General features: G+C 38.5%; 1 protein-coding gene across 1 annotated transcript; it reads right to left on the bottom strand.

The window, feature by feature from the left end:
* Positions 1-44,335: 44,335 nt before the first annotated feature.
* On the bottom strand, positions 44,336-71,831 carry LOC137388864 (non-structural maintenance of chromosomes element 3 homolog). The gene is made up of 9 exons (XM_068075334.1): positions 71,709-71,831; positions 64,291-64,360; positions 62,672-62,735; positions 62,335-62,414; positions 60,408-60,505; positions 50,706-50,788; positions 48,846-48,888; positions 47,487-47,667; positions 44,336-44,809 (listed from the first exon to the last, which is right to left on the bottom strand). Exons 2-9 carry the CDS (start codon positions 64,348-64,350, stop codon positions 44,675-44,677), a joined length of 744 nt encoding a protein of 247 aa, XP_067931435.1. The 5' UTR covers positions 64,351-64,360; positions 71,709-71,831; the 3' UTR covers positions 44,336-44,674.
* Positions 71,832-72,089: the final 258 nt, after the last annotated feature.

Genomic DNA, 72,089 nt, shown 5'->3' with positions numbered 1-72,089 from the left:
GTGCAGAATTATGTGAATTAAAAGTACCGTGCGTAGACCGAAAGTTTGCCAGTAAAAGGATAGATAATGCAAAGAAAAAGCGAATGATAACAATTGATATTAAATGGAAAATTATTGAAAAATATGCAAAAGATGTATGCGTGATTGAGCTTGCTCAACAATATGACAGAAATACATCCACAATTATCAAACACAAGGATTATATTCAAGGCATTTAGTCTGCAAAAGGACTAACCATAGTTTCTAAACGATGCAGCGATCTTCACGACCACTGATGGAGAGACTGCTCAGGTTTTGGATAAAAGACAAACAATTGGCCGGTGACTGCGTAACTGAAACGATGCTACGTAAAATGGCCGGTGCTATCTATCAAGACTATAAAAAATAGACATTCGGACAAGTTGGCTAGTGGTCGTGCATTAACCCTTGGTGACAACAACTGTGTTCGTCCTGACCGCAACACGTTGAAAGGGCGACAAAGGCAAACGTCCTTAGATAGGTTTCTCTTAAAACGGTCGGCTGGTCGTGAGAACGAAACAAAAAAAATTAGCTAACCAGCGAGAAACTTAAAACTATGAACGCCGAAGAAACTTTAATTACGTTAAGTTAAAGATTAAAGTTTGCTTTTAGGTTTGCTTTTAATTTTGTCTTTTAAGACTTGGATAAAATCTAAATTTATCAAAGTCAACTGTTGTAATGGAGGATAACTTATCTCTCCCTCTCTGGCAAATGCTAGCGTTAGCGGCTATTGTATGTATTTAATTTTACATTTTAATTAATCACATTTCCTTGCATTATTTTTATTTGTTGCTTTTTGAAAGCATGTGGTAAGTTAGGACAATAACCAACATGTTCTTTCTGTTACAATATATTGTTTTGAGTGTTTTATTTGCATTTTCAGAGTATGAAAACCTATCAATATACATTTAATTGTTCTATATATAAATAAATTGCACCAACATGTGAGTAAATTGACCTACGAGCTCAGTCTCTGAACGCATTAAGCTCGTAAGTCGAAGTATGACTGTAATGACTTTGGATGAGAAAGGCAAGAATCTTACACACATGGTAATGAATAATACCAATGATTTAGAAGCTTCTATATTATTGGTAATACAAAGAGTGACCAAATAGAAATTAAACTAATAACAAACTAATGAATCAAATGAGGTTTAGAAGCAGTTACGCTGGACTACTGTATTAAACACCCATTAGACATGACTGAAAATAACTAGACGAGATAGTTTTTGTCTAAGGTTGGTTGAACTAGATTCCTGCTTTGAAGTGGCATAGTGTTTTCTGATTTTAGTATAGCGATTTACTATGGTTTTGAGTAGACTGTTGGCATGCACTGTACATGTAAAACCTTGATGGAGGTTATGTAATAAGACATATATGTTACTGTCTGTGATGTTATTTGTTTAAAAGCTTTCTGTGTGATACCACAGCTCTCCATGTGTGAACGTAGGCACTTTTCTGCAGCAATTCATATTCGGCCTATCAATCTGGTCACCAATCCTCCTCTGTTTTTAACTGAGATTAGGGTTATGTCATCACTATTTCTACTTCCCACTACTTCGACATCGGTCAAGAACTTGATACGCTCATCACATTTGAGTTAGAAAAAAATCCTCATCACCGAATTCCTCATCTTCACCTTCCTCAGCTTTTGTCTCTTCTTTCTTTTTCTTTCTAGCCAGAGAATGTAGCAGGAGTTGGCCAGTTTTTTCAGCCCTGCTCACATCCAGATCAATACAGTTAACATTGGAACTTGGTGTGATATCTGCTTTTATGAACGGTGCTCGAAGTGCAGATCTAAAGCACTGCACATCCGGGTTATTGTTATAGCCACCCTTAGATCGTATTGTGGAAAACAGAATCTCAATGTGATCCTGGTTGATCTTAAAGGTTAGGAAGTAGTTGATGTAAGGGTAGTTGCTGAAAAGATATTGAGTAATGTCATGTACAGATTTGGCTGCTGACTCAAAACCAATGACAAAATAATGATGATTTTCCTATTATTTTCCACTAGCAGCTTTCAGCTTGGTGTCCTTAATCGGCATAGATAGCTTATGATATTGTTGAGAACTTCTTGTTTTGAGTTGAAGTTCTGTTATGTTATGGGCAATTCAGGATATACCTGGGGTGTTGTGGTCTCTTCTGATGACATTTCACTAAGAATTTGGTCTTATTGTTATGTTTATGACTTAAAAACTAGCATACCAAGCATGCTTCCACTACTAAGCTTATTGCTCAATTGAAGGCTTTGATGCTGTGATGCACATCACTACGACGTAACGTAGTGAAAACAACAGCCAATTATAGGCCTCACTTTTGCTCCATTGTATTGATAGCTATTCGCCAATCTAGGGTTTACTATATCTATGGATAAACATGTTGGCTCAGAAAACTCTCAAACAGCGCAGAAAGTTTATCAATGCTGTGAGACTTTTTCAAAGCAAGTATTTATAAAAAGGGGTGGCTATATACATGTATGAGCTACGCAAAGTAAAGTGAGATGAGTTGTCCAATCTTTAAAACTATAGGTAAGCTTTCCAACAAAGGTAGTGAATGGCCAGCTATAGAATAATTCTAAAAAAAATGTTTAGTTCAAATTAGCAATCACAATAGAACAATAAGTAGGTTATTGCACTATTGCTATTGATATCTAAAATTATTTTGTTAAAATGCAATTTCTAAAAAGACTTCTGTAGTTTTTCAAACAAAATTACAAATTGACAAACCAGGAGTTTTGGCTCGTGACCTTCCTTGAGTAAAAGACCAAAAGTAATAACTTTGTCAGCAGTAATAAAAAACAGTTGACAAGGATCTTCAGGCAATTTTGCAAGTGTGCTTTTGCGAATTTTCAACAAGGGATCTACCAGTTGGTAATTATTGGTGCTCAACACAAGTTTTTGTTTAACTTCGTGTCTAAATTATCAGAAATATGTTTGCAAATTGGTATCATTCCTGCAGACTTTTTATTATTGTGAATTTTATAAGCAATTATCAGCCTCTCTTGCTTCATATAAAATTAGCATTGTAATTAAGACCGTTAAATATTTTTAAGTGCAGTATGTTATGGAGAGCATATCTTTAAAGAAAAAATTTCTTCTCTGGATGAGAGACTGTGTAAAAGTCGCAAACCGTATGATCTTATTATTGCCTGCAAGTAACCGTATTGCATAATTTCCTTTGTTCTATTAATAGATCTTGTTGCTGTTTGATGTTGCATCATGATTACCTGGACCCTTGCTGCTTAATGTTTAGCAGAAAATAAGTGGAAAGTAATAATATTTACTAGGTTCAGGAGATTCTCTACCAACACTGAAAGTATACCAAAACAACGGATATTAAACAAAAATTATTACAAAAACAACGGCACTAGAAGACAACTTTGCAATAATCACTCACTATTAGAGTTCTTGCTGTGCAAGCCGGTACATCAACCGAACTATCTAATGTGATGCAAAAAAAAAACTTTGTGAGTGTGATATTCCAACAATCAACTTTGAGAATCATGCATTTTGGGTTTAAAAGATTTTTCCAATTGCAATTTAAATTAAAAACTAAAGCAAATCAGTAAATACATGACTTTAAACCTTCCATAGTTGGGGTGATATAATTTTATTGTCTATCATAATTTTCTTCCGGTATAAGTTGCTCATGGTTAAATTGCATATAAATTGTTAAAATACTAAATTTCTCTTGAGAAATTGAAAAAGGTTTCATAAGAAATACCCTTCATATTTGTTTTAAAATATAACTGTTCAACTCTTTGTAAATTTGATAGTCCAATTGAAGAATTAATTTGTGTTCCATATTACGTTTTGTTTTTCATAATGTTATCAAATAAATCATTTGACAATATTGCCCTATGTCAGTATAGCGTATGATAATAGTAGTCTATGGGAACAACATCAATTTAGATGAAATATTTTAAAAATATGATTTTTCTTGATTGTTAGCTTTTAATCATTTTATTTTTTCTATTTCAGATGCATGTGATAACTCTTTGGAAACTATGCAGTGATTTGATGCACTGCGAAAGCTGTTTAGATAGGCAAATATGTACGCATTTCCTTAAAAAATGGGCTTAGTGAAAATCATGTGATCTGAAATGAAACGAGCATGACTATCATTAATCCAAAACAAATGTAATAATTCCTGTTTGAGGCTAGCTAGGTGATGTTGCAAATAAAGTTTAAAACCTGGCACCTGGGTAAATTCTTAAAAGCTATTTGCAGTGTCTGGGGATTTTGAAGCCACCATAGCATTTACAACATGTCTCACTTGCTGAGTCTGCTTGCATTTTAGCTAACCATAAAGCTTTGCGCAGAATAGAATACTGTAGAGCAAAGTAGACAGAAAATACTAAATTCATAAAATATTTGTAAATTGTATATGCTAGCAAGAGCAAACTTTATGAGAATAAACATTTGATTTGTCTTTGATTGGTGTATAAAGCATCAAATGTTATAATCTTGTTATTGTATATGACCAGCAGTACTGAATAAGTTTCTTTGTTCTCCAGATTTAACTCCTGCTTCTTCGATATTACATAATCATAAGCAAGACACTACAGGCTCAAGGTATGACAGGCAAAGATTGAGAAGCGATAACATGTTGGGTCAGACAAATCGCAAACAGCATCAAAATTTCACTAATTCCGTGAGACTTTTTCAACGTAATTATGGAAAAAAGAGCAACTATCAGTAACACAAAGTACAATTAGATGGGTTTTCCAAACATTGAAACCGTAGATAAAATTTACAACCCAAGTTGCCAATGATCAGTTATAAAATAATTCTCATAAAACTGATTAGTTCAAACTAGCAATCACAATAACAATAGAACAATAAGTAAATTATTGCACTATTGATATCTAAAATTAGTTTGCTACACTGCGATCTATAAAAGATTCTTGCGAATGTCAAATAGGATGTTTCCATGTGAAATATTTGACAACATTGATCTATTTCTGTATAGTTTATGATAACAGTGATCTTTGTGTGCAACATCAATTCAGATGTAATATTTTGAAAATATGATCCGCCTTGATTATTACAGGTGGTTCACTTTATTTTCTCCATTTAAAACATATAACATTACTCTTTGAAAGCTATTTATATTGGCAAATAAATAAGCATTTTCTTAAAAAGATTGGCATAGTAAAAACAATGTGATTTAAAGTGAACGTGAACATGAGTATCATTAATACAAAACAAATACAATTTGTTCTGTTTGAGGCTAACTGGGTGATATTGCAAATGAAGTTCAAAATCTCGCGCCTAGGTAAATTATTGACAAATTATTTGCAGTGTCTGTGAAATTTACAAGCTACTATTTTATTAAAAACATGTCTCACTCACTGCATCTGCTTGGTTTTTAATTAACAATAAAGCCTTGTGCCAATAGAATATTATAGAACGGAGTAAATGGAAAATAATAAACTCATTGAATATTTGTAAATTGTATATGCTATTGAGCACAAATTTTATGGAAGTAAACATCTTATTTGTCTTTGATTTGGTGTGTAAAGCATCCAATGTTATAATCTTGTTATTACAGATGACCAGCAGTACTGAATAAGTTTCTTTGTTCTCTATATTTAACTTGTGGTTCTGCGATGTTACATAATCATAAGCGAGACACTACAGGCTAAATGTATAACAGGCAAAGGTTGAGAAGCGATAACACGTTGGCTCAAACAAATCTCAGATAGCACAAAATTTTTCCAATGCTGTGAGAGTTTTTTAAAGTAACTATTAAAAAAACAAGCAACTATGACCAACAAAAAGGTAAATGAGTCGGTTTTTCAAACATTAAAACTGTAGGTAAGCTTTCCAACAGAAGTAGTCAATGGCCAGCTATAGAATAATTCTCATAAAACTGTTTACTTCAAATTAGGAATCACAATAACAATAGCACCATAATTAAATTATTGCCCTATCGCTATTGATATCTAAAACTAGTTTGTTACAATGCAATCTATAAAAACTAATTGCAAAGTTTTTGGAACAAAATTAAAAATAGCAAAAAAACAAACGGTGAACTGTGAACTTCTTTAATTAAAACAGCGCAAGTAATAACTTTGTCAGGAATAATTAAAAAAACAGTTAACAAGAAATTGCTAGCAGTTTTGTCAGTGTGATTTTGAAAATCTTTGACCAGGGATCTACTATTTGGTAATTTTTGGTGATCCACAGAAGTTTTGGTTTCATTTTGTGTTTTAATTATAAAAAATGTTTTTCTTTATATTAGTCTAACTTCTTTAGATTTTTTATTGCTGTGAATTTTTACAAATAGGTAGCAGCCTCTCTTGCTTTATATAAAACAAACAGATTGCCCGATTTTGCACGGGTAATAAAAATGATGATTTCAAATGAAGGTGTTTTTTTTATTTCTGCGTACTGCATTTATTTTTGTGTACTGTTTATATATTTGTGTAATTTATACTGTGCCTGTTTCAGTCCTACTACAGCTCTCTACTGATTGCAAAATTCTTGCTTATCATATCAATCAAGCTTATGAGAGAGTCATGTAAGTTATGCATTGTTATGTTAAAACAATGCATATTTGTTATAAATGAACATACAATAAAAGACAAAAAGACACTGATATTCATATATAGATTTTCAATATGCATTGCTTATTTGCTGAGACGTTGGCTAAGCGCATTTGGCTTTGTATCGTATAACAAACAAAGTTTCATGCTGTTACGTTTCTGCACAGAAGCAATTAAATAGAGTATTAAATTAGAGAAATGGTTTATTGCACACTCCAGAGACAACTGATTTGATAACAGAAAACCCAAGTATTTATATGTTTGGTCATAGAAAAGCTTTGTAAAAAGCTACAAGCATTATTAATAGCTACATATAATGAGACAGTACTATATAATATTAGCTTGTATAAAGCTTTAGCTAAAAAGCATAATGTTTGTTGGCAAAGTACCAATAATACTTGGCACTTGCATGACACCTCCTCACTAAGCTAAAGGTTCTTTCTGGTTCTCTTAGACCTTCGGGGTTTGTCTCTGCTATACTCATCTCCATCAGGTAGACGAGGGTTGCGTGGTCTTCTTCTAGGCGGAGGTTGCTCTGTTACAGTTGTAGGGGCTGGTAGTTGCAGTTTTGTCTCCTCTGTTATATCAGGTTTATCTCCAGGGTCTTGATCTTCTTCTGTTGAGTATCTTGGTCTGAGTTGTTCAACATGTCTTCTCCAAGTAGGTCCCTTTGGTACCACTTTGACATTGAGACTACGAGTTCCATATATCTTAGTAACAATGGCTGGAACCCATCTAGGTTGTCTGTTGCGTCTAGGTCCATGATACAAGGCATAGCATGGTGCTCCAAGATTGTAGCTGTGTATCTTGCTAACTGTCTTTTCTGCCGATCGGTTGACTTCTCTGGATTGATGAAACTGTGCTATGTGTGCGGGTGATGGCAATAGGGTGTAAATCTTGCATCTCATCTGTCTTCCATTCAGCAGCTGACTGGGAGAGTATCCTGTAGGAAGTGGTGTCCTTCTATAGTGCATCAGGAACTGTTGTAGTGCAGATTTAGGTGAGAGTGACGATTTCTTCATGGCTTGTTTGAAGGATTGTACTAGTCTTTCAGCTGCGCCATTTGTAGCTGGATGGTAGGGTGCTCCAGTGAGGTGAACAATGCTTCTCTCTTGACACCACTGCTGAAACTCTCCTGAGGTGAAGCTGGTAGCATTGTCAGTGACTATGGTGTGAGGGTATCCAAAGTGTGCGAATATCTCCTCTAAGATGTCTGTGGTAGCTCTGGTAGAAGTAGATGACGTCCTGTGTATGCATGGATACTTTGAGTAGGCATCTATCATCACTAGCCATTGGCTGCCCATGAAGTTCACTGCATGATCTAAGTGAAGACGACTCCATGGCTTCTCAGGTAGCATCCAGGGATGTATAGGATACTTCTGTGGAAGCTTCTGGTGTTCAGCACAGGCAGTGCACTGTCGGCTTGTCTCCTCTATATCAGAGTCAATGCGAGGCCAATAGACAGCAGTTCGAGCTAGCTTCTTCATTCTTTCCATTCCAAAGTGTCCAAGGTGAAGGATCTTTAATACTTCCTGTTGTAACTTGACAGGAATGACTACTCTGTTGCCATATAGAAGACAATCTTCAGTGATAGAAAGTGAATCTGAGATCTTGTGGAAGAGTGACAGCTGAGTCTCCTTCATCTCTTTGTTACCAGGCCATCCTTCTGCTGTGTAGCGCATTACTGTGGCTAGTGTTGGGTCTTTCTTTGTCTCCTTTGCTAGAACATTGTAGTCTGTAGAGTTGAGCTGCTGTCCAATAGTGTGAATAGTGCATACTGTATCAACATCATCCTCATCTTCTCTTGCATCAAACTCCTTATCAGGTCCAACTGGCAGTCTTGAGAGGACATCTGCATTTTGATGATGCTGGGTAGATCTGTATTCTATGGTGTAGTCATACTGATTTAGTACCAGTGCCCATCTTGCTAGTCTGTTGGCTGCTAGAGCTGGAACTCCTTTGGTAGGTCCTAGAAGTGTGAGAAGAGGTCTGTGGTCAGTTACCAAGATAAACCGTCGACCATACAGGTACTGGTGATACTTCTTTAGAGCAAATATGATTGAGAGAGCTTCTTTTTGTATTTGTCCATATTTCCTCTGTGTGCTGGACAGTGTTTTTGAAACATTGGCTATTGGTCTCTCACTTCCATCAGGATAACGATGAAATAGTACAGCTCCCAGTCCAGTTTCTGAAGCATCACATGAGATTCCAATGTCAAGATCTGGGTTGAAGTGTGCTAAGACACTGTCAGTTGATAGCATATCTTTCAGTTTGTTGAAGCTCTTTTCTTGTTCAGTGCCCCACTTCCAGGTCTCTCCTTTGCGTGTCAGTTTGTGCAATGGTCCTGTGAGTTGTGACAGATTGGGTATGAACTTGCTGTAGAATTGTGTAGCTCCTAAGAAAGATCTTAGCTGAGTTAAGTCTGTTGGGACTGGCATCTGTTGTACTGCATCTGCCTTCTTTCCTTTAATGATTCCCTTTGAAGTGAGTTTGTGTCCCAGATACTCTACTGTAGGTTGAGCAAAACAGCACTTGTCTTTTCTACATCTGAGCCCTCTTTCTTCTAATCTTTAAAGAAGTCGACGTAAGTTTTGTAGATGGCTCTCTGCATTGGCTCCACTCACTAGTATATCATCTAGGTATACTGCTACTCCTGGGAGGTCTTGTGTCAGTTGCTCCATGATTTCTTGAAAATACCCTGGTGCTGAGCTTATGCCAAAGGGCAACCTCTTCTGTAGTAGTACTCCTCGGTGTGTTGATAGTGCTAGTCGTCATTGACTTTCTGGTGCCAACAATATTTGATTGTAGGCATCTGCTAAATCAATCTTTGTGTAGCAATAGCCTCCACCTAGTTTTCTGATTAGATCTTCTGGTAGTGGGATAGGTTTCCTATGTGTTTCTAGCTGATTATTGATAGTCTCGGAGTAGTCTCCACATACTCTGATCTTCCCTGCAGCTTGACCTGTTGTAGATTTGCGTGCAGGTACAACTGGTGTTCCATACTGGTTGAATTGAGTTGGTTCCCATATGCCTTTAGCTACACCTGCTTCGTATGCTTGGTTGAGCTCTTCTGTCAAGACAATAGGAACTGGTCTGGGTCGGCAGAAGACTGGCTTTGTTGAAGGTTTGAAGTTTATCTCTAGTTCAAAGTTCTTAAGACATCCTAGCTCGTCTTTGAATATTTCTGGAAATTCTTTGCACATCTCCTTACACTTGATTTGTAACCTCCCATCTGGCTGGTTCTCTGTGATTGTTGATACAAGGTTCTGTTGTAGCTTGTCATCAATAGAGATGCCTAGTTGCTGTATAGCAGTTCTTCCTAGTAGGTTGAGATCTTGTACAGCACTAATCACAAATGGTAGTCTGACTTCTTTCTGTGCATCCAATTGGGCAGTTAGCTCACATCTGCCAAGCGTCTCTATGAGATGTCCTGAGGCTGATTTGTAGTTAACTGTAGTAGGTTTTAGGTTTGGCTTTCCTAGCTTCTCCCATATTGATTTACAGATGAAGTTGTCACATGCTCCAGTGTCCAGTTCAAGTGTGAAGTTGTCTCCCTCCAGTTTGATGTTTTCAGCAAGTTTCACCATCTTGGTTGATGTGCATTCTATCATCTTTACTGGTTTTTCTGCTGCAGATGATTTCTTTTTCTTGCATGCTCTTTCTATGTGACCTTGTTTAGAACAAAAGTTGCAGGTGGCTGCTTTGAATCTGCAGTCATCCGCTGTATGGTTAGTTCGGTCACATCTGTAGCATAGCTTTCCTTCCTTCTGCTTGTCAGGTGTAGAGTTGTTTTTCTGGATTGGTTTGTATCTTGATTTCTGTTGAGCAACCTTGTTGACTTTAGACGAGTTTCCATAAACTGTCTCTTTGGCAACTTTAGCTGCTTCTTCTGTTTCCTGTGCTACCTGTATAGCTTTGTTGAAGTTGAGTTCATTGTCCTTGACCTTGAAGAGAGATTTGAGAACTGCTTCATTGTTTACAGAGCAGATAAATCTTGTTCTGAGAGCCTCATCTAATGGATCTGTAATGTCTATGAAGGCACATGTAGTTGCATCTTGACGAATTCTGGCAGCTAACTCTTGAATAGTTTCTCCAGGTTTCCTCTGCATGTCACTCCAATACTTGTAACGCTCTCTAACAATGAAGCGCTTAGGGTCATACTGGTCTTTGAGAAATTCCAGTATTTCATCCATGTTGAGGTCGTTGATCTGCTTGGGTGTTGAAAGCTGAGCTGCCATATTACTAAGCTGCTTGTAGAGTGTAGGCTGTTGGTTGGTGAGAAAAGTGCCAGCAATCTTGTCTTGATGAATAGAATTTGCTGCAATGAATGTGTTGAATCTGTCTATGTAATCTGTTAGTAGCTCTGCTGTTGGGTCAAAACCTGGAAAGGCTGGAACAGCGGTTGCAGCTGTTTCTTGTTTCCGTTGTAGGTTTTGTAGTAGTAGCTCCATCACTTTCTTATTCTCCTCCATTCTTTCATCTTGCTGACGTCTGTATTCCTCTTGTTGCTGCTTGAACTCCTCATGCTGCTGTTGTCTATGCTCTTCTTGCTGCTTTCTCTGCTCCTCTTGCTGCTGTCTCTGGTCCTCCTGCTGCTTCTGCATTAGCTTGATCAGGTCTGCTACTTCTGCCATTGTAGTGGTGCAATTTTGAACAGTTACTCTTGTAATAAACTAGAACTCTTTGTATCGATTTTATCAATGATAAAATCTGAACAAAACTCTTTGTAACTGTTCAAAAGAGAAATCCTTGTCGCCAATTAGCTTCTGTTACGTTTCTGCACAGAAGCAATTAAATAGAGTATTAAATTAGAGAAATGGTTTATTGCACACTCCAGAGACAACTGATTTGATAACAGAAAACCCAAGTATTTATATGTTTGGTCATAGAAAAGCTTTGTAAAAAGCTACAAGCATTATTAATAGCTACATATAATGAGACAGTACTATATAATATTAGCTTGTATAAAGCTTTAGCTAAAAAGCATAATGTTTGTTGGCAAAGTACCAATAATACTTGGCACTTGCATGACACATGCATTCACTGAACCGTATTAGGCTCTTACATATATACACTACTGAAATCCAGCTAAAATTATATATGATGAATACTACAGTAAAATTAAAATTTTTTTAATCTGTTGCATTCCCATGAACGAAGTAGTAATAAACATTAAAAAAAATCATTCATGTTGACGATTATTTGCGTTCAGTATTTCACACCCATTTAACACCCCAAAAAATCTTTTTATTGTTTGCGAGTATGCAAAAACACTTTGCTTTTTTGTATACTTCATTTTTTGCCAATTTCATGTGCTCGGTGGACAATTTCATGCGCAATCTCATGTGCACACCTTCATATTTATGCTATTAAAAGTTATGCATGACTTCATTTCTACTTCAAACTCAGTTCAAAAGTTCTATAGTTGTCTATGAAATCTCTGTTGAGTAATAAATATCCATATTATGACACTTTTTTAATTCACTTTTAAGAACTATTAATTCTACACATGTATGATGTACAAAGGATAACTCAGCGTTAGGCCATTAGCGATTGGCATAAACATACAACAAATTTAATTACGTTACTGAATTAATTTTGTTGCCGTATCTCGTTTTGTACTGCTAGCAATGCCAGTCATCAACATATTTACATTGCGTCAGCATGAGTTAACTATTATAAACAAAAGTAAAAAGAACAAGTGAGGTGATGACAAGCACTTTTTCAAAAATCCAAAAGCCAAAAAGAATTAAATATATTAATTAAATGTTGACACTGCTGCTTAGTTTTACACATTGATAACCGCAATTGATTAAACTTGAAACTTGTATAATTCCATTGTTTTCAAGCCATACATGAAAAGCAAGCCTAGGGACATAGGAGTTAAATTACAATCAAGTTTTAGATAAAAAGATTGGTATTGTCAACATACTCAATATAAACTTGATGAAATATATATATTTTCTAAAACAACTGTAAGTATTTTCAATGAGGAGCGATAAATGTATGGCAGAATTTTCCATCTAGCTATTTCATTCTCTAAAGATATACTACCTTGTCAATCTTTGTAATTGACTCTGATCTTTTAGTAGCAACGAAAGTTATTTAGTGGAGCTGATGAAAGAATACTACATAGTAAAAAAGTTCAATGATGGACCATTGGTGTGAGAAAGAAAAAACAGAAGATTTGATTGAATTCTAACAATATACAGATCTCAGATTACAAATTTGCAGAGACGCTTGAAATTGGTTTAATAATGTTTGTTTTAAATATTTTGAACCAAAATATTCAGACATACAAGTTAACTTTTAAAATATATTTTAAATCAGAATTTTGACCATTATTATTCATAGATATAGGAAAAATATAAACGAGTTAGAGAAAGCATTGGAGGCTACATGTTTTATTTTAATATTTTATTCAGTCTAAAAATATCAAGGAAGGATGATGTAGTAAAGTTCTTGCGAAGACATACAATGGATCAAGATTTGAAGTCAATAAAGTACATGTACAGAGATCTTATGCTTAAGATTATGTAAAATTAACCTGAGATTTTATGCAGCTATAACTTATGTAAGAAATGTACGTAATGAATTCAAGCAAATCTTTTGAATAATGAAGCGCAATTTTTTTTAATTGCGTATAAATTACAACCATACTAAAAATAAAAGCTAGTAAGTAAAGAAGGATGCATATGTGAGAATATTTGAAAAAGTACAAGAACTCTCAAGGATTATTAAAGGTCTGAACTATTGAAGGAAGCAAACGAGACACACTTTCAAATGTCTGCTGAGCGTGTATAACTGCTGACCAAATACATTATATTGTAAAAAACACTTTGCAAATGCTAAACTACAAATCACATTTGTAATGCAGAAAAGCAAATATAGCCTTTAGCTGAACATAAGTTCAAAAATAGTGTCAACGCTCAATTTGCTTCCGAAGCTACATTTTTAAAAAAACTCACAAATATTGTGACTTTTCACTCACAAATATTGTGAGTTTTCATCTCTTGTCATTTCATTCTTGTAGAAACTCGCAAATATTGTGAGTTTTTACAAGGTAGAAATTAGCTCCCCAATAAGATATAATGTCCCCAATTGTTAGGTAAAAAGTTTCTATGAGAAGAAAACTCCGAAAATATTTGCCTACTAAAAAATGGAAATAGGTCAAATGTGTGTGAGAATTTAGCAAACTTTATGGGGACTTACATATTTTTTCACACACCCACACTCACAGATGTTCTCGTACAAATGCAGGCATTTGGGGACAGTGCTCAGATTTGGTCGGGAGTTGGATTAAACTATATATTTTTTAGTTTTTTATAAGAAAAAAGGGTTTAAAAGATTGGGGACGTCCCCAATTTCCGAACGTCCCCAATTTGTCTGTTAAATTCTGGTGTGAGTCCCCAATTGCATGCATTTACAAGTTCACAACGTCTTGTAAACGCATGCAATAACACACACTGTCACACACTGTCACACTCACACATGCACGAGCGCGCACACACACGCACACACGCACGCACACACACGCACGCACATACACACATACACACACGCACGCACACACGCGCGCACGCACACGCACTGACACACACTGTCTCACACACACGCATGCAAACACACACACTGTCAGACACACACTGTCAGACACACACACACACTGTCGCACACTGTCGCACAATGTCGCACACTGTCGCACACTGTCGCACACTGTCGCACACTGTCGCACACTGGCGCACACTGTCGCACACTGTCGCACACGTTCGGACACTGTGGCACACTGTCACACTATGTCGCACACTGTCGCACACTGTTGCACACTGTCACACACTGTCGCACGCTGTCGCACACTGCCGCACACTGTCGCACACTGTCACACACTGTCACACACTGTTACACACTGTTACACACACGCACGCATGTGTGCGTGCAACATGTTGCAACATATTGCACCATGTTGCACATGTTGCAATCATGTTGAATTTTTGTTGGGCATACATGCAATATATTTTGTGTTGAAATAATGGATTTGGTATTATGATACATAAAAAAATTTTTGTCATTTTACTTATAACAGTATTATTATTGTTATTGTTACTAGTGCATTAACGGAAAAGATCGGACAAAAAAAACGGACAAATTTTGATGTGGTTTAATAACCCAGCACACAAACACTGACTAACTCTTTTTAATATTATGGTGAGGCACTCAGCGTAGAATTGCAGCCCTTCAAAAACTATGTTCATTCTATAGCAGTTACGAGGAAATGAAACTTTATAGCAAGTTTTGTTCAAATTATTTTGTGTATTTGTTTATTGTCGTATAAGCAGATTTTTGGTAATCAAAAACCAGAGGCGATTGTGTAGCTCAAAACTTGTCTATAGTTTTTATTATCTCGTTCATGTTTAATTTCCGCTCTCATAAAACTGTTTACACCGATTTATGTTAGCCTACATTTTTGATCACAGCAAATGTATTTATTTGTAGCATTATATTTTGGTTGGTCCATACCTTTGAGCGTCTTAAAAAATTATTGTTTTTTTCAAATTTGTCTCATGATTTTTTTTAACACTGATGTGTTTAATATGTTGAAAACATGCTGTAAAATATTTCTGAAGATCGTCCAGATATACATTTGGTTTCCTCACACCACTCCACAAATGTTCTTATCTTTGGGAATAGAGTATACTGAAAGATGGGTGCATTGCAGTATTACAAACATCTAAAATGGCCTTTGATTATAATTTTCTCTCTCAGTTTAAGTTACTAGTCTATATGACATTCAGCTTGTACTGTTTTGCTGTGCAAAAGAAAAATATAAAAATGAAAACACCAAACTATTCAGCCTTTATATAAATTTGGCAAAATAATGTGTAGCTTGCCAGAGCAATGTTTCCAAAATTTAAACTCAAATATATCTGCACTGTGAGAGACCTTCATTGGATATATTGGACAATGTCAAACACCAAACCACTATTAGCCTTTGTGCAAAGCTCATCACTTTTGTGATTTGAGCACTCTGGTGCCAGCACATTGACTTTCTTAAAGTCTGTGAGGCAACCTAGTTGTTTCATAGCAGGAAGTCAACTCTCATTGGTAATGGGATTTGTTTCCCTTGCCTAAGCTCTGAGCTGCACTGATGAGGCTTCAATAGTCGAAACAGTACTGTCTGTAGCATGAGTATATATATATATATATATATATATATATATATATATATATATATATATATATATATATATATATATATATATATATATATATATAATCTATCCATATAAATTTAAGTCTCAATCTGTTCACTTACAGTGATTTAAATCTACCTATGAAAAATCCAGTTCACAGAAGATTTGAATTCAGAACTTCCATTATCCATTAGCCTATAGCATTCAACTGCGCTTAGCAATCAGTAATTGTGAAGATCATAGATATAGTAAATCCTAGATTGGCGAATAGTTATCATTGCAATGGAGCAAAAGTGAGGCCTATAATTGGCTGTTATTCTCAAGACATTAAGTCGCAGCGATGTGCATTACAGCAACAGACCTTTCTATTCAGCTGAGCAATGAGTTTAGTAGTGAAAGCATGCTTGTCCTACTAGTTTGTAAGTCATAAACATTACGATAAAACCAAATTCTTGGTGAAATGTCATCAGAGGAAACTACAACACCCAAGGAATGTGAACCCACAATAAAAATTCTAAATACATGGTAAACCTAACCTTTGCACGTGTACTGTATCATTGGTTCACGTTGTAAGAAACTACTGGAAACAAACTGAATACCAACTTAACTGAACTTACTTGTCTTATCATGGTCTAATAACAATGAGCATACCTTTCTATGATTATTCTGAATTGAAAGTGAAGTGAATGAATGCTTGGGGCTATCAAAAGAAAGAGTGTCTAGACTGATTACAACAACACATATTACCAACTTGTGTCTCAGCTGATAGGGTTGTAATCTAGCTTGGCCTGATTGATCAAATGCCTTTTTGTCTCATTCCAAATAATGTAATGATATTCATTCTACTACATGTATGTATTGTTAATGTTTAGGCTAAGAAAAAGGCAAGCCGCAGCGGGCGCTGTGGTATGGATGTTCAAGCGATCCTGAGAAATGCCAAGATCTGGTGTTTCACTGTTTTCCAAATGAGAAATGAGCTGAAACCCGTAATGCTTGGGTGAAGGCGGTGCGAAGACAGGATTGGACTTCAACATCAAGCTCTGTATTATGCAGTGGACATTTTCAGAAAGACTGCTACAAGGCTCCACAAGGTATTGGAAGAAAACTAATGCTAAAATCTGACGCAATACCTACAATATTTACAGCTTATTCAACCTACCTTCAACCAAAAACTGGGAAAAAACGGACACCAACCATAAGAACAGAAAGCCTGCCGAAACGTCGAAGAACATCTCAGGCAGCAGCCAGCACCATAATACCTGACCCATATCTGTCTCGAAAACAACACATTCGGCAGAACAAGCTCCGCCCATAGATATGTCACGTCTACTAGTTTTGTAGGAACAGAAATTGGAGATGTTTAGTCCAATTTAGAATGATAAAGATAGGTGTCTTAAAACCTATTATTATCTAAATTCAGCCTTGAAAATAATCTTAGCCTTTTATGAAAGGTAAACTATTAAAAATGGCTAATGGCTTGTTACAGGATGTTTAATTGGCTGGACGCCAAAAAAAATGAGCTCAAAAAGGCGCAATACCAACACTAGTTTGTGCTTTTCTCGGCATTCAGCCTATAAACATCCTGTAACAAGTTACAAGCAACTTTAAATGACCTTTCCTGAATTTAAATTGTCCTGAGATGATATTTCAAATGTTAAATGTCTTCTCAGTCCTTTCATAAAGGACTGAGAAGATTTTGATGGCTGAATTTAGATAATAATGGGTTTTGAGACACCCATCTCTATCATTCTGAATTGGACTAAACATCCCCAACTTCTGCTCCTAAACTGCAGCTAGCATACGTCACATATCTATATGGGCGGAGCTTGTTGCACCGATTGAGTTGTTTTCGAGACCGAAATTAAAACCCTGTTAAAAGCTTTCATAACTTTGAAAGTTAGTGAGCCAATTTTTATTTTGAGTATAAAATCGGAATCAGCAAGCCTGATTTATCAGGAAAATACAATGAAAGTTGTATGTGACAGTTATGGTTCAATACAGTGGTCCAACCTAACTGCTGCTAAATCTTATTTGATTCATTAGTTTGCAACTAGTTTAATTTTTATTTGGCCACTTTTAGTATTATCAATGCTATAGAAGCTTCTAAATCATTGGTATTATCTATTACCGTGTGTCTAAGATCTCTGCCTTTCTCATCCAAAGTCAGTTTTACCACGACCAAAAACGAGCGAAGCGATTGGTTGAGAGATTTATGATAAATGAATATGTGCACACAACTCATAAAAATTATTCATTAACGGCCGTTACAAACCCTTGTACCGAAATCTCATCAACAAATTTAACCATTTTTCGATAGAGTTGTGTAAGTATAATGTTGATAAAAAACACAAATAAACTTATTTACTATAAATATGTTACCAAGTCTTTGAAAGGTTACCGCAATATCATAAAACTAACCTATCTGATCGAATGACCCTACAGAATGAATTTATTCGCGGAGTTAATTTTCGTGAAAATAGCCTTTTCATGCATATTCGCGGATTAATTTATTCGCAGCTGAACACTGTCACTCTCTATGAAGAGTTGATTCTATTGCAGCTAGCAATAGAGTTAACCCTATGCATGCGCACACCGCGTGTTACGGTGTGCGCATTCTCCAAAACGCGATGTACACCACAGCTTGCAACTACGAGTCGATCATGCTAAGCTATAAATTTTTTGCTGAGTTCAGAGGTTTTCACGGATATTCATAGATTTGGAGGCCTTTGATGAACCAGCAACTTGTGGTAAGTAATGAGTTCTTTCAAAAACATTTACTAAATTAGTTGAATTTTATTTTGTTTCTTCGGTAAAACGCAATATTTATTTTTTCCATCCCTACCGCTTCGCTATCTGTTTTGGTGTGAGAGACAGATTTTTCATCATTCACGTATGCACAATGACTGCAAGGGTGGTGGATGTCATTTTTAGAAGATCACCAATCATTCAGGAAGATCTCGAAATTGAAGTAGAAGTGACTGCAGCTGCTAACATGAAGAATATCTGTTTCAAAAAAGGAAAAAACGCCTTTAGCGAGCACAAATTTTTGGCCAACCGGCAGAACTTTGCAATAATAAGCCACAAAGAGAGTTCTGATGAAAACTTCCTTACCAGTCATGTAGTAGCGAGAGAATCACTTTTAACATTTACCCAAGACAGTGACAGCGACAGAGCTGCTATTACCAATATAACTAGTCAGCACCATTACACGCTAGTATTCACTTATCAAGAGTACCAGTTTAATTTTTTTGCTAGACAACCGCCATATGGACTAAACTGTTTATATTTACTCCATTCATTGTTTGTAAAATTTTATTTGTATTTGGAATATTTTATTTGTACTCTTAAGTTTGAAAGTTTGTAATAAAGTATTATATATCTATACATGTAATAAAATATATAATATACTCACGTTTGCTGCAGCGATATCAAGGAGTTGTTGTCGATGAAGGTGTCTAGGTTGACTGGTAATATCCCTGCCTTGATGAATATTACTACTTGTTTCTAGTTTTCGTGATCGAAGTAGTTTGTTTCATTCTCAATCTGAAGTAAACACAAAAAAGAAAACATATTAATAAGTGCAAAAACGTGCGGTGGTGCAGAAGTGCAAAAACAATAGCTGAAGTATTTAATGAAAGCGATCAGTTTTTAAACAAAAGAATTAACTAATGCAGTTAATTATGGAAAAATGTATCTGCACTGCAGATCAAATACGTACCATAATGTCTAGATCAGGATCATGATCGTCCTCAACTTCGGTATTAGAGATTGATGGAGTTGATTTCAACGTAAAAAGACTAGGAGAGATTTTTTGCGATGACGAAGCCATGCAGAATAACTTCTGAAAACTTTGAATAATTTTGTAAAGTTTCATGCAATGGCTATAAAACTCGAATCCCTGGTGATGATTTTAAAGAAGTTTTGGAACTTGGCTACAATTAGTACTTCTGCCTTGCGGCTATTTTTTGCGATGACGCCGTTCTGCATCTCTTGTGACAACGTTGAATAATTTTGTAAAGAAATGTGATGCATTGGCAATGGTGTTAGCTCAAAGCCCAGACAATGATTTTAAAGATGTTTTGGAACTCAGCTACGTTTAGTATTTATGCCTAGTGGCTAGTTTTTAATTTGATGCAGTAGTTATTCTCTCTTGTGATTAAAATAGAACTAATTATTCACGGAATTTAACTCATAGATTTGATTGTTCGCGAAATCGCGAATTTTTATAACCAACGAGTATTTTCATCCTGTAGGGTATACATAAATAGACAGATTAATTTGGCCAAAAACTGTGATAAAAACTTGAAAAGCTTTGTCTAATCCAAATTAAGACCAGCCAACGAAACGCCAATAAGGCTGTGCGACAAATAGTAGAACTATTAATTCGTGCGCGTTTCATGAGAAAAACGTGCACATTTCACTAGTCTATAGCATTGTCTAATTGCCGAAGGTTTCTGTAATTAAGGTAAAAGTACTGAAAAGTTATCATTTTTGGCGATTCTACGGGGCTCTGATATTTTGGATACTTATAACAAGTACTTTTGGTATTCCAACTGATGTTCAAAGCAGTGAAAGTAAAGGAAATGACGATATTTTTTTGACGATTCTTACAAGTTAAAAATTCTTACCTATAAAATTATTACAATATTCAATTGTAAGAATAATTATTCAATTTTATAAGATTTAGTTATAAGAATAATCATTCAAATTTACAAGATCGCAATATACACTATATACTATATAGTGATCGATGGTGTGAAATATGTTACTGTTATTATTTTATATATATATATATATACATATATATATATATATATATAAGAATGCCAAATGGTACCATCAAAGATATAGAAGAAGGGTACAAGTACTTGGAGATTATGCAAAGCAACATCAACCACGAAGCCGAGGTACGTCACAAAGCCATTACCGAATACAAGAAACGCCTTCGGCAGGTCTTACGGAGCCAGCTCAATGCCAAGAACCAAATCATGGCAATAAATACCTACGCACTGCCAGTAATAAGATATCTAGCAGGCATAATAAAGTGGACTGAGGAAGCCATCAAAGAAACAGATAGAGCAACTCGTAAACTGCTGACCATGCATGGAGCACTCCACCCAAAATCTGATACTATTAGATTGTATCTTGATAGGAAAGATGGCGGTAGGGGACTCAAAAGTGTACAGCAGACAGTGAAAGAGGAGGAGCAAAGCATCAAAACATATGCAGCCTCCATGGCCATTTCAGATAAATTGCTAGCTGAATTTCAATCGGCTGCTCTCACAACGGACCTACGCCCTGATGATGAGGAAATTGACTGGCATACGAAACCTCTTCATGGTGCTTACCACCAACAAATATCTAAGGTTGGCGATCTTCACCAGACATATATGTGGCTGAACAAAGGAAACCTAACGGCCAATACAGAGTCGCTAATCATGGCAGCCCAGGAGCAAGTGCTCCCAACAAGGCAACTCCAAACGAAAATCTATCACACTAGAGACGATCCTAGATGCAGACTGTGCAAAGATGCACCTGAGACCATCCAACACATCATCAGTGGATGCAGACAGCTAGCAGGGAACGCATACACTGAGCGGCATAATCATGTCGCAGGTATTGTGTATAGAAGTCTATGTGATGAGTATGGCCTTAATAAACCACAACACTGGTGGGAAGCTCCTGGTAAGGTCAATGAAAATGACCGCGCTAAGATCCTCTGGGACTTCTACATCCAAACTGACAAGCATGTCCTAGCAAACCAACCAGATATAGTGGTGGTAGACAAGGAGAACAAGAGGGCTACTATAATAGATATAGCAGTACCCAATGACTACAATATAGCCAGCAAAGAAAAAGAAAAGGTAGAAAAATATCTCCCTCTTGGAGAAGAAATTGAAAAATGCTGGAATGTAAGAACAACCGTAATCCCAGTAGTCATTGGGGCACTGGGCGCAATAACACCGGCGCATAAAATGTGGCTTGCCCAAATACCAACAACAATCAACTCAGGTGAGTTGCAGAAAAGTGCGCTATTGGGAACAGCTAAGATCTTGAGACGAGTGCTCAAACTCCCAGGTCTCTGGTAGGAGACCCGAGTTAGAGCAGAATTTACCACCCATACGGGGTATCCGGGGTGAGGAAACAATTTTTTTATATATATATATATATACATATATATATATAACTATGTGTACTAAAAAAACTACAAGTTTAATTAAAACATTTTATTACTTAAAGTTTGGCCAAGTTTCGTGCGGTAGGCTTGCACTCACTGGTATAACCCGCCATATAGTATGAATGTTGCCTCCAACATAGGAAAGCAGTTTCTGAACATCTTAAGAACAGAATTTCCACCTGGTCATAAACTGCATAAAGTATTTAATGCCAACACTATCAAACTTAGCTACAGGTGCATGTCTAATATTAAAAGCCATATCAACGCTCACAATAAAGCTTTGTTATTGCCTACTCGTGGTGATAACTCAAGGACATGTAACTGTAGAAATAGAGCCAGCTGCCCTATGGATGGCAAGTGCCTAACAGAGAACGCTGTTTACCAAGCATCAGTCACCACCAACAACGGAACAGAGGAGACATATGTCGGCTTGACTCAAAATACTTTCAAAACTAGATACACCAACCATAAGGCTTCATTCAACCATACATCAAAAAGGAATGCCACTGAGCTAAGCAAATATATATGGCAACTAAAGGATAGCGGATTAGACTACAACATCAAATGGTCAATCTTAAAAACTGCTAGAGCTTATAGCCCTATCACTAAGAGATGCGAGCTCTGTATATGGGAGAAGTATTATATAATATGCAAGCCTCAATTAGCCACCTTGAATAAGCGCAACGAAATTTTATCCAGTTGCCGTCATGCCAATTAATTTCTGCTAAGAAACAGTGTCACTTTAGACTCTAGCTTTTAGCGCTTATGCAGCTTTACTGCTAGTAGAATATTTTCTTTGACATTTTATCTGAAGAGTGCAAGCCTACCGCACGAAACTTTAGGTAATAAAATGTTTTAATTAAACTTGTAGTTTTTTAGTACACATAGTTATATATATATGTAAAAAAAAACTTTATATATATATATATAAAGTTTTTTAAATAATATATTAATACCTTTTTATAATATTAATATATATTAATACCTTTTTAAATATAAAGGTATTAATATATATATATGTATATATATATTAATACCTGACAAGCATATATATATATATATATATATATATATATATATATATATATATATATATATATATATATTAATTACCTTTATATATATATATATATATATATATATATATATATTAATTACCTTTATATATATATATATATATATATATATATATATAGGTATACATATCATAGGTATATATATCTATGGGTTTACTATATCTATGGTGAAGATACTCATTACATTGATAGAAAGATATAGTGACATTGCACCACATGTAATGATTAGCAGCTGGTTTCACTAGGCTAATGCCAGTCATTACACAGGGAATAAGATAGTTGCAGCTTATAAATAGTTGCAGGTGATGTAGCGTAAATGTAATGCAATAGCTAAGATGATGTATTGTTTATAAACAGTTTGTTTTTTTGCTAAATGCAATGTCTTCATCTGGTATAGCTATGATAATGAATATTTAAATTTTTTATATTGTTGCTAGAAATGATAGTTTCACAAAGAATAAAAAAGAAAAGAGCTCCATACATGATGTTCAGAGTGAACTGTAGTATAACGTATAGTATGGAGAGTACTTAGCTGTTGGTTAGTCCCACCAGATCTGTTTTAACCGGACATAAGCATACTCACATCAGGTGAGAAAGGTGATGTCACTAGCATCCAACCAGATAGATGCTAGTGTGAGAATGGCTCGTCAAACACATCTGATTGATCAATGCCATCACCCTTTGAGAACCGCGAAAGCGGTTCCCTCTTTGAAAAGACTGAGAAGATTACATGTAGCAAGCCTGCATGATGATGCGAATTTATTTCTCTCATTTAATCTGCATTGGTCTGGTTGTAGATAACCATGAAACTTTAAAATTGTCAAATGTGGCATTTTTGCTTGTATTTGAGTAGACATTAGATTGTCTAACTTTCTTCTATTTAACAGTGTCCACTACTACATAGTTTGTCAGTTTCTCAACATATTTGCTATAATCAGTCTGGCTTTTTATTTGCATGGTTAGATGATGCTTTGTAGTACTTGCCTTTAGCTACTTAGCTTTATAGTCAGTGGCACAAAATGTGCATGTGCGTGTGTATGTGTATGTGGTGTGTGCGGTGTGTGTGGTGTGTGTGGTGAGTAAGGTGTGTGGGGTGTGTTGTCTGTGTGAAGTTTTGTTGCTTAAATGTTTTGTAGATTTTGTGGCGCTTAGCAAATCATTGTTTAATGGTGCTGATAAAGCTCCTGCCAACATTGGTGTTCACTTTTGCACTGAAGGGCTGATATCACCAATTTCTCTGTCTGTGTTTGTTTGGTTTTTTAGTTTCTAGTCAAGTTGATAATTGCAGCCACTATCTTTAGTACTTTTTGATAATGTTGTTTTGCCTTCTCATTTTGCTCTTTATTGTAAATTGTGCTCTCAGTCTTTTGTTTAGATTTTGAAGTATGGTTTTCAGTATTTTGGATTGGTGGTTGATTTTGTTATGAACATATAGCATGATGTTATCCGGCTTCTTATATGGTTGTTAGTCACCAGTCCTGAGGTCAAAGGTTACATCTAACAAAAGAATAGTTTTTTTTGTTTTCTTCGATGGTCACCTTTATACTTTGCTTTTTAAATAATGAGCATATTTATTTTTCAGTTTTTTTATAATTACTTTTGGCCTTGCATTGTATGCTGCTAATTTATCATCTCTGTAACGTCCAATGATGTGTTCAAATTTTTTTGGCATATCCATTTTTATAGGTGTTACGGCAAACCATCATGGCCAGAGCATGAGTGGCCAATCTGACAAGCGCCTCCCAGTGGAGCCGACTCTCCCTAGCACAACCAATGACTCAGCCACTGGTGAGCAGGGTCAGCAATTGCCATGATGAAAAAAACATGCATAGCGGGTAAAAATGATAAAGAGGTGGAGGCTATCACAAGGGAATGATACAGAAGAAATGAACTGATATCATTTTGGCAGTGTAGTATGCGCGCATTCTCTGCATGCTGGTGAATTGATTTTTGCTATTTTATTGATGTAACTTGATAATTATCTGAGAAAATAATTAAATTTTAGTTGCTAAACATACGATGTGTTCATTTACCTTGTGTGGAGAGTAAAGTAACGGACAAATTTCTTTACATATATATATTTATATACAACATTTAATGTAACTGTTTATTATGACAAATTGTAACCACAATCGTTCTCTATAATATTTTACATAACATCACAAAAATGTATGATATAATACTTACTCTTCAAGAGAATGAATCTGATTTTTACATTTAAATCTAAATATTAATTTCTTTATTTTTTTTACATAATCAGGATTGAGAAATGCATACAGACCAATATTACCAACACTGTAGAGTGACTGTAGCCAGAGCATGACTTGTACAAACGCATATTTCATTGTTTCCTGATTATAAGGGAAAAGAAAGTAGACAACCATTCCAATGCAAATAGGAATCACAGTGATGTAAAACATTGCAATGGTTCCAATAACATAGTGAGATGTTTTTATCAGAACTTTGTCTTCCGGTAGCACAGATCTTTCTTTCATTTTTTTAAGTTCTTTGAACACTGCAGTGAGGCACAGCGTAGTTATAAGTAAAGATCCACTAACATTCAGAATTCCAATAACTATTGCAGCAATTCCTTGAGAGTTCAGAGAGTCAGGATGCTCTTTACCATTTATAAAACATACTATATCTGGGGAAAATGATAGAGCTAATGAAAAAAACAGTTCAGCTACCCAAATAATCACAGATACTTTACCGATGTTGTTTAGCAGCTTTGAATCATTGTACTGAAATGGTTTACGAAGAGCGTAGTACCTGTCAAAACTAGCAAGTGCCAGCAAGTTGTAGCGACACTGGGCAGCTGCAAATCCAATTTCTTGCGTAAAAATAAAAATGATGTCAAACGCTAACATACGTAAACTTGGTAGCAGTGGGCTGTAGTAAATTATGTAATGAGAATTGACAATAATATCACATATGGTAAGGTTTAAAAGAACAATAAAGTAACTTCGTTTAAGTTGTTTTGCAGTAGTACTCAGGATGTACAGGTGTAATAGATTTAACAGGATAAATATGGCATTGGTTAAAATTGCCATAGAACTATATACAACCTTGTGTTCTGCAACACACCATCTCAGCCATGTAAGTGTATTATCTAGAGAGTGGTTATTTTGATGGTTCATGTATCGGGTTAGTCTTCCAGAATGCTGATTGAAACAGAGGTAAACCTTGTTGAAACTGTTCTGAAAAACATAATATAGAAAAATCAAACATTGCTTAAGTATATAAAATAAGAAAAGCAAACCAAATTAAATTTACTGAATAGTTTTCTGTTCAATCCTATTATTTCGAAATTGTCATACTAAAAGACGAGTTTGAATAAAGTAAGACGACACTAGTATTTTGATGAAAGCTAGCCAGATAAACCAAGTGGGCTCACCTACAATTAGTAAGCCAGATAAACTATTACTAACCAGTTGCATGCAGCCAGCGCCAGCCCAGCAAGAATCAATCAACCAGATGAGCGCATCTATTTAGGCTAACTCACAGTTTTTACGTATGCCCAGTCAGCCCTGTTTGAAGAAGAGCAAAGCTTATCTTAGGGCCAAAGACATAAAAAGAGTGCGCACTGATCATCAAATTCAAAATAGCAATGATTTTGGCTTACACTTGCTTTGTGTTATAATATATTTGTGTGCAAAAGCATGTGTACTATTGATGGTATGACCAAGTTTTATTGCTAGAGCTAGCTCTTAGAGCTATTTAGAGCTATTGTTAGCTCTTAGAGCTAGCGGCAATAAATAAAGTGCTTAGATATCTGACTTGACTAAGTTGGAAATTATATGTACATTTGTTTTACACTTATGGCCGCAGTGGGATTACAGAGTCTGGCTCTCACACCACTGTAAACGGCACTTTGAATGTATCTTCTTTTTCTCCTTTAAAACTAGCACCAGGTAGAAAACCCAGAGAGCTAAAAATAAGAATCCCTTAAGTAACGGCATTAATTTAGAGACTCAAAGTAAATAATAGGATTTTGGTTTTGTGTCACATCGAACACTAATATTTGTGAAAAGTCTAGTTTTTGGGAACATGGAAGAAATAAAGGGAATCTGAATTTGTGTCATGTTGAATCCTAACTATTTGGAAAAACCAAACATTAAGGAAACGAAGTAACCCGAGGCAAGTCAAGATGCAGACATATAGAAGCAAAGCTGCCTTATAAGTGGCTGCCCAACTCTAAACATGATAAAGGTCCTTTTCTAAGCCAAAGATGGTGCAATAAGATAACGATCCTTTTGCTGACATGTTTGAAAAGCTGCTAATAGTTCACACTAGTGCTGGGCACAAGTACTTCTGGGTCAACGGGTTTAAACCCGCCCCCTTCTGTTCGGGTTTTTCAAGCATCGGGTAGCTAGTAGTTCTAGGCTCGGGTATTTCTTTGCCTACAGGTTTTTCGGGTTTTGAGTTTGTTGATATGAATTATATGTTTAGATTTTCTAAGCAGATATCTTCAAATTTACAAAGCAATTATATTTCTGTTCAATTCATTTATCATTTTTCACGGTTTTTATCGACTGACATTCGTCATCGCAGCGTTAACAGGCGGATTGTTAAACAGTCTTGATAGTCTAGGCCACAGGGATTTTTTGTGTCAACAGGTGGCAGAAGATAGGTCTATGGTAGCTTAATACTTAAGCATGTTCTATGAACCTCTATGATTTTTTGTAGATGGTGCTCCAAATCTCATAAAACCTTTACATCATCGGCTTTTTCCATTAGTAAGGCTTGTTGGCTTAGTTAAACTTGGTTATAATGAATTATGCAATCCAAAAACCGTAGCTGTGGTAATAAATTTAAATAGAGTTATTATTAAATTTTCACTGCTACTACCAACGCTGATAGCAGTTTCTAACAAGGCAATAACGAAAACAGACTAAGGACCTATGTGTTATCGGTGAAAGCAAACACCGCCGTATTAAAAAAGGCATATAGACTTGTTTACGAAGCCGATTTGGCTAATTGCGCAAATAAAATTTGATTTAAGTATTTCTACTCACTTTTTAATGACAAGTAATCACTGCTTGACTACAAGATCTCCGATAGGTATGGTAAATAAAGTATGAAATGCTTTATTCAATCTATTAAATTAAACACTCGTATAATTATACTCCCCATTGTCATGCCTTCTTAGCAAAATGACACAGAAATGCCCTGTGGCCCCAGACTAAGAGCGCAGGATGCAATAGACCAAGTTTTTGTTTACATTACCTGATGGATCCGTGTACCAAAACCCAAACTCGAAAGTCAAAACCCGAACCCGAAGGACCGGAATACCCGAAATCTCTATTACCCGATACTCGAGAGAAGATAAACCCGCGAGTTCAACGAGTATTACTACCCGTGCCCAGCACTAGTTCACACATAGTTACATATGAACTGGGTACACAGAATATTTTATAAATTTCTTGCAAGATATAGGTGGGAACCAACTTGTAGACGGAGACTGTTTTGTTGATTTACTTAAGAAAAGCATTGAGCGAGGAAGTGGAGAGCTGCAAGCTGGCCAGCCAAGATGAAGCCCTCTAAAACAGGCTCAACTTTTAGCTCTGCCTCTTTCCTCAGCAGGCTGAGTTTAAAATTAATGTCTTGAAGATGGTCAGAAAAGCCCTTTCCAAAAGCATTGCATCTGTGTTGAGTAGCTCGTTTAAGTGGTCTCTAACAATCTGTCGATTGCCTTCCAAGTCAACGTAGCAACCGAAAGGTTTGGAAACCTGCTGATCAAACCGGAACATGAACGAACCCACGTGCTGTTTATTTTCTCACGTTGATTGACTCAGTATCTATTTACTATTTACTTAATATCTATCAACTAGCTATCAGGAAGAGCCATGTTCTACCCTTTAACTGAAACCGTTCGCCACTTTGCAATTTTGTGTCGTAGCTAATCGAGCAGATTTTTTCACTGAAAAGCAAGCAGCTCTAGCCCAAGAAAGCCTAATCAGCCAAGCCAAACTTGTGTTGAGGCTACAAAAGTCAAAGGAATGTTCGCCTAAACCAGATTACCGAAAACCGACCAAAACACAGTAGTTGACTTTCGGTTACACTGAAGCCTCCACTAGTCACCAAGGTTTCTTGGCTAGATGACCAAGCAAATAGAGCCAGAAGGAACTCCAGCAAAAAAATCTTCTAAAGATTATGGAGAGATAAATTGCAGGTCATCTACTATAGCCAAACGCAAGAAAAAGTGACAAGGAGGCCATCTACCATAGCCAACTACGATGAGGAGATGATGTGTAGACCTTCCACCAAAGCCACATAGAACCTTTTTTCGGCTTTTAAAAAGTTGGAATTTAAATCTCTAGACCCCCACTACGAATGACAAAAATGAGCAGCTGAAGCAAAGACTAGGAGATCAGCTGCTCCCATCTCAATATCAAACAGACACCCCAAACGTCTAACATGGCAATAACAGGCTCAAGAGTGTCCAAGCCAGCCTCCATAGCTTTTCGAAACAAAGATGATGCCAGGCCAATTAGGGCATAGGCCCTGGATCAACCTCATTTGATTAATTATTCTTTCAAAGTAAGCTAGAGGGGCAATCCAACCAATTTTAGATTGACACCAGATGCACCAAAAAATTTCTGAGTTAGCAAGCGTTTGAAGGGCTTAGCCATTGTGTAGGACTTGTTCTGAGACAGTGACAGCTCTGGCTTGATGGCCGAAAGGACACAGCTGCTAATCAACAGAGTCATATGGTTACCGATACGGCTCACGGAATTAAATCCGAAGAGCTTTTAGTGATGACACACATAAGCAAAGATTACATTTTAGGGATACTATTGTGGTGGTCGCCCGGCCGATACTTTAAACTTCTTGTAAATATTTTATTATATGTTTGTATATATTTTATATGTCTGTAAATATTTTATTGTTTGTGTTGTCTTTTTTTATTATAGCCTTGTTACTCGTTATGCTATCAATTATCGTCGTATATGTTATCACATCAACGAACTAGCGGACCTAATTTATCACATTGTTAGCCAGTGTTTTTACTCGGTCCAGTTAGTTGGAACAGGCAATTTTATTGTATATAAGGGAGCAACGCTCACTTAGTAGAGCAGAGCAAATGGTCGTACGCTCCTCAGCTAGTGAGTTTCCTTTGCTAATGAAACATTGAACGAATTCACACGCAATTTATTTCTATAGAAAATAGACTAGATCGTGCCAAGTAAAGGCCGACAAATTCCTTTACACTGGTGGCAACAGTGGATTTGCGCCGAACCCGGCAGGCACCATCTAAAAATTTGGAAGTCAAACTCCGGTATACCTCCTGCCCTGCTTGCAAAAGCAGCCTCAGTAGAGGAAACCGGAGTGATTCGGCAAACAACGAGGGTTTTAAATCTGGCCAAAATAGCTGTACGGCTATCCCCCACATTTTTAGAGTAACCTGATGTTTTAGAATTAGCAAGTTATCCAGCACTCCAGAGAAGGGTTGATGACTGGCACTACGCCAACCACCCCCACTCTGTAAGGCGCTCGATACTTCCAAAAAAGCTTAAACACTCAAATTCAGGCCACGATCGTTTATAACAGTCCCCCTCACTAAAAGAGAAGCTCAAGTCATGTCTTAAAGCGCAACATTGGGCAACATCAGATTAAGTGGAATCCCAGAACCGGCCTCCCAGTTCAAAACACCCGAGTATAATGGCGTCAGAGACCCAGAATATTTTACTACCAGATTTAGAGAAATTACAGCTGCAAATAGTTGGGCCGAGGAGGCCAGCACATTGCACCTCAGAGAGGCTTTAAAAGAAGAGGCAGAATCCTGCGGAAGGGCGGTCGGAGTGGCAGCCATCTTTGAAGCCATCCAAGCCCGATTTGGACTATCTCCCCAACAAGCCCAGAGCAGAGTTGAGAAGTTTAAAAAAGAAACTCAAACCTCTCTGGAGGAACACTCAACGAAAGTTGAACGGCTAGTCCAAATAGCCTACGCTGAACGGCCCAAACCATTCAGAAGTAACATGGCAAAGGAGCACTTCTCAAACTCCCTAAACCATCCCATCCCACAGCATCACCTTGTAGCGATACCCTCGGAGACTCTCGAAGATGCAATATGAGCTGGAGGAGAATTTCTCCAGATCAAGTCTAGAGAAACGAGTCTGGGCAGAGCCATCCACGCTGTAGAAAACTTAGAAGCGAATACATGACATTGTGCGGTACACAGTGCCAAACAAGACACCTTGAATGTACTGCTATCTACAGTAAAGCAGCTGGCGGAACAAGTCAAACAGCTGCAAAACAAGCCAACAGAGCCTCCAGAAAAGAAGCCTGCCATTTGTTAGCGATGTGGAGGCACGGGACATCTTTGAAAGGGGTGCCCCAATCAGTGGAAAAAGGAGTCGAGAAACAGAAGAAAGCCGCAGCAGTAGCACCCACTACTAGCTGCAATAAGGTCCCTGTGGAAACCAGGAATACCGATTCAGCCAAGGCCTCACTCAGATTTGTCTATCCAAAAAAATCAGGCCGACTCAGAACTCCAACCCAAGCCACCCCCACAGCTACCCAGAACACGCTCCAAACACCGCACAAGAAGAGTCAAGCATGAGTCCTTCCGAAATAATCGCTATGCCTTCCTCTCAAGTACCTTGTTTCTCAGTCTCACAGAAGACAGCCTCCCGCCATCCAAAGAGACTTGCCTAGGCACGTTCTGCATGAACAGAGCAGCCTCAGGCATTCCACTTTGAACACAGGGAACCTGCGCAAGCACGCCTGCTGAGGCACCCACACTCTACCAGTTACTTCCTTCCGGGTAAACTCGAAGGTCGAGCAGTGCACTTCCTGTTGTATACCGGATGCACCACAAACCTGCTAGGGAAACAGGTGTTTGATCGACTTCCTCATTGTAAAAGAGAACGATTGGAGGAGAGTGACACTCATGGGCTGCTCACTGATAGGACAAGGTTACCCTTTTACGGTGTAATCCGGCTCCCAGTAAGGCTCCGCAAAGTGAAGACCGAAGAAGTCTTCATAGTCAGTCAGATTAGTGAAAACGCAATTCTTGGCATACCCTTCTTTATGGCACACCAATGCCCGATGGAGTTTGCACAACCTGTGGTGAAAGTAGATGGGAAGCCATTGACTTGTATCGACCGTGGGGAAGCTATTCCAGAACAAAGTTCAGGTAATTAGGGACTTGGTTGTGCCGGCTAGAAAAGAGGTTGCAGTCAGGTGTATGTTGACCACACAAAATTTCTGTCAAGTCGGAATAATAGAAGGGCATCGTGAAGGCCCGCCTCTAGCTACAAACCTGAACGAGCCCGGAGCAGATGGAAAAGTGTTGGTTAGGTGTCTCAATCCGAATCCCCAATCCCTGACCATTCGTTCGAGAACCATCGTAGGCACTTAGTTTAGTGTGAAAGCATCTCCTCCCATCGCCGGCACCCCTCCCCTCAAGGGAGGCCCTGCTGTGCTGATCACCCGAGTTGAAGCTGAGCAACAGATCCCCCAGCATTTTCAGGAATTTTACCAGGCTGCCAGACTCTTGTGCCAAAATGCAGAACAAGCTAGAAAGTTGACCACTCTACTGACCAAGTATGGGTCAGTGTTTAGCACTGGAGATGACGATATGAGTAGAACGTCGCTCGTTTAGCACTATATACTTGTGAAAGACGGGACCCGACCTATTCGTCATCTTCCTCGCCGCTTAGGGCCTAAAAAGGAAGCGGAGGCCAAAAAACAGATACAAAACCTGCTGGCCAGAGGGCTGATTGAGCTGGCTAGAGAAGCATGGGGCTTACCTATTGTGTTAGTAAAGAATTAGGATGGAAAATGGCGGCTCGGTGTGGATTACCGAAGGCTCAATGCAGTAACAGATCAAGACGCCTATCCCTTTCCCTGAATAAACAAATGTTTGGATGCCTCGGCAAGAAACAGATATTTTGGTACCCTCGATCTCGTCAGCGGATACTGGCAGGTTCTGCTGGACGAAGATGCCAGGGAGAAGTCAGCCTTCATCACTCGTCAGTATTGTGGAAATGGAGAGTCCTTCCTTTTCGACTGACTTCTACCCCAGCCAACTTCCAGCGATTGATGGAGAGGGTGTTGCATGGGCTCTACTGGCAAACCTTACTATTATACCTGGATGACGTGATTGTTATTGCACCTAATTTTGAGACCCACCTCTGGCGGCTGGAGGAAGTATTCAAGCGGCTGCAGCAAGCCGGACTCAAGCTCAAACCGACAAAATGTGAACTTCTACAGTTTCAAGTGCGGTACTTGGGCCGCATAGTAAGTAGCGAAAGGGTTGCCACGGACCCAGCCAAAGTGGAGGTAGTGGAACAGTGGCCAATTCCGCGTGGTGTCCGGGAACTGCATGGGTTCCTGGGTACTGTTGAGTACTACCGGCAGTACATTCCCAAGTTTTCCACCTTTGAGAAACCCCTCCACCGGCTAGTGGGGAAGGAAGAGCCCTGGCAATGGACAGGCGAGGAGCAGGCAGCGTTTGACACCCTGCACCACAGCCTCACCACAGCACCGGTGTTGGGGAAACCGGATCAGGAGAATAATTATATCCTGGACACAGATACCAGCGGGTGTGGTGTAGAAGCTGTGCTGTTACAACAGTATCGCGACCAGGAACGAGTAAATGCTTACTACAGCAAAACACTCACTTCCTGAGAGCGAAATTACTGCATGACACACAGAGAGCTGTTGGCAGTGGTCAAAGCAGTAAAACACTTTCGCCCGTACTTATAGGGGCAGGAGTTTTGGCTTCGCACGGACCATGCCACCCTGCGATGGCTCTGCTGCGGGAAGGAGCCCTCTCACCAGGTGGCACGGTGGCTAGAGGTGCTAACCGAGTTCAAGTATAAGCTGGAACACTGCGCAGGATTAAAGCCCAGCAACGCTGATGGCTTAAGTGTACAGACCTGCGAAGACTGCCAACAGTGCGCCAAGTTAGAGTACCGCGAAGGGGGTCCAACCCGACTGGAGTTGGACCAAGAAGACCAAGATGAGGCTAGTGTTATCGGGAAAAACCATGTTCTGTCAGGGATTGCCAGGCCCGCGCACGAAGCGGTCGGTCTATGGGTGTGACCCCCTGTTTCCACCGAAACAGCCAAGGTCGACCCGGGACCGGTCGAGGTCATTCTGGGATCTCCTGACATAAAGCGGGTGATGATTCGAGGTACTAATATTCGCCACCAGGAACCACATAAGAGCTGGGCAGAGCTGGGCTGGCCAGGACCGCACGCGAAATGGCCGGCCATACGGGCCAAACCTTGCCCCCACGGGAGCACGGGCCAGCTCGAGGTCAGTCGAGGCTACCCTTGAACCTGAGACATTGGCTCAGCTAACTAGCCAGACTCAGTTGGCTCGGCTGCAGAGCGAGGGCAAGAATGCCGTAGCCCTAATGTACCGAGCACTTCGGAGCCACACTAAAGTGCCTTCGGAACAGTTGGAGTTGGAGAGCCAAGAGCTTAGGGTTCTGCATAGCAGAAGAGAATCTCTAAGAATCAGGCAGGATGGCGTGCTGGAAGCCAGAGTGGCCCCTCATGGTCAAATCTGGTGGTGTGCTGTGTGCCCTCCGGCAATGAGGGAGCCAGTTATCTGGCAGACACATACCATAACCCACTCTGAAAGTGGGGAGGATTGTAAGCCGCCTTCAGCTTACATGGTACTGGCCCGGGCTGACAGCCGCTCTCCGCAGGTTAGTACAACGCTACGAGGTATGCCAGGCGACCAAGTACGGGGGTACCAAGCTTGCAGGAAGCCGGCAGCGATTATATGCTGGCCGACCCTGACAGAAGGTCGCCATACACCTGGTAGGCCCCCTTCCCACCATTCCGAGGGGCAATAGGTGGATCTTAGTGCTCTCGGACCACTTTATCCGGCGGCAGGATGCTATTGCCATTCCGGAGGCCACGCCTTCAGTGGTCGCCGGTGCCCTCAATGAAAGAGTGTTCAGCTACATGGGGCTTCCATAGCAAATCCATACAAACCAAGGCGCTCAATTTGAGAGCCAATTGAAGGAGGAGCTCTGCCAGCTTTGAAAGGTGAACAAGACACGGAGTACTCCTTACCAACCCCAGGACAATGGGATTGTAGAGAGGAATAATAAAGGCCTGGGCGACTCTCTGAGGACCATGTTGTTGGAACGAGGCCAAGAGGAATAGGATGAGCTTTTGCCCCAGCTCATGCGGGTGTGTCGAGGCACCCCTACATCGTGACAGGCGAGATGGCCAACTTCGTGATTTTTGGCAGAGATTTGCGTCTGCCTGACCATTTAGAATGTCACCCCCTTCCCACAGAGATGCAATCAGCCAGCGACTACATGCTTTGGAGGCAAAAGAGGTTGGAAGAAGCGCATGAAGCCTTCAGGGAGGTGCAGATAGAGACTAGACAGGCAGATCAAGAAGAGCCACTGCTCTTCACACCTCGGGATCGGGTGTGGTTATTAAACAGGTGGCGGCGAAGGAGGCAAACGCTAAACTAGAAGCTAAGTTTGTGGGCCCTTAACAAGTTATAACCGTCTGGCCCAACTACCCCTACGTGGTGGAAACACAGGGCCAAACCTCGACTCAACACGAGTCCAAGTTGAAACCCTATCATGCCTGCCCAGGGAGCTCTGACCGTGCTCCGGCAACGCTTGAGCCTCGAAGGGGGCCAAATCTAAAAGGAGCCAGGAGGACTCGGCCCCCACGAAGAAGTTGCCTGCAACCTGATGAAGAATTAATGGAGTTCCCTTTCCAAATAGGTCCAGCTGGTAAGCTTGACGAAATGGGAAAGCCGACTCTACAGACCAATGCCGAAAGAGAAAACTTGCACGAGGGTCCAAACTCCGGACCTCCCGCAGCACCTCCCCAAAACGAAGTTAGAGAGGAGATAAACCCTCCCCTTCTAGAAAGCCCCGATGAGTTAGCTATGGATCTGAACTTCGGAGACCTAGCGATGTCCCCCAGGCAGTGGAAAACTCCAGCACCGCTACAAAAGATCTAAATCATTGTTCGTCCCGTACTAGAAAAAAACCGGAACGGCACGGTGATTGGGTCTATCAGACAACAAGAGGATACAACGACCTAGCCACAGACCAGATGACCTGGGAGTCTACTCCAGACCACTCTATTAGGACAGCCTCCAGCTGGTCATCTTTTAATATTCAGCTTCGTAGACCGACACTCTAACACCTGTGCCAATGAACAACCAACCATAGATTCCTGAATAGTATTTCCGGATAATGGTGCACTCAAGTATTTTCTGTGGTTTATTGGCATACCTGACGATCTTTCATGACAAGCTATACTGCCAGTGTCCTTGTATACATAATAACTAACACGCAATAAAATATACTAAAGTTACTTCAATTGGCCGGAACTACACCTATAATGACAGTTTGAGTATTCAGGCCATGCCGCGATAACTTCAGAAAGAAAAGAGACAGTTTCAAAAGGCCGCCCGCAGTGCCAGAAACGAAATACGCCAGCTGCTGATGACAAACATTTGCTTAATCAAGAAATTAGCCACTTCGAGCATCATGTTAAGCAGCTTGAGACTTGGGCCCGGCTGGTTTCCTCCACCCATGTTGTTTAAATAGATAATGCCTCTAATGGAGGGGAGTGTGTGGGAGACGCCGGACCAATACTTTACACTTCTTGTAAATATTTTATTATGTTTGTATATATTTTATATGTCTGTAAATATTTTTTTATATGTGTTGTCCTTTTTTTATTATAACCTTGTTACTCATTGTGCTATCAATTCTCGCTGTTTATGTTCTCATATCATTGCACTAGCACCTATATATTCACTTTGTTAGCCGGTGTTTTTACTTGGTCCCGTTAGCCGGAACGGGCAATTTTATTGTATAAGGGAGCAACGCTTACTTAGTAGAGCAGAAAAAATGCCGTACGCTTCTTGGCTAGGGAATTTTCTTTGCTAATAAAACATTGAACGAAATAACACAAAATTTATTTCAGTGAGAAACAGACTAGATCGCACCAAGTAAAGGCCGGCAAATTCCTTTACACTATTTCTGGTAGTCTGCCAGTGTACTAGGAAGCTACATTAACCAATAGCTTCTTTGAAAGAACTGTGGGCAAGTATGAATAGCAACTTGGTCTGTTACTGAGCAAGATGCAAGTTTCGAGGTACATAGCCATAAAGGCTCCGACCCAGCTGGCTGTACCTTGCTGAGTCACCACCGAAAACTTCGGCTTGTTGGGATTAATATAGAGGTTTTAAGAAGTTTTCTTTTTAGCTATGAATTTGAACTGGCTTTGGCTGATAGAAAGCATGGTTATATAGTGTCTAAACCTGATCAAGCAACCTTTGACGCATCGAGTCAGCACTTCGGTTTCAAAAATAATAAAAACAAAAATAATTATTTGCTATACACATAATGCTGAACACACTATGTGTATAGCAAATATAGTATACTAGAAAATAAAAATAGCATTTAGTGCAAGTCAACCGGTACAGCTTTTCACACAGATAGATATCCACTCTTATCAGATGATGACCTTAGAATTTGTGATTGTTGTAACTGATTATTTTCACTGCTTAAATACAGTTGTAATCTGAAAACACAGTAGTTAGTTATCTTAAGTGAGGAGAATTAAAGGGTTAAACTAGAAACTTTACACAGCTAATGCTTTCTATAGTCTAGTACACTCTTAGGTGGAACCATTGTTATAGCACTCTGACTAGAGGGCTTCTCTGTAGCTTCTACACTTTAGTTTGATGTTTGTCTAGCACTTTAACTTGTCATAACCCTAGCCTACACTGCTGAAACTTATTTCATAAACCAAACCAATCAGAATATAAACATCACATATGCAGTTAAATTTTAAAGAAATTGATATTATAATAAAGTTAGGTGAAATGTAACATCAAATCAATTTTCTTAAATGAAACTTACCTAAAAACACAGTCGAAAAGCTTGTTGGAAATATTTTTGTTGGCATCAGAAGAAGGCTCAGAAACTCAGTTCAACTCGTAAAGGCAAAGGAACGGAAATCGGCAGCTCTCCTGCTTCACATTGTTGTTCAGTAAATGTGGATAGCGTCGGTTGTTGTGGCAAAAATCAATTTTTGTGATTAGTGGTCAAGTGCCTTAAATGATGAACTGCATTGCATGTCAGGAAATAACCAAACTTTTAATTTCATCTTTCAATAAGATCTAACATAGTAATAGCATCATGAAACAATTTCAGTCTTTTCAATAAATGATTGGTGCAGTATTCATCCAGTTTCGATATAAAACGCAACATGGCGGCTAATTATTTCAGCTTGATTGAAAGATTGAGATAGTTTGATAACGCTCAACTTGTTCATCCGACATTTTTGAGTTTTCGTAGAAGTAGAATCAATGTGACTGGTGAGATTTTTGACACGAAAAGATTTTTGACAGTTTCACATGCAAATGATGAGAGGAAACATTAAATTAGTCCTAAAAACTACTTGCTTTAGTTTGAGTCTCATAAGTTAGCCTCAGCCATCATCTGCTAGTAACAACATAGCACATGCTTTCTGATGACTATTTTAAACAGCCTAGTTAAAACTACACATTAGTACCTCAAACAGTTGTACAAATTAAAGAATTATTATGCAAGTTTATATGATTCAGCTACCTATTATATATATATATATATATATATATATATATATATATATATATATATATATATATATATACAGGACAGATAGCGCAGTTGGTAAGGTATCGGGACCGTGATCATTGGGTCCTCGGTTCAAACCCCAACAACTGCACTTTTCTGGTGGTCCTTAGACAAGACCTTTGCTTGTATAACGTCTACAACCTCTATGATGAGTGCAATAACCAAAGCCATGCCGGCTCGGACGTCGCCCGGTCAAACAAGGTCCGCGCTGCCTGTAGCTGAACCAGGACAAGGCAGTGAAAAATGGGCTACTGGCTCAAAACGGATGAAATGGACTCGGACTGATAACACGGACCTCATGCAACTGTGGATAAACATGCGCCCTGAATTGCCACTAACCGCTAAGCAACTTGTAGCTCAGAGGAGTAACATAATCAAGCGGCACCTCATATCACAACTTGAGGTAGATGAAATTAGGGAAAAAGTTCACCCAAGTAACCTCAACCAACGAAGAGTGCATATCAACACACACTGTCATGGATACACGATCATGTGTTGACATGCACTTGGACCTTGACCCAAGGGTGAAAGAGCTTGCAGAAAATATCATCAACAAGATGTCAGCTGCTAATGATTATGGAAGCAGGGTACCACTACGAAGAGTTAGCAAGGCCATACCTAAGAAGCTGTTAGAAAACATTAACATGGCACTGGAGTCGATCTCAACTGGATCAATCAGTGAGACTAATGCCTTAATCTACAGTACAGCAACCGTCATCTTGGAGGAGATGGATATTAAGCCAATGCCAACAAGGCTTCAAGCCATTCCATCCTGGCAGCTGAGGCTACAAAATAAGATCAAGTCCTTGCGCAAAACTTTCTTGCGCAAGGACTTGCGCAAGAAAGTTAGTAGGCTCAGTGAGAGATCTAACCACAGTTTGGAGCGTCCAAAAAGGGAAGCCACAATAGAAGCTCTAGAATCTGCCAAACAGCGGCTAGTAGCACTCTCGGCACGACTGAAGCGGTACACCAAAGAGCAAGATAACAAGAGAATGAACAAACTGTTCATCAATAATCCATCTAGAGTGTATTCCCAGTTCAAAGGTGAACTGCAGAGGCCAATGTCTGAGCCTCCCCGATCTAGCACTTCAAAGTTCTGGAAGGACATCTGGGAGAAAGAGACCACTCATAACACCACTGCAAATTGGCTGAAGAGGCTTAAAGAGAACCAACAACACACTGTGGCTCAGCAAGGACTCACCATCAGCAAAGACGACATTAAGTGCAGAGTGCAGCGTATGAAAAACTGGGCAGCACCTGGCCATGACATGATTCAAGCCTTCTGGTTAAAGAAATTGACATCACTTCACACTAGAATGGCTAAGCAGATGGAATACCTAATAGAACAAGGTGACCATCCAGAATGGCTGACCAAAGGACGAACTGTGCTTCTGATAAAAGATCCAAAGCAGGGGCCGATTCCCAAAAACTATCGACCAATAACGTGCTTGCCCACCACTTGGAAACTGCTCTCAGGAATAGTTGCAGACAAACTGGAAGAGCACATGAGTCACTATATGACCAGTGCTCAGAAAGGAATTGGGCGCAACACCCGAGGAGCTAAACATCAGTTACTGGTGGATCGGACGGTCTGTCAAGACAGCAGGAGAAGGCAAACCAATCTTGCCATGGCTTGGATTGACTACAGAAAGGCCTATGACTCAATTCCCCATAGTTGGATACTTGAGTGCCTCAGTATGTACAATGTTCACCCTGCTCTTGTGGCATTCATCAAGATGTCAATGACCAAATGGAAGACGGAACTGGAGGCTAATGGCAAAAAGCTGGCGAGTGTACAAATTAAGCGAGGCATCTATCAAGGTGACTCCTTATCACCGCTGCTCTTCTGAATATGCCTAAACCCTCTAAGCAATATGCTGGAGGAGACTCAATATGGGTACCAGTTCAAGAGTGGCACCAAGATAAACCACCTCTTCTACATGGATGACATCAAGCTGTACGCTAACAAAGAAAGGGACATTGATTCGCTAATACACCTCACTCAGGTATACAGCAAGGACATCGGAATGACCTTCGGTATTGAGAAATGTGGAAGGCTAATTATTAAGAAAGGCCATTCTATGCTCACAGATGGCCTAAGAATGCTAAATGGTACCATCAAAGATATAGAAGAAGGGTACAAGTACTTGGGGATTATGCAAAGCAACATCAACCACGAAGCCGAGGTACGTCACAAAGCCATTTCCGAATACAAGAAACGCCTTCGGCAGGTCTTACGGAGCCAGCTCAATGCCAAGAACCAAATCATGGCAATAAATACCTACGCACTGCCAGTAATAAGATATCCAGCAGGCATAATAAAGTTGACTGAGGAAGCCATCAAAGAAACAGATATAGCAACTCGTAAACTGCTGACCATGCATGGAGCACCCCACCCAAAATCTGATACTATTAGATTGTATCTTGATAGGAAAGATGGCGGTAGGGGACTCAAAAGTGTACAGCAGACAGTGAAAGAGGAGGAGCGAAGCATCAAAGCATATGCAGCCTCCATGGCCATCTCAGATAATTTGCTAGCTGAATTTCAATCGGCTGCTCTCACAACGGACCTATGCCCTGATGATGAGGAAATTGACTGGCATACAAAACCTCTTCATGGTGCTTACCACCAACAAATATCTAAGGTTGGCGATCTTCACCAGACATATATGTGGCTGAACAAAGGAAACCTAACGGCCAATACAGAGTCGCTAATCATGGCAGCCCAGGAGCAAGTGCTCCCAACAAGGCAACTCCAAACGAAAATCTATCACACTAGAGACGATCCTAGATGCAGACTGTGCCAAGATGCACCTGAGACCATCCAACACATCATCAGTGGATGCAGACAGCTAGCAGGAAACGCATACACTGAGCGGCATAATCATGTCGCAGGTATTGTGTATAGAAGTCTATGTGATGAGTATGGCCTTAATAAACCACAACACTGGTGGGAAGCTCCTGGTAAGGTCAATGAAAATGACCGCGCGAAGATCCTCTGGGACTTCTACATCCAAACTGACAAGCATGTCCTTGCAAACCAACCAGATATTGTGGTGGTAGACAAGGAGAACAAGAGGGCTACTATAATAGATATAGCAGTACCCAATGACTACAATATAGCCAGCAAAGAAAAAGAAAAGGTAGAAAAATATCTCCCTCTTGGAGAAGAAATTGAAAAATGCTGGAATGTAAGAACAACCGTAATCCCAGTAGTCATTGGGGCACTGGGCGCAATAACACCGGCGCATAAAATGTGGCTTGCCCAAATACCAACAACAATCAACTCAGGTGAGTTGCAGAAAAGTGCGCTATTGGGAACAGCTAAGATCTTGAGACGAGTGCTCAAACTCCCAGGTCTCTGGTAGGAGACCCGAGTTAGAGCAGAATTTACCACCCATACGGGGTATCCGGGGTGAGGAAACAATTTTTTTTATATATAGGCTATATATATATAGAACTATATTTATATATATATATATAGTTATATATAAATAGTTTATATATATATAGTTTATATATATATATTAACTAAAAGCAAGTGCAAAAGCATACGAAAAGAGAACTCTACACTAAAAACCCAAAAGATTATTAGTGGAGTATGGAATATTTGAAAAATTATTGCGAAAAAAGTAAACTTTTAGTATTTGCGTTACAAATTTGTTTCGTGCGAAGCACTCCTCAGACGCAATTGTACTAAAAAATTTTTTAGTACAAGATTTTTAGTACAATTGCGTCTGAGGAGTGCTTCGAACGAAACAAATTTGTAACGCAAATACTAAAAGTTTACTTTTTTCGCAATAATTTTTCAAATATATATATATATATATATGTATATATAAACTTACAAGTATACACTGTATTTAAATATACACTGTATATGAAGATACACTGTATATAAATACATGGTGTAAATAAATATACAATATATATAATTACATAATGTTAATAAATATAATCTGTGTGCATATATGGATTGTTATAGTATATATTTATATTTTAGTAGATGTACATGTATAAGTCTCAATGTATGTCTGTCATCATTTGTTGTCTGTCCAGTTAAACCGGTTAAAATCTAGAACTTTCAACTCACGAAGATTGCAACAGCAAGTTTGTAAATTAGCACACCTAAACACAACTGGCTAACCCGATATGAAGTTTGAAAGTTAAAATTGTTTGACAAAGTTTGAATACTTTTACAGGTTTTTTTATTTTTTTTTTTAGTTTATTTTGACTACACAAAACACTTCCATCATGCTATGTAGTTTGAAAGTTAGAATGGCAAATTTTGTTATATTTTATATTGAATGCAAGTAAATTTTCTGTCCAAAGACTTTGTTATTACCTGGACAACACAGCTAGTCTAAGCATAATTGCCCACATAGTTACTGTAAATAAACATGATGACCTCTCAAGATGCTCAAGACTGCCACCGTACATATAAATTTGGAACAAAGCTAATCATAGTTAGTTGCTCTGCAATTGATTTCAGGCTGCAATTGTTAACGGTGAAGCAATATGCCAAGCAAGTTGAACAGCTAAAAGGGCAGCGATGTGCTCAGTAAATAATAGTAATTGCCAACTGGCATATTGTTAGGCCATTGTATGCTTAGTTAGAAACGCCATTCAGTCAAGTCCCAACATTACAATAATAGTTCATTTTCTCCCATAGTTCTTCATTCGAACAACACTCTCTGTTAGTCCAAATGCATGTTTACAAATAAATCTCCCACATTCGAGCATATCCCAAACAATCGACGATGCATTTCCCTACCAAATAAGTGATTAAATTCACAAGAACTGTCTACTCTTTGAAGCTGAGACTCAGAAATTTCTGTACATTTAAATTTCTCTTAAAGATAAAGAAGCGATTACAAATGCATGTGGTGGCTGACAGACACTGTAAAATAGAAAGCTGGTTTGACCAAGGCGCAGCTATTTTTGTAAATCGTATTTTTAGTCTGAGTCAAATGCTTTATATGAAAATAGTTGATAAACTGCCATGAAGCACGTGCTAAATAATTACTCTTTATGAAATACTATAAACATAGCACAAAAAATCTATAAATCTATGTATAGGCCCCCTAAGACCTTCAAAGGTCACTGCCAGAACCAGCAAGCTACTGATAGTGTTCTCTTACAGTGAACTGGCAGAATGAAAACTAGGACTAAAGCAACAATTTCAATCACTCCAATGGCTGTACCAACACCAACATGCCAAGAACAATCAGGCTGTTCTCATTTTCCATAACAGTAAGACAACTCCTGATACCAATGTTAAATGCCACCAGAATCAATGCTTATATCATTATAATACCATAGTCATTCCTTTCCAATTAGCACAGCAGTTAGATGATTAGAATGCTAAACCATGAAAGTATCAATATTTGCCTTTGCAGAAAGGTTTCTCAGATTGCTAGCAACCTATTACGCAGCAATAATTTATACTATATACTCTTGTCCATTATACTCGAATGAGTCACATGTAACGATTTGACAATAGCCATCTGAAGAATTCCAGTAAAGGAAATTTGCAAAAATCTAAACTGCCAAATATAGATCATCTTCAGCTCGACATGAATAATTCCTTTAAAAAACTTTAAAAAAACTACTTATTTATGAACGTTTTGAAAGCACAATAAAAGTTCAATCTAAAACCACTTTAGATGGCTATAACGGAATAAGAAGCAGAACAAGGGGAGAACAAGCAACGGACAACAAGAATCTCCACACATTCGCTATGCATCCTCAACCTTTGTAGATGCTGAAAAAACTCAAGGAATGAGGTATACCAATAAGATACGCTGATGCACAGTGATAGTGAAATTAAAACAATTTCAGATATTGAAAAACTTAACTGTATTAATCTAGCTGTAATGCATATATTTACAGACACATATACACTATTTACAGTAGATAATATACAAGACTGATAATAACTAGCAGCTGGATGAAAAAATTGAAGTTTGTAACAAAAAAATAGAGTCAGCAGGATAAGGTGCGACAAAGTAGAGCATTGCTTCATTAAACCTAGTCTGTCTCCATAGATGATTCTTGTGACTGTGAAGCACTAGGATAGGCTGCCTTAGCTGCGGCAGCAGCACCCTCCCCGTGTATTGCGTCATATTGTATCGGCCATTCAAACATCTCCATTTGATCGTATATCTGAATGATCAAAGGTGACGATTATTAACTATGGGATTAATAATGAGGTCATACATACGCCACTGCGACCAGTACTAATTCCTATCAGATGCATAAAATATTTCCTTTCGTAAATTCGGACGCGACATAGAGCAAAAGCTAGAAAGAGCGACAGGGAGCAAAGGGGTGAGAGAAATAAAAAAAGACAGATATAAAAGGAGAGAGATAGAAAAGAAGAGAGAGAAAGAAAGGAAGAGAGAGAAATGGAAAAAGAGAAAGTGAGGGAGAATAAGGGAGGGAAAGAAAGGGAAAGAGAAAGGGAGAGAGAAAAGGAAAGAAAAAAAAGGGGAGAAAAAAAGGGAGAGAATAGGGGGGGGGAGAGAGAGAGAAAGGGGGTGAGAGAGGGGGAGAGAAAGAGGGGAAGAGAGAAAGGGGGATAGAAAAAGGGGGGGAAGAGAGGGGGAAGAGAGAAGGGGAGAGAGGGTAGGGAAAAGAGAGTGGAAGGGAGAGTGGGGGAAGAGAGAGTAGGGAAAAAGAGGGAGAAAGGGGGGAGAGATAAAAGGGGAGAGAGACAGAGAGAGGGGGAGAGAGAGAGGGGAAGAGAAAGAGGGGGAGAAGGAGAAAAAGGGAGGAAAGATAGAGGGAGAGAGATGGGAGAAAGAGAGGGGGAAAAGTGAGAGAGGGGTGAGAGAGAAAGGTAGAGAGAGGGGGAGAGAAAAGAGAGAGTGATAGGGGGAGAGAGAGAGAGAGAGATAGGGGCGCAAATATAAGGGCGGAGAGAGAGAGGGGGTGAGAGAAGGGGGAGGAAGAGAGAGGGGGGAAAGAGAGAGAGGTGAAAGAGGGGGAGGGAAAGGGGGGGGGAGAGAGAGAGGGAGCGAAGAGAGAGAGAGAGAGAAAAAGAGGGGGAGAGAGAACAGGGAGAGATAAGGAGGAGAGCGAAAGAGGGGGAGAAAGCGGGAAGGGAAGAGGGAAGGAGAGAGAGAGAGGGGGAGAAAGAGGGGGACAGAGAAAGGGGAGAGAGAGAAAGCAGAAGAGAGAGAGGGGAAAGAGAGAGGGGAGAAAAAGAGGGGGGAGAGAGGGGTAAGAGAGAGGGGGAGAGAAAAAGGGAAGAGAGAGATAGGGGCGGAGAGAGACATGGGGAGAGAGAGGGGGGAGAGAGAGGGGGGACAGAGAGAGGGTAAGGAAAGAAAGGGGAAAAGAGAGGGGGGAGCGAGAGGGGGAGAGAGAGAGGGGAGAGAGAAGGGGTGAGAGAGATAGGGGTGAGAGAGATAGGGGCGGAGAGAGACATGCGGAGAGAGACGTTGGGAGAAAGAGGGGGGATAGAGAGGGGGACAGAAAGAGGGGGAAAGAGGGAAGGAAAGGAAGAGGAAAAGAGAGGGGGAGAGTTAAAGGGGGGGGAAAGAGAGAGAGGGGGAGAGAGAGAGGGGGGAGAGATAGAGGCGGAGAGAGAGAGGGGTAATAGAGACAGAGAGAGGGGTAGAGAGCGCGGAGAGAGAGAGGTGACAGAGAGAGGAGGAGAGAGAGAAAGAAAGAGAGGGGAAAAGGGAGAAGAGAGAGGGGGAGAGAGAAGGGGAGAGAGAGGGGGGATAAAGAGAGGGGGAGAGAGAAAAAGGGGGAGAGAGAGGGGGGGAGAGAGAGAGGGGGGGGGGAGAGATTGAGAGGGGGAGAGAGAGGGAGAGAAAGCAGTGAGTTAGGAATGAGATAACGCTCTCCAGACCTTGTTCATACACAAACATCCAAAGACGTCACTTACTACAACTGCAATGAGGTATGGGGTACATTTATCTCATATGGAATGAGAACTGCTGACATAAAATATCTAAGACAGCAAACTTCCTACAGGCACCATAAGTGACAGGAAAATTTGTAGCTTGGCAAAAGCAACAGCCATATTAATAAAATGAATAATCCCTCCAACATTTCCAGTTTATAGGAACACAGTCTTGGCTTTTATTGAAAATTAACTTGTCATTCAAAAGTCATATATAGCAATTACAGACAATATGTATATGTAGGAAGATGCAATTATTCTCAGATCAACATACATGTATGTGTAGAATCTATATGTAATCATAGGCTAAACTATAGATTCTGATTGCTGAAAATGACTTAATACGCATGGTTAAAAACCGTCATGTTCGAAAATATTAACACCCTTATTGTTTTATAAATAAAAATTGCAAAGTATGCTCCTCCTTTGTAACAGTTCATGACTACTTAACGCTCATTAAAGGCTTTTAATTTCTTTTGCTCTCTTGCACAATGCTGAAAATTTGTTTGAAGATCAAAATTTCTCTCTCAGGTGGTTTGGAATAAAATTGTGGCTGAAAGATCAAACAAGAAGATTTGGTGAAATTTACTAAAAATTAACTCGACAATGAAAATGAGAGAAGTACTTACAACTTTTATGAAATTAATTATATTGAAAAAAATAGAGTCTCAGCTTCAATTTGATACATAAAGTGTTGGGTTCATCAAAAATATTAGACTTATGATTTAGTAAAAATCCTCTTATTTGAATTATTCAATATACCAAGACTTTTATTATTTATGATCATGACTGTAATTTGTAATGATGGTGTTTTGTGTGTCAGCAACTATGGCCTAGCAGCGAAAGAAGTTTGCTTGATTACTAGATCACACTGACACAAATAAGTTCGCTTTAAATCTACCTCAAACGATTTCTAAATATATTTACCTGACAGACGAAGCTAAGCACATCATCCTTAGTGGTGAGAAGCTGGGCACGGGTGCCCCACTTGAATTCATATTTGGCGGGGTCAGTTTCAGGCAGCTTGCTATAAACAATGTAGCCTTGCTGCACGAACTCCTGCGTCACCAGCTTCTTCACATCTCCAAACACCTCATTGTCTGGCTTTCTAAAAAAGATTTTCCAATATCGCATTGATGCCGTGATCAATGGGATTTGAAAGATGAAAGGAAAACAAGTATAAACATTTCACAAACCAAATGTGAAAATACCGGTAAAGAGGGTGCTGCTACAAAATGCAGCATTGTGTGTCCATCACAATCACAGGGCCAGCTTCTTTCTGATCCAGCCTCATGCTGAAGCACAGAGCTGGACCAGACAGACACTCATACAGTAGACCCCTTACAAAATTAATCTGTCTTGAAAGCCGTTTTGTGAGTAGAGAGTTTTGTAGGTAGGAATGAATGTCACCATGTAAAAGCTCCAATCCATTCCAAAACCCTCACATAACATGGAGATAACATTTGTATAAATTATAAATAGTAGTTAAAACCTGTAACAAATACATGTTAGAATTATATTACTACATAATACACAGAAAAAGTAAGCATGCAAAAAAGAACAGAGAAGTAACGAATGGAAACTACGGATAGTATGTTTGTTTGTCTTTGACGTTGGCCGTCTGGACGTGGCTAAGCAAAAGTTGTGAAAAGTCGGAGGACGACGATCAGTGGTTTGAGTTGCATCATTGTCTTCACTCTGTTCAGAATACATGTTTTAAGAACTGAAGTAGAAAGATTTATTTACAGCGGCACGGATTAAAAAATTATGTTTTCATTAAGAAAACACAGACCTTGACTAACTAGAAACAAGTCGGCCTACTCTTTATGTGATACACGATGTGATAACTCCAAATAATAAACAATGGGAAGAGGTACCAGACGGTTGACAGCTGAGAGAATACATAATATAGAAAAATAACAATATCTACAAACATCTTTTGTATGCTGGAGCAATATTTATACAAAAAGATGTCTCGTAACTTGTAAATTTCGAATGTAAAATTTTTTATTCGCAGAAGTTTCACTGTGTATACAAATGAAACCTCATCATTAAAATACTAATCAAAGGAGTTATAGAAATGGTTGCTACTAACGGCTGCAGGTATAGAATATGTCAACAGATTGATTTTTATCAAGAAATCTAGGACATAAACAAAAAAGCAACTGAAACCTTTGCACATAATCTTGTTCTAATTGTGTGGACTACCAATAATTATATAAAACGAAGAGCTTTCTGAAGTCTGATTGTTCAGCAGGAAGTAGACCAGAGGGTTTGCTTACTTACTCATAGTCCAGTCCTAAATGCTTGAGAGCCTTCCACAAATCATCTACAACAATAAATGGTAAGTTTATTAAAAAACACGGTTTTAAGTCTTCTATTAGCAGAAGTGAAAATAGATAAAGGATGTACAGTCAAACCTCAACATATAAATTCTCTATAGTTTGATGTGAAAATTGAGCAAAGAGGTGATGACTCCATACCAGAAGAAGTTTCTAACAAAAAAACTTCCAAAATTATTTGAAACATTACATTTTCGTAGGTGAGGGTGAAAAGGCTGGTAAAATTGAGAGTAAATAATAAAAAGACACAAATAATATTTATATTAAAAAATCCAACCCTGCCACTGTGTGTCTGTCTGTTAGTCTGCACAAACATTGTGTTTCCACATTTTTGGCTGGTTTTATTCATACTTCACACGCACTCGCTCCATACTTGCTCACACGCACTTGCTCCAAGTCTCAAAAATATTTATTTTCAAAACTCCATTTGCTTCCTGAGACCTAGTATCTTAACACCTATCCAATCAGAAACTCAAATATGCCCCTTTGCATGCACTTAAACAATTGCTCTCAATGAATGTGTTTATAGATTGTTGTCATGAAAGTAGTGTAGCAATTTGGATTGAGAATCTGCACGCAAGATGTGATCTATCTGATTAAAAACGAGAAAAACCAGGGCAGCGTCGCATTTCATGGCGGTAAAAATTACGTTAGTTCAGACATGATAAAGTTTAGGTTTTAGTAGACTACACTGAACTCCCTTATCACCATCTCTACCTCCGAGCTGCTTATCACTAAGGTTGCACTTCTTTCCCCTACCTAAGGTAGAGTAATAAAAACCCTTTTATGGATCATTACTTTTTTAGCTTAAATGTAATATTACATATAGTTTAATATAATTTACTCGCCTTATTGCTAATTATAATCACCGATGAGAGATGATGATGAGATAGAACTGGTGCAATACATTAGAAGGGAGAACTAGTGCAATGCATTAGTTAGAGGATATAAATAGTGCAATACATCAGTTAGAAGATATAACTAGTGCAATACATTAATTAGAGGAGAGAACTAATGCAATACATTAGTTAGAGGAGATAACTAGTGCAATACATCAGTTAGAGGATATAACTAGTGCAATACATTAGTTAGAGGAGATAACTAGTGCAATACATTAGTTAGAGGATATAAATAGTGCAATACATCAGTTATAGGATATAACTAGTGCAATACATTAATTAGAGGAGAGAACTAATGCAGTTCATTAGTTAGAGAAGATAACTAGTGCAATACATCAGTTAGAGGAGAGAACTAGTGCAATACATTAATTAGAGGAGATAACTAGTGCAATACATTAGTTAGAGGAGATAACTAGTGCAATACATTAGTTAGAAATGAGAACTAGTACAATACATTAGCTAAAGGAAATAAATAGTGCAATACATCAGTTATAGGATATAACTAGTGCAATACATTAATTAGAGGAGACAACTAGTGCAATACATTAGTTAAAGAAGAGAAATCATGCAATACATCAGATAGGATCGAGAACTCGTGCAATACATTAGTTAGAGGAAAGAACTAGTGCAATACATTAGATATGGGACCCATGCAATATATTAGTTAGAGGAGAGAACTAGTGCAATACATTAGAAGATGCAATACATTAGTTAAAAAGATAATTACGCCAAATGAAAACTGTTTGCAAGTAAACGCAGACTTATATTTTACTTGATATGCTGTTGATAAATATCTAAACAGCTGTGTTAACCCACTAACACTCACCATTTTATGTGTTACTGGTTGTTTGAAGAAAGAACAGCAATAACTAAAGTATTTATGTATTATTGGGTGGTCAACTCACCGTCCCCTATTACATCCCCAGCCATCAGTATGATACTGAGTATGATCATGAGAAGGGCTGCATGCTGATTATCGGTGTCACCCCTGTAATGCGAATCATCTTAGTCTGAGATATGCCTACGCATGCGCATTTAGTCTACTACTAGCTATTCGATGTACAAAGAAACTTTGACCTATAAAACATATAACACATTCGTCGTATGGCAAAACTGTCACGGTAAGAACTAATATTTTAAAAAGAACACACCGTATGTCATATTATATATTTCAAAGAATTATAAATAGCATTGAAACTGATAGATTATACAAACAATGAAAAAACTGGAGACAGAATATTTTATTATACTAACTAGAAATTTCCCTGTCATAGTTGTTACGCAGTTTTTGAAAATCAGAACAATCTAAAGGCTGAAAATGAGAAATTTGATGGAGGAGGCAGCATTGGGAGGAGCAATAATGTTGTGTGCAATATTTGGTGCAATATTTTCATGGTTAATAATGTCCATAAAATCATGATCATCATCTAGAAACAAAGAGGCTGCCTAGTCCATGTCATTTGCATCGCCTACAACATCTACTAAACAATTCTCTGAATCAGATGAGTTGTTGTTAATATTTTGAGTAACGTGTTGGGGAACAATAGCAGTTGATGTTGATGGTTGCTGTGCGGACCTTCTTTTCCTCCTATTGCGCTGTAATAATTGGGAGACACGTGGACGGCCACTGCGACGACGTGGTCTTTTGGGAGGTTGTATGTCCATGGTAGTTGTCAAGTAGCTTTGAAATGAAATTCAAAAGGTCAATTATGCAAAACAAAAGGTTGTATAAAAATCAGACCTAATATACTACTATCTCTAACCTACGTTTTACAACAATACAATAAATATTAATTATAGCTGTAGGCCTAACCTACTGTAATGTATATAATTTAACTAACAACAGCAATAATGAAATGCGTTTATTATATCTCTGCACTGCAATAGGAGAACTGCAACCCAACTGCAATGATAGCTGTAGGCCTACTCTACTGGATGTTATGTAACAAACAGCAATAATGAAAGGAGAATAGGATTTGTTTATATCTCTCCACTGCAATAGGAGAAATGCAATATTAGCAGTCAAATGGCACTGCAGTGCAATAGGGGAACTGCAATGATAGCTGTAAAGTACTGGGTGTTATTATGTAAAACAAACAGCAATAATGAAAGGAAAAGATTATGTTTATATCTCTCCCTGCAATAGTAGAAATGCAATATTACAAGTAAAACGGCGAGCTGCTGTGTAATATACAGTTTGAAAGTTGGTTGTGTTGAATGTAGAATGATTTTGACAGCGATCTGTAACAGAAAGCAAGCATTAGCATTCACGTGTCTGGAGGTTTTCTGCAAACTGGAGCAAAATAAAGAAATGTTCTTGTCATGAATGGGCATTGTAGTTCGGCCTTAGCTTGTACATAAGATATAATTAAATTTGGCTAATGCTCTAGATAATTTAATGAAAACTTCGGTAATTGGACAAAAACACGTAGGCTGATAAACTGTGAACCACATTTTCGTACCTGTAAATCGGTCTACGGTTTACGCCTCAAACGGCCTACGTTTATTACAGAAACCTTCGAATATTGGACAATGCCATAAACTGGTGAAATTGGTACGTTTTTCTAGTAAAATGCGCACAGCTTTATGGTTCTACTATCTGTGGCACAGCTTTATGGGCATTTTGTTGGCCGGTCTTAATTTTGATTAAACAGGCTTGTCAGGTTTTAATGGCAAATTTAGACCAAATTAATCTTTCTAGTTATGTATCATCCAATCAGATGTGTAAGTTTTAGGATATTGTCGAGAAAGTTCAAAGACTAGGTAACATATTTAAATAGGTTTATATGTGTTTTGTATCATTATTATACTTAAATGACTCCACAAAAAAATTATTTAATTTTTTGATGGGATTTCGGTACAAGGGTTTGGGTATGGCCATTGATGGATACTTTTCGGGAGTTGTGTGCACATATTTATCATAAAGCTCCCAAACACTTGCGTTGCTCTTGTTTGGTCAATGGATTCATTATTTACTGCGTTTTATACTGTTACTTTACGGAGCAGCAATAGGTAGGTTCAGAGGTGGGTGGGTTGATGTAGATACGTGAAATGGGAATCTAAACTAACAACGGTAATATCTACTATATAAACGGCAATCGTTGTCTGTCTGTCTATCTATCTGTCTATCTATCTGTCTGTCCGCTTTATAGAGTACCGTACTTTTCGGACTATTAGCCGCTACTTTTTTCTGATGGTTTGTGAGCCATGCGGCTTATATACGTAAGGGCGCGGCTACTCTGTGGGTTTTTCTTTCTCCGCTTGGGCGCATTAATAGGAATATCCGGTTAGTACACGCCTCTATTATAATACGTAACCTACTATTCATCGTAGGGGTGGACGATAAATACTATGCTAATAATATCGTGTCTTTTGGAGTTGTCTTCTCGATATATCGAGTTACCGATAACTCCCGAATATGAGTAGTATAAATAGATTATAGAGCGGTCTTTTCTTTTTCGATTCGGTCGTACGAAGCAAACTTAATTAATATGAGTAAGCAGTAAAATCAAATTAGTAGTAAATATTAGTAGTGAATTAAATAAAATTTATTACTCATTAAATAAATTAATGAGTAGTAAATTACATATAATTAATATTTACTCTCTCTCTCTAATATTTACTGCTAACGTGTACCAGGAAGGTCACGTGAACATTTGTTTCTTGCGACCACTGTAAAAACGCTGTTCTCTATGTAGTAGATACGGTAGCTGAAATTGAACAAGACGGAGTCTATATATTCTGAACAATAGAATGTTGCGGAGGTTGACTCACAACATTCATAGGAAGAGAAACCTTCAATAACATTGATTTATGGGCTGCAATCACGTCAACATGAACAAAGCTAAAGTTAGAAAGCGGAGGTAGTCTAAGAATATTGATATTCTACCAAACGACATCATCAGTCTAATTCAACATCTTTTCTACCTTTGCGTCTCAGGCTAGAACTGTCAGGTTTAAGGAAAGATCCAATAAGATTGTTAGACGCTGGCAGAGTGTCTCTAACTAACCTGAGGTGGGAGATTTGGAAGACAAAAAGGTATTCTTTTGGAGTCCGGATTTCCAACGTGGTGGATGCACTGGGATCGAGATCAACTCAAGAACGCTATTTGAATTATAGGAAACTTGAACTCAAGGTTCTTTGAATTATTTCATTGACTGCATTTATCAGTAACGTGATTGATTGAGATAGCTACGCTAGGTTTGATATAGTGTTGTTATAGCATTGCCTTAGTTATAAAAGCAGTAAAAGGAGCTATAACAATATCATAGATTTTGCCAACCTGTTAACAAAACACTGCTATTCAAAAAATTCATTGTATCTATACTCAGCGCATTGATAAAGCTATGTGAGGCTACGAAGCGATCCCCTACAATGTTGCTTATTCTTACAAAACCAATACTTCCACCACCATCAGAGTCAGTGCTGCTATTGCTATTTTTTTGCTATTGCTATTTGCTATTTCTGCGTAATCACAAACATCTGAATTGGCTATAATGTCATCAACGTGAGTACATATTTTTTTAAACTGTAATTAAACTGTTTGTTTTTAAGTTGGAAATTCTCAACCAAAATATTACAATTAAATTTTAGGCTAATTTTATAGAGAAATCTTCGGATAACACTGTCACTACTATAAAAGCCCTAAAGATCGTTGGTTACGTTATCAACGAATAATAAAATTCAGTTACTAGCAATTGCTGGGAAAGTCGCAAATATGCGTCTACGGCGGTTGACCATAGAAAATGCATAAATTAGTCTACTTCAGTGAAAGGGTTAAAAACGTTGGATTTGCCACTGTTTGTGATAGTAAACATGTACATTTCCTTCCGCAACTAAGTTACTTTTACTTATTTTCCAGCTACGAGTACCACAGAACTACAAAACTTGCACGGGTGCTGCTACTGCGTTTTACCTACTAAATTTCTACAGCGAAAAGGTTAGTACGTCTTATTCAATGTTGTATTGTCTATGAATTGCCACACATCCACTACTTAAAAAACGTTGGATTTGCCACTGTTCGTGATAGTAAACATGTTCATTACCTTCCGCAGCTGACTTACTTTTACTTTTTCCAGCTACAAGTGCTACAGAACTACAGCTACTACAGAACTTGCACGGGCACTCCGATAGGCGACGGGGAGAAGAAAGCGAGCAGCGTATATTACAAAAAAAGTACACCATCTCATTCACTTTTAGAAACGCTTGAAGCAGTACAATGCCTCCCAAAAAGCCTACTGGTCAAACGCAAGAACAGATTGGTTCCCGTAGAGAAAAAGACCGAATTCGCAAAGCAGAAGCTCGGCGAGCAGAAACTGCAGAGCAAACACAGCTACACCCACAACAAAACAGAACTGCTACTGCAGCTGCTAGAAGTGCAGAAACTGCAGAAAAAACACAGCTACGCCTACAACAAAACAGAATAGCTACTGCATCTGCTAGAAGTGCAGAAACTGCAGAGCAAACACAGCTACGCTTACAATGAAACAGAATAGCATCTGCTAGAAGAGCAGAAACCGCTGAACAAACACAGGTACATCGAGAGCAGGCCAGAATAGATGCTGCAGCTGCTAGAAGTGCAGACTGCTGAGCCGACCCAGCAGCGACTCAAACGGCTCAGAGCAGCCGCTACATCGGCCAGACGTGCAGAAACCTCCGAGCGGGTGCAGCGGCGACAAGAACATAATGCACTAGCTACAACAGCTGCTCGGCGAGCTGAATTTTCAGAACAGATGAAATGGCGACGACAGCGAGATGCACTAACTACAGCAGCTGTTACCAGGAGCCGTGTATGGGCAGAAAACTTCCCACTTGACTACAGTTCTGCTACACAGTATAGGGCTGAATTCTTCTAAGGGACAAATGTCCAAAAATGCTCCAAATGTAATGCCTTATGTTGGAAAGGCGAGAGGCTATAAATGTAGTTTATATAGTAAATTTTATTGACAATAAATTTTATCAACACAACCACGTTACTGCTGCACAGTTTATATATACCATGTCAAAACACAGGCTATAGACGAAGAACTGGTGAGTCATGATTAGTGTTTTAAGCATGTAGAAGTCTCAATTCAATAAATGCTGGCGATAGCTTAGTAGTGCAAAAGCAAAATATTTTCTACAATTTCTTAAAATATGTAAAACTTTTCAATACTGCCAGTTTGAAGAACTTCAGTTTGCCTGGCAATGTCAATTTCATTATCAGTTCTGTACAAAATTAGGACAACTCCGATTTGAGTGGCTTGAGACTGATGCATTGTAGACTACCTGTAGAACACATTGCATATTTCCAATGGTCTATCCAATATTATTGACATGCACGACTGCATATGTGTAGCAGTCTGATCAGCACCAAAAATTCAGTAGATTGCATATTTGGAGTTGTTTTACAGTATGAAAGACAACTACCAATAAAACTATTGCTTTACGTAAATCTGTTCCCGAACACGGGTAATGCAGCTAGTAAATATATATTACCAAGTGTTAGGTAAAATATTAGAAAAACCAACGTGAGATATTACTTGCTTTAGTTTAATTTTTAAATCTTACCAGCTTTTTTAAATGCAAACCTGCAATAATTTCATAGATTTTGGATAAAGAATGCTGGAAACTACTAAGGATGTAGAAACAAATATTTGTTCAATTTTATGTCAAACATCTAAACTCTCATATGCTAAGATAATCATAGATCAATGCTTGGCTGTATTTTAAGACTCGCTGGACGATTAGTTAACAACAAAGGCCATAGCCTAAAGACAGATTTACAGCGATTTGCCTTCTGCCTTTACATTCTTTTACCTTCATCATTGGAATGATGCAATGGTGAACAGAAAATTGTACATAGCAAGCTATACGCTGAAAGCTTAGAGGAGCGATTGCACAGGTATTTAGGCAGATCACATGCTTGTATTTATGCATGGCTACAATCCTCCATTTCAGTATAGATAGCATAAAGTCATAAGGCAAAGTGAACCAAATGTAGAAAAGCTGAACAAGCTCATAAAGGAGGCAGGGTCAGACTGTGACCTCAAATACAGTCTGATCTGCAACTGTATCTAAGTCAGACTGTGACCTCAAAAACGGTCTGATCTGCAACTGTATCTAAGTCAGACTATGACCTGAAATACAGTCTGATCTGCCACTGTATCTAAGTCATACTGTCACCTCAAATATAGTCTGATCTGCGACTGTATCTAAGTTAGAATGTGACCTGAAATACAGTCTGATCTGCAACTTTATCTAAGTCCGACTGTGACCTCAAATACAGTCTGATCTGTAATTGTATCTAAATCAGACTGTGACCTGAAATATAGTCTGATCTGCAACTGTATCGAAGTCAGATTGTGACCTCAAATACAGTCTGATCTGCGACTGTATTTAAATCAGACTGTGACCTCAAATATAATCAGATCTGCGACTGTAACTAAGTCAGACTGTGACGTCAAATATAGCTTGAACTGCAAAATGAGTGTGACTAATCAGGGGAAACCAAAGAGAAAATCTTAAAGGTTGACTTGAAGCAAAATTCACATTACAGTAATTTGGTATCAAAAGATTCACTGTGCCTTACTCGGTTGTGTTGTAGGTGCAAAATATGTGGGAATGTGATTACAAGCTCTTAACAGCTAAAAAACGAACAGTTAATCGCAGCCATACGAGATCGCCCTAGTTTGAATTTTCTTTCCAAAACGGCTCAAATGGGACGTAATTGTTACAAGATCGTTTCTGTTTACACTTCCATGCAACCAAATTCATCAAAATATTTTCACAAATATACTTCTCGCATTCAATAAAACTATGTGTATTGTTCTTACGCGTCTGTTTTATCGTCATTGTAATGCTGTCACTTTTAGAAATCTTTAAAATCAGTCACTTTAAAATCTGTTTAATTTTTTAACCTTAGCTTGAAGGAGTACATATCATTGTCTGATAATCATGACGAGCCTGTTGGTCACTTGTGATAATCGAAAAGTGCTGCATAAATTATTTGCGAAGTATTGGGTCACATGATCAGATTACGACTTGATGATTAGATCAAGCCGAAACAAAACTGTAAAGTAGCATGCATCTATATTTGATACGGGGTCTTCAGTAAAACCTGAAGTGTTTGTCATAAACTAGTGCTACGATAAGTTTTATATTGAGCTTTTTATTGGCCTTTCAATTCACGTGAGAACATCACGTGACAAGACAATAATCAAATGTAATGAATACGTCAGAGAAATAAACTGATTCCAATCTACGGCGGCTTTTAGTTTTTGAGCTTTTAAGAGCTTAGTATATTAAGAGCGTGAAGTATATTTGTGAAAATATTTCGATGAATAAGGTTGCATGAAAGTGTAAACAGAAACCATCTACCACAACTACGTCACATTTGAGCCGTTTTGGAAAGGGAATCCAAACTACGGCGGTCTCGTGTTGATGCGATTAACGGTTCGTTTTTGAGCTTTTAAGAGCTTGTAATCACATTTCCACATATTTTGCATCTACAACACAACAGAGTAAGACATGGTGAACCTTTTCATATCAAATAACTGTAATGTTAATTTTGTTGCAAGTCAACCTTTAAAGAAAATTTGGTAGCGCAGTACAGTGATGTGCAAAAGAAAGGGCCCACCTCTGATTCTCATTGCCAATATATGTACATGTAGACCAAATTTCAAATGCTCATAAAATTGTGCCAACTTGTTGAAATCTACCTAAACTATATATCAATAGACTCAGCATTTACTCAGCTTTCTTTTGATGTGAGTAATTCCAGTGTAAATGGATTAGCAAGTACTAATATGCCTCCTTTGATCCTAGTCTATTTTCGCTAATCCCGTCAAACAATGGCCAATTTTTAATTTGCTCTAGCTTCTGATTGAAGTGAGATATTCACTCACTTTGAAGTTTGTCTGACACTTCAACTTATTCTTGAGATGATATTAAAATTTTAGCATTCTCAAAATTTAGAATTTGTGTACATAAGGCAGCGAAAACGGGACTTCAGGAATTCGAGCATTGGAAATTCTATCCCAGACATTACATTTTGCAGGATAGATCAAAAATGACATCGGGTTCTGATTCTCCAGAAGCTGCTGATTCCAAAAATATATACATTATTATACTTGGAACGAACACATTTGCTTCAGCGCAGGTTTACTGTCCGAAATACACAACAATTTAGGGTGGGCCCTTTCTTTTGCACATAACTGTAGGTTATGTAGGCACTGCAGCATGTAGCACAAGAAGCTACCTACGCACAAGATAGACTGGCTCAAGGTAAGATGCTGCATGAACATCGATTATAAGCACTTAAAAACCAGCTATTAACGTAGCGTACTGATATGATAACGACCTGTGCTCATTGACCAAGATTCTAGTTGGTTCACCCTATCTAACCTCGAGGAAAAAGCATTGCTTCTATATGCCTGGATGAAGTTATTGTTCTAAAGCTTATCATACGAAAAATATCCATTTGTTAAATTTAATCCGGTATTTTTTTTCAGTTTCTAAACCTTGTTTTCAGAGCTTGAAACTACAGTGACAATTGTGTATAACTATTCCATTTCGGATGCAGTTGGCATTGTCTCACATGCTTTTGTTTTCACAAAACTTTAGATAAGTAAATTGCATGACCGAGTGTAGAATAAACCGTATTATTGATCTGGAAGAGAGGTCAGACCCAATTACTGGCACCACCAGAAGCATTTGCGGAACTCGAACTTCAACTTGCTGCACACAGGCCAAGCATTCCAAACCCCGAATTCAAAATGAGCTATCACAATCTCAAATCATCTTTTCCCATAGGCTGAAATGACTGCCTTGTAAAATAAAAATGATTGAAAATCAATCTTTTAGAGGGAACAAAGACTATTATCACACATGAAAAGCAGAGCCGTGTATAAATGTACTATTATGTGAGTGAAACAGACATGCCATGAACCCATGATTGACGTCGAATATTATTAGATTTAACGGAGTAGCTCGAAAAACTCTTCATGCAGCTTAAAAACTTGTCTTAATTAGCGCCATTAGCTAATATAAATTGACATCTGTATCTGAAGAATATCTATGTCAGTTTCCAAACTTCCTCTTATTCTAACACGCATAAAGACCCCTGACAGCTCATACCCTAGGACACTTATGTATTCGCCTCATCTAACTTTCGCGTTTTCGTGGAGTCATCCTCTCGCGAAAATTTTATGAGCGAAACTAAATTATCATAACGAACGAGCGAAAACGCGGAATTAAACAGCTTTGTTCATTGATAGTCCAAGAAACAAATGGCAGCAAGCGATCAAATTGCTTATCGATCTCGTCCATACAATTCTACCTCCGGTTCGCAATTACAAACTAGTTCCAAATTGAAAAAAAAATTTCTTACCGGTGAACTGAACCTGAGGAATCTAATTATGTTTGTTCCACTGCATTTATTTTCACATCACCATATTTTCGCACTCATCAGAGATGCGAAATTAAAATGCAGCAAAATTTCACTTTGTATGCTACTCACGAAACTAAATACTAACGAAATATAAGTGTCCTAGGGTAGTCAAGATTGTAAGATAGACAACTCCGAGTGAACCATAGACAGTGCATTCACATTGAGGAGAATACAAACCATGTGAGGTGAGGATCGGTTGACTCGAGCTCCAGAAGGTTAACAACACAAAATGTCTTATTTGGCTGCTCAAGTGGTACAATATCCAATCCGAATGTCTATAAAAGATGACACGAGACCAGTCTGAGTTTAAAGAGTCATTAATCAGGAACTACCGTATGTAGGACAAATCTAAGGACAGATAAGTCAAGCAATCTATGTGATAGCGAACACGATTAATGCTTTTTAAGCGCAGAGAAAAACAATTGACTTGTAACATAGGACCATTGCTGCTAGAATGCTAGCAGTTAAGGTCTATGTTACACACCTATGTTACTCAGCTTACCAGATAGCACTAGTTGCTATGACAGTGTAGCGAGATGAGTAACGGCAAAAATGTTTAAAGGTTGGTTTACAACAAAATTCACATTACAGTTATTTGATATCAAAAGATTCACCATGTCTTACTCTGCTGTGTAGTAGGTGCAAAGTATGTGGAAATGCGATTACAAGCTCTTAAAAGCTCAAAAACAAACAATTAATCCCAGCCATCACAAAACCACCGTAGATTAGAATCTCTTTCCAAAACAGCTAAAATAAGATGCAGTTGTACAAGATAGCTTCTGTTTACACTTTCACGCAACCTCATTCGTGGAAATATTCTCACAAATATACTTCACGCATTCAATAAAACCATGTCTATTGTTCTTACGTGTCTATTTTATCGTCATTGTAATGCTGTCACTTTCAGTACTGACATCTTTTAACCTACCGTGAAAATTTGTTTAATTTCTTAACCTTAGCTGGAAGGAGTGCATATCATTTTTTGATAAACATGGCAACCCCGTCTGATACCAATACCAATGTCTGATAAACGTGACGGGCTTGTTGATCACCTGTGATAATCGAAAAGTGCTGCAGAAATTATTCGCGAAGTATGGGGCACATGATCAGATTACGACCAGACGATTAGACCAAGCCAAAACAAAACTGTAAAGTAGCGAGCATCTATACTTAATACAGGGTCTTCGGTAAAACCCGAAGTGTTTGTCATAAACTAGTGCTACGAGAAGTTTAATATTGAGCCTTTTATTGGAGTTTCAATTTACGTGAGAACATCACGTGACAAAACAATAACCAAATGTAATGACTACGTCAGAGAAATAAAGTGATTTCGATCTACAGCGGTTTCGTGATGGCTGCGATCATCTGTTCGTTTTTGAGCTTTTAAGAGCTTGTAATCACATTTCCATATCTTTTGCACCTACAACACAGCAGAGTAAGACATGGTGAATCTTTTGATACCAAATAACTGTAATGCGAATTTTGTCGCAAGTCAACCTCTAAGATTCTCAACTCAGATTACAATCACATGCCGTTGAAGTTTCACAGGAACTGCAGTAGATTTTCTGATGAATTAAGGACACGGTAATGTGTTATAATTAACCTTCAAAGCCCTTGTTGACAATAGGGTATCATATGTCTCCCAATCAAACAGTAAAAATCATTTCTAGAGATCATTGAAATGAGTTAATAGTGAAAGGCTAAACCATTGGCTGTCGAGTGAATGTGTCAAGTTAATAAATACTAAACGTGTTTTTATTGGATGTATCATCATCTAGAAAGGGTAACTAACGCAGTTGATAACATATTGTTGAAGACTGCACAGTGAGGATAACACAACATTTATAGACCTAAATGATTATTTATCAAATACTTATATTCCACTGCATTTTTCACACATACTCGAGTGTAGGGCGAGTGTAGGAACTCAAACGCACCCAAGGTTGACACTGACTGACAACTTCAAATGCTAAACATGTACATAGTACTAAAGCATAAGTCCATGACAGAGAAGAATGCAATAAAAAGCTGAAATCAATGCCACAAAGCCTCAAGAAATCCCTAGTGAGACAAAAAGGAATAATGTAAGATGTTTTGTACTTACATTTTTCATAGTTACCCGAGCTTTCTCTAAGGTTATATTAAATGCCCTTGACATGTCCTTCATGACCTTTTCCATTATCTCTGCAGCAGAAAGTCATTCAAATACATACATGAACAAAGATCATACAGAGTGGAGAAAGGATAAAACTTGAACTACTATAATAATTACATAGCCTTAGGCCTTACATAGCCTTAGGCTTTGTTGAATAACAACACATTTTCTTTCTAACTCCAGAAGAAATGTATCTCTAGCTAATGCGCAACTCCTTCAGAGCTTAATTAAAGCATTCTTAACCAAAGAGCTGAATAGATGCTAATCACTTGATTATCTATCTTACCTTGCCTTTTAATAGGCAGCTTTCGGCTGCTAGTCGCAAGAAAGAACCTCACCAAATCTCTTGCCTGTAAAACAATACATGATATACTATCGCAAGAGACGATGATATTTACAAGGTGTGATACTCTATATTTGTTGTGTTTGAGAATCACTTAGAATACTTAATGTGGAAAAGAAAGAAGAGAGAGTTGGTCAAAATGGCATCAAAAATTGTTCTGTATTTGAATTGCTTGTTTATGTCTCTTGATGGTAGGAAACAAAAATGTTGATGGTTTTCAAGTGACTGATACAGAAAGGTAACAATCACACTGATGGAAATGCCATGTGGTGCTTATAACTCCAAAAGGACATAAAGATAAGCACTTACGCTGACAATGTACCAAACAAATACCTATTTAGTAGATAAAACCTGCAATAAAATGTAACACCACATTACTATGTTACTCTGAGTTTTTAGCTTCGAACAGAGGTAGTGGCTAACGGCAGTCTGAGAGAGGCTTGACAGCAACGCGTTCGGTATTCAAAACTTTTTTCACGCGAATTAACCAACTTTGAATTTAACTTTAATGAATTTAGCTTACTAAACACACACTTGAAGCTAAGTTTTAATCATTTGCTAAACTCACTACAACTTTGTAGTTTTTTAGTTTATTATCTGTTTCCGGTTTGGTGCTGTTTGTCTCGCGTTCACTATAACTTTTAGCTGGCCTTTTAAAAACTTTTTCAAATTGATTTGAGAAGACTGAGCGATGTTTTTCTAGAAAACGGCCTCTTGCATACTTAGCCATATAGTGGCCATCGAAAACCAGCTCGTATTTCAAAGATTAATTGCATCTCAAAGAAGAAACTTGCTCAAAATTTTACTCGTATCTCCATTGTCTCAGTTGTTGGGGCACTAATATGTCGAGGTATAACTGTAATTGATACCCCTATAAGAACTGAAAACTACGCACTTTCATAACTGTACAAATTACCATTTGAAATTCGTATAGATTTGTGTGACCTGCATTAACAAACGATTGGCTTTCTTGATGCTCGTACTTCAAAGATTAATTGCATCTCAAAGAAGAAACTTGCTCAAAATTCTACTCGTATCTCGATTGTCTCAGATGTTGGGGCACTAATATGTCAAGGTATAACTGTAATTGATACCCCTCTAAGAACTGAAAACTAAGCACTTTCATAACTGCACAAATTACCATTTGAAATTTGTATAGATTTGTGTGACCTGCATTAACAAATGATTGGCTTTCTTGATGCGTTCAATTGGACTCTGACTTGTCCTTCCTATACAAAGCTACAGTCTAGCCTATGAACTGCACCAAACTTAACATTAGGAAATGGCTATTTTTTCTTGAATACTTTGGGAATTCGGAATTACTTGTAGACAATGTTACAACAGAGTTCTTCTACATAAAAATCCTACTTAGAAATTCCAAACAAAATATTATAACAGTTGTATTTGTGCAGTGGTGAGTCATCAAACACTGGTTCCAACACACACAACATGAACATAGTATTCTGCCATTCATGAGCGAATATGTCCAACCCATATCATACGATTAGCATCAAACAGGACTTATGACGTCAAAGTATAGAGAAATCGCAACAGAAAAGAACCTTATTATCAATATCTTCATCTGTGTACCGCCCACTGTCACCTTGAGAAATTTGTGTCATTTTCAGCCTTCTACAAACAAATGTGCATTAAATAGCAGCAACACACTTTAGATACAAGAGGTTTTAAAAAAACAATCACTGTTCAACATTCTGTACATACTTTAGAACTAAGGCAGAAAAAAAAATTTGCAAGATGACTAAACATCTTTTAGCACACGCGGTGCTTTATCAGGCAGCAAAAATGACCTACGGCCTATTGACCTACGACAATTGTATGTTTGAAACTACCAGCTTCATTTCATGGTGAGCTTACAGGAACAATTATGAACAAACATACAAATATATAGTGAAAAATTGACTGAGTACTATGAACTCCCAAGGTATATATAAAAAAGACTGCTAGGAGAAGCCTGCTACTCCCTAAACCACCAGACAATAGAATGATTGCATTAGTATTCAGATAAATTTCAGAGTTTTGCTGGAACCACGATTCTCGATGAACAACTTAAATTTAACAACCATAAATCAATTACATAAAAGTTATAGTTAGCCATTATACATTTTGCTTTGATTTTTTTGAGCTCACTCAAAACATATCTCTAGGCATTATCTGACAAAGTTTCATTGCGATGTAAAGTTTTTTTGCAGCATATATTTCTTGCCAAACTAGAAATACAGGAAGTTCTATTAGAGGTCTCATCTCATATTCGTGATTCTATAAAAGGATCAGAAATAAATGATGGCCAAACATACAATATTATGATAGGAAAACATGTCAGCTGTCTAGCACAAAAAAACAAACAAAATCTGACGATTCCACATTTGTGGTTTTAATAAAACCACGAATCTCGATGAACAACTTAACTTTAACAACCATAAAGCAATTACATACAAGTCATAGTTAGTCGAGCAGATAGCAGTACCATAACTATATTGATTATATTGATAAGACTATAGTTGTTATTATGTTGATTGTTTTTCAAGGAAATCACGTTTAATGAAAGTAAACATGTTGGCTCAACAACCAATTTCGCAAGCACAAATTCATCACTGGTACACCTCAATGAAATATTGGTGAAAGTGAGTGAGGGCGAGGTATTGTAATCTTGATCTATAACTCAAGTTGTGGCAATGAGTTGATCGTACTTTACTTCACAAGACCATCGCAAAAAATATGGGTAATTCCATACTTGTTCGAGATGAATTTCTTTTTCTCAGTAAAATGTGACATGGTGACCTAGCTAGTTTTTTAATGTGTACTCGATGTGCTAAAGGGTTTGTAAATGCAGTTGCAAATGAGGTTTCTATTAATACAAATTGGGCTGTTTGTGAAAAATGCGCTTTTTGTGCAACTCCCTGATAAACTATCAAGAAAAACGTCTTTATGTAAATATTTGTTAGTTGTAAAAGGCAATATATAGCAGCCTTGTTTCTCTTGTTTGTAACATTAAAATGTAGCTAGGATAGAGGGTTTTTAGCGAAGGGATATAAGTGTTTTTTACTTATCGTGATGTAAGTAAAAAGACTCAATGTTGCCTTCTATGGATGGCAGACTTTGCAATAATGTGTGCAGCCTACAACAGCTAAGACAAACATGAAAAATTACTAATTTTTAGCAGAGCGTGCAGATGCTAGATAAACAATTTAAATTTATGCCTAAATGTGTGATGCAAGATAAAACAACCTACAGTTTTTGTCTGTGTCAGTTTGCTGATTCATCGAGAATCTGATCCAACTGCTAACAATGTTTATCTGGCTTGATCCAATCTATATGATGGCACAGCATTTATTTATTTGTTTGCTCTTGGTTTGCTTACCCCGTTTTCATAAGTTTTTTCAACGATTCAACTGGAGCCTATTTTTCATCTGCTTTATTAGCTCCCTTTGAGCAGGTATACCAGTTCCGTCAGTCTAACCATTAGCATGGCTAAAGTTAGCTCTCAGTTCTTTAATATCAAATGGCCTATCATTATCGCAGTGACAACATCCTGACAAATTTGCATATATGGCACTGAATAATATTGTTTTTAGTCCCAAATTTTTATAGAAACTGTACTTTACTTTAATTGAGCAAGAACTAATAATGGTGTTGACATGGCCCTAGCTAGTAGTTTTCAGCAGTTAGCCATCTTGTTTGCAATGGTGACTTATGACAAATATATTAGTAAATGCATCTAGCATTGCTATTAGCTCTAATTATGAAACTGATTCAGATAAAGGTAGATATATGTATTTCATTGAGTCTCGAAAATAGGAGAATAAATCAAAATTAATATATTTTAATTATTGATCATTGTGCTGTCCATAATGTCTGACAAGATGTGATACCGCAGTTAATTGTGCGCTTAACTGTGTGTACTAATTTTACTGTATTTCTTGATCTATTATATCTTTTGCTGCGATTTTTGTGAGCTCACTCAAAACATATCTAGGCATTATCTGACAAAGTTTCATTGCGATATAAAGTTTTTGAAGCATATATTGTGTGGTATAATCTCAAAGATACTTTAATTGAGTTTATATAATTAATCATTAGTTGGAGGTTATAGGGGGGTTCGTTTTCCGGTAGCCATTAAAACCAGTTATACAAAACGCATCTGCCTCATCTTAATCCTAATTCATCAGCCCAACAACACATGGTGGCAGCGAAATAGTCGTAAAAATGGGTGATGAAGAGGTTGAAGCCGCTCCGAATGTTGTTATTCCAAGGTCTATGCCAAGGATTGACCCTCCAGCTGAATTAATATTAGACAGTAACAAAGAAGCCAATTTCAGGACTTTTAAAGCTAAGTGGCGCTCTTATTATGTCTTGTCCAGGTTGGGAGGGGAGGAACTGGAATACCAACGGGAGTTATTGTTATATACAGCTGGTACTGAAGCTAGCAAGATAATTGATAACTCAGCTAGGTATGCAGGGACAGGAGATGTGGATAAGACTTGTGACTTGGTTTTAGAGATATTGGAACAATATTGTATAGGTGAAAGGAATACAATCCATGAACGATATAAGTTTAACACACGTACACAACTCCCTGGAGAGTCCTTTGATGCTTTCTACACTGAGTTAAGAACGTTAGCAAGTAGTTGTCTATTTAACTATCGTGCTGCGGAGGGGGCACCAGCAGAAGCTGAAAGTCCTATAGATGAAATGTTACGTGATAGGATAGTGTTAGGCCTAAGAGAAGATGAACTGCGAAAAAGGTTGATTTCTCAGGGCAACAATCTTACACTGGCAACAGCTGTACGGTTATGCAGGTCACATGAGGTTACATCTACTACAATGCGGTCTATGAGTGGAGGGTCCAGTCAGTTGGCAGTCAATGCTGTCAGAGCTAGAAAGCGCTCTGAGCAGTCAAAACCGGCTACTAAAGGGAAATCGCACTCGAGAGCTAGCAGTGGAGAGCAGAATAAACCAAGTGATAAATTTCCAAACAGTCAAGCACAAAAATGTAGTTGGTGTGGGAAAACTCCAAATCACGCTAAAGATCAGTGTCCAGCTAAGGAAGCAGAGTGCAGAAACTGTGGAAAGAAAGGACATTACTCGAGAGTATGTCGTTCTAAACGCATCAATGAGGTCAAGGAAGAAAATGATGACAACTTCCTGTTTACAGGCGAACTAGTTGTTGGAGAAGTTGAGTGTTGGCAAGCTAAAGTAGATGTCAATGGATTTCAAACTATCTTCAAACTGGATACCGGAGCTGATGGAACGGTTGTCAGTCATGCAGAACCTTGGGTCAACCAGATGAAGTTATCTCCACCTGATACCATACTACATGGTCCTGGTGGAAAAGAGTTAGAGGTATTGGGAGTATTTGAGGCTAAAATGTCCTATAAAGGCATAAAACATAGCGAGAAAGCTTATGTTATTAAAAACCAAAATACCTCGCTCTTGAGTAGAAATGCTTGTGTCGCATTAAATCTGGTAACTTGTCATGTAAATGAAACTCTGAAACTCAATGACATTTGTTCAGAATTTCCCAAGTTGTTTAAGGGGTTAGGATTGCTCAAGGGATATACCTATAAGATTTCCTTAAGAGACAATATAACACCCACATGTATATATACACCACGGAAAGTACCTCACCCACTTAGAGAGAAGGCTAAGCTACAGTTACAGGAGATGGTCACCTCTGGGGTGATATCACCAGTGACTGAAGCGACTGACTGGTGCAGTGGACTAGTCACCATCCCCAAAGCTTCCGGAGCCGTACGCTTGTGTGTGGACCTGACTGGCTTAAACGCAGCAGTCAAAAGGGAGATCCATCCTATGGCGACAGTGGAGGAGAGTTTGTCTAAATTGGGGAAGAGTTCTGTGTTTAGTAAACTCGATGCCAACAGCGGGTTTTGGCAGATCAATCTTGAAGAAGAATCTAGGAGACTAACTACGTTTCTATCACCATTTGGACGTTATTGTTTTAACAGACTTCCCTTTGGAGTGTCTAGTGCTCCAGAGATCTTCCAAAGAGCTATGTCGAGGCTATTAGAAGGTGTACCAGGAGTTGTTTGCCACATGGACGATATTCTGGTCCATGGCAAAGACTTACAAACACATGATGAGAGACTCAGAGAGGTGCTTAGAATTCTCCAGGACTCTGGACTTACGCTCAATGCTCAGAAGTGCGAGTTCAGGAGATCCTCTTTGACTTTTCTGGGTCATATTATTAGTCAGGAGGGAGTGAGACCTGATCCCACTAAGGTGGCAGCTATTCAGGATTTCCCCACTCCTACCAGTAAGACAGATCTGAGACGCATTAATGGTATGTTGAATCAGATGGCAAAGTTCATTCCAAATCTTGCTATTCTCAACGCTCCTATGAGAGAGCTGCTGAAAGAGAAGAGAGAGTGGATATGGGGACCAGCACAGGAGGATGCTTTTGCCAGAGTTAGAGATACTCTGACATCTGCTGAGACTATGGCACATTATGACCCGAAGTTAGTTACTATTGTCAGCACAGATGCTAGCAATATTGGTTTGGGAGCCACTCTGATGCAAGTTCAGCCAGATGGAAACAGACGACCAGTGATGTATGCTTCACGATCTCTCACTGAGACGGAGAAGAACTATGCTGCTATTGAGAAAGAAGCTTTGGGGACCGTTTGGGCATGCGAGAGGTTCGATCAGTTTGTCCGAGGGATGGCTTTCACTATAGAGACAGACCACAAGCCTCTAGTGCCATTGATGATGTCTAAGGAGTTAGACCAGGTGCCATCAAGAATCTTACGGATGAGGCTAAGAGTAATGAGGTATGCGCCTAGGTTTCAATATGTGCAAGGGAAACTTCATTGCTTGGCAGATGCCTTATCCAGAGCGCCAGTAGAATCTCCAAGCACAAAGGATCACATGTTGATCGAGGCAGTTGAAGAATACGCACAGAGTGTTATTCCTTCAAATGTAGCTGTTGACAGACTGAAAGAGGCTCAACACAAAGACGAATTATGTCTGGAAGTTATCCGATGTTGTCGAGAGGGGTGGCCAGTCTACAAGACAGATGCTTACCTAAGTGTTCAACCTTACTGGGAAGTGCAGCAGCATCTTACAGTTATTGATGATCTACTCCTCTATGATGATCGTATTGTGGTTCCCTCGAGTGAGAGGTTGAGAATGCTTGACATTATTCACCAAGCCCACCAAGGAATAGTTAAATGCAGATTGAGAGCAAGACAGTCTGTGTGGTGGCCCAGGATTTCAACAGAAATTCAGGAGATGGTACAGAACTGTAGAGTCTGTAAAGTCAATTCAAAACCTCCTACGGAACCTCTTCTTCCTTCATCACTCCCCGAGAGAGCTTGGCAACGTCTTGGGGCGGATTTGTTGGAGTTTCAAAAGTGTCACTATTTACTCTTAGTAGACTACTACAGCCGTTGGATTGAAGTCCGGAAACTTTGCTCATTACTTTCGAGAGACACCATTGAGGCAATGAAGTCTATCTTCTCGGTGCATGGAATTTGTGAGATGGTCATTTCAGACAATGGCCCTCAATTTGCCTCAGAGGAGTTCCTTAAATTTACAGAAGAATATGGATTTACTCACGTCACGAGTTCACCCCGCTACCCAAAAGCTAATGGAGAGGCTGAACGAGCAGTTGGAACTGTGAAGGGACTTTGGAGATCAAACCCCAAAGACCCACATCTGAGCTCGCTTACTTATAGAGCCACACCTCTAGATAATGGCTATACCCCATCAGAGTTGCTGATGGGAAGGCAGATACAAACAAACCTTCCTGTTCTCCAGGCTAACTTGATGCCTCACAAGACTGATAGAAGTCACATTGTTGAGAGCGAGGGGGCTAGGAGACAGGCTACAAAGCTGAATTATGATAAGCACTTCAGGGCCAAGGAGCTACCAGAACTCAAACCGGATAAAATGGTTTATATTCGGGACAGTCAGAAAGATGGTATGATAGTGAAGAAAGTAGCACCAAGGTCCTACCAGATCCAAACAGATACTGGGATAGTCAGAAGAAACCGGAGTGCATTGGTAGACATGGAACAATCTGCAAATAATACAAAAGAGGAGGAACTACAGACTACACCCAAACGTAGTCAGGATGTCTATTCTCCTGGCTCCACCAGAGGCGCAGAGGGCAGGGCGATACGAGAGAGCCCACAGGCCAGTCCAGGTGGATGTCGGGGGTCTGAGTCGACTGTCGCAGAGGGCAGGGCGATACGAGAGAGCCCACAGGCCAGGCACGTTGACTCAGACCACAGGTTTAGTAGACCGCAGAGGTCGAAGAGGGTACCAGGATATCTTACCCAGAATTATGAGCTTTACTAGTCAAGAGAGATGTTAAACACCCTAAATGGACTCGGACAATACTAGTCACATAAACATTGCAATCGGACAATCACTTGTTAAACACTCCTTGTTTATTACCAAAGATATTTGAGTTACATATGTTTTCTTATTTGGTTATGTATGCTTTGTTTGCAAACATCCATCTGGAACGGGGGATGTGGTATAATCTCAAAGATACTTTAATTGAGTTTATATAATTAATCATTAGTTGGAGGTTATAGGGGGGTTCGTTTTCCGGTAGCCATTAAAACCAGTTATACAAAACGCATCTGCCTCATCTTAATCCTAATTCATCAGCCCAACAACACATATTGCTTGCCTAACTAGAAATACAGAAAGTTTTATTTGAGGTCGCATCTCATATTCGCGATTGTATAGTGTTCAGAAAAAATGATGGTCAAACATATACAATATTATGATGGGAAAACATGTCAACTGTCTAGCGCAAAAAAACCTAAAACAAAATCTGACAATCCCACACTAGGCAGTCACAGTTTTAATTCACATTTGTCTCGGTATAGAAATGGCATGAAAAACTACCTAGTCACAACAGGACAGTTGATATATTCATATCTTGCAAAGTTCGATATGATTGGAAAGGGTAAAATAACTAATAACTCACTAATAGCCCTCGTGTTATCAACTGAGAGTCAAAGCACGTCTAGCAAGAAAATGGTTGCACAACTGATTACTTAGTTTTGAAGTACCTAATCATGCAATCAAAAGGCGAAAAGTTCGATAGATTTTGAAAACCGTGAAAGTCGACAAAAAGATCGCGAATAGACCATAGATCCTTGGGGGAAAAAATCAACTAATGTCTGGAGTTGTTGATGATGGAGTCGGTAAGTGTTCGACTTAGATTTTGAAGTGTTGGTTATGTGTAATGACTCAAGTAAATCAAATTATTTCAAAGACGTCCTACATTAATTATGGTTGTTGCCAGTCGTAAATGTCAACCTTTGATACCGGTGAGTATGTCGCAGTACTTGCACCTCGGCTATCA

Source organism: Watersipora subatra, chromosome 2, assembly GCF_963576615.1.
Source record: "Watersipora subatra chromosome 2, tzWatSuba1.1, whole genome shotgun sequence".
In the NCBI taxonomy this organism is placed as follows: Eukaryota; Metazoa; Bryozoa; class Gymnolaemata; order Cheilostomatida; family Watersiporidae; genus Watersipora; species Watersipora subatra.
The sequence above is the reverse complement of the archived record's forward strand: the minus strand, read 5'-3'. Positions and strand labels throughout refer to the sequence as shown.

What these genes read in the sequence shown, in the direction of transcription:
- LOC137388864 (XM_068075334.1), bottom strand. Translation starts at nt 64,350, where the DNA reads ATGACACAAATTTCTCAAGGTGACAGTGGGCGGTACACAGATGAAGAT. An exon ending in GCTGCCTATTAAAAGGCAAG is followed by an intron (nt 62,415 to 62,671) that starts GTAAGATAGATA and finishes TTTCTGCTGCAG; the next exon opens with AGATAATGGAAAAGGTCATG. An exon ending in CATTTAGGACTGGACTATGA is followed by an intron (nt 47,668 to 48,845) that starts GTAAGTAAGCAA and finishes AATCTTTTTTAG; the next exon opens with AAAGCCAGACAATGAGGTGT.